Raw genomic sequence first — 72,089 nt, 5'->3', positions numbered from 1 at the left:
AAAAGTGGGTGGAGCCTACAAAAGGCAATCAAAAATTACCTATTGATTTTTCAGGGGAATATTTCATTGCTGCCATTCTTGCACTGTTAATGGCACAAGTCTCAAACCTGGTACAGTTGATCATTGGGTGACTGGGGTTTAAATTTATAAAAGGGGGTGGAGCCACAAACAGCCAATATGAGTTTCATTTTAATGCAGGTTATTGATGCCAAAGACAGCAAAGCTCACAAACTTGGTCATTGAGTAATTGATTAATTGTGTGTTAGGGTTAGGAAAAGTGGGCGCAGCCAACACCAGCCAAATACATAATCGGGCAATGTCGGGTCATCAGTAGGCGGAGACAAATGCAAATTTCACTAAGAAAATGTAAACTGCAGCAATTCTTACACTTTTAATGGTAGGGTTCTCAAACTTTGCACAATTGGTCACTGGGTGACTGGGATTAATATTCAGAGAAGTGGGTGGAGCCTACAAAAGCCAATCAAAATTCACCTATTGATTTTCAAGAGGGAATATGTAATTGCTACTATTCTTGCACTGATAATGGCACAAGCCTTAAAACTGGTACAGTTGGTCATTGGGTGACTGGGGTTAAATTCAGACAAAGGGGTGGAGCCGCAAACAGCCAATCAGATTTGTTTAATCTCAATGCAAATTATTGATGCCAAAAACCGCAAAGCTCACAAACTTGGTTATTGAGTAATTGTGTGTTAGGGTTAGAAATAGTAGGCAGAGCCAACACCAGCCAAATACATACCTGAACAAGGTTAGGAAATAAGTGGGTGGAGAAAAATACAAATTTCATTACGCAAATGTAAACTGCAGCCATTCTTACACTGTTAATGGCAGGGTTCTCAAACTTTGCACAGTTGGTCACTGGGTGACTGGGATTAATATTCAGAAAAGTGGGTGGAGCCTATAAAAGCCAATCAAAATCCACCTATTGATTTTTAAGGGGAATATTTAATTGCTGCCATTCTTGCACTGTTTGGCCATTGGGTGATTGGGGTTCAAATTCAGAAAAGGGGTGGAGCCACATCCAATCAGATTAATTTTATTTCATTGCAAATTATTGATGCCAAAGACCGCAAAGCTCACATACTTGGTCATTAAGTAATTGTGTGTTAGGGTTAGGAAAAGTGGGCAGAGCCAACTATAGCCAAATACATACCCGGGCAACGCCGGGCGTCCAGCTAGTATTCATATATAGTCAAATGTGAGGCAGCACAATAAAAAAGTTCCTTGAGTCACGTTTAACACCACGTGACATAGCCTAATGCATCAGGGGCGTAACTAGACTTAAAGAGAACCCGAGGTGGGTTTGAAGAATGTTATCTGCATACAGAGGCTGGATCTGCCTATACAGCCCAGCCTCTGTTGCTATCCCAAACCCCCCTAAGGTCCCCCTGCACTCTGCAATCCCTCATAAATCACAGCCACGCTGCTGACAAACAGCTTGTCAGAGCTGGCTGTGTTTATCTCTATAGTGTCAGTCTGCTGCTCTCCCTGCCTCCTGCAGAACTCCAGTCCCCGCCTGCATCCCTTCCCTCCCTGCTGATTGGAGGGAAGGGACGGGGGCAGGGACCGGAGCTATGCAGGAGGCGGGGAGCAGCCGAGACTGACACTACAGATGTAAACACAGCCTCACAGCATGGCTGTGATTTATGAGGGATTGCAGAGTGCAGGGGGACCTTAGGAGGGTTTGGGATAGCAACAGAGGCTGGACTGTATAGGCAGATCCAGCCTCTGTATGCAGATAACATTCTTTAAACACACCTCGGGTTCTCTTTAACAGGGCCCCCCTGCAAAAATAATAGCATGGGGTCCCCTTGGTTGCTGAACCCCATGCAGGTCACGTGATCGGGAGCCGGCGAATGGCAGCAGAGAGTGTTTTGCTGTTAAGCAGCACCTGGAAGCAAGAAAAAATTTCACACGCTCCTGCACATTGTTTTTGTGAGCGAACTGGGAGGTTTTTTTTGCTGCGCTTGGGGTTGGGGAGGGGGAGGAGGAGGGACCCCAAAGTCTCTGGGCCCCCCTGCAATGGCAGGGGTCACAGGGATGATTGCTACGCCCATGTAACGCACTGTTCACAGCCTTGAACATGGCAGCTTCCTCAGAGGCATAATTCTGCAAGTTCATAGATCGTGACAAGTAGAAGGAAAAACAGAGAATATGGAGTATTAATATACAGCAATATTAGAGATGTTCCCAGTGTTCCTATTGTCCAGTCAATATAAGAACCACTTCATGGCATATAGGGAACAGCAAGTATAACTGCAGCCAGGGTCAATTGGTATAGCGTATGAATAAATAGAAGCAATCCGGGCGATAGTGCAGCAATGGCGTGGCAGACAAGAACACTGAAAATACACCATCGCTTCCCGACTGGCGGCTTTTAGGAACCCAGCTTGATTGGTCTGCAAACGGGCATCCAGGCCATTCTGATTGGCTCCCTTGTGGAGCAACCACTATTTAAAGAGGAGCTGTTGCGAAAATCTTAATATTTAAAACACATACAAATAAGAAGTCCGTTTCTTCCTAAGTAAAATGAGCCATACATTACTTTTCTCCTATGTTGCTGTCACTAAGGCCCCATTCACACTTGAGCGGGAATCGCACGAATCTCGCTCAGTGCAAAACGCTAGCGCTTTTTAAAAACTGCTAGCCCATGTAAGCTTATTAGCGTTAACCACAAACGCATGACATGCAGCGTTTTGCCAGCGATTCACGATTAGCGATTAGCATGCATAACACCGCTAATCGGGATCACTCCTAAAACGCTGCAGTGTCCAGTGATTTTTCCGGGTTAATCGCAGAAAAATCACTCCCGCAAAACGCCGCCGGTAATTACCGGCTTTTGCGGTTTCAGGTCTGAATGGGGCCTAACAGTAGGTAGTAGAAATCTGACATTACCGACAGGTTTTGGGCTAGTCCATCCTTTCATGGGGGATTCTCAGCATGGCCTTTATTCTTTATAAAGACATTCCCTAAAAAAGATTTATACAAAGATGCTGGATGGAGCATTTGCTTTTCACTGAGGACTCGATCACACTAAGGGCATTTTTGCTGTTTTTTCCAGCGCAGGCGATTTTCAAAATCGCCCACAAAACGCTTGTGTAATGAATCTCTATGAGAAGGTTCATATCAGCGTTTGCTTTGCAGTTAGAAAGGCGGTGTCTGCACCATTTTTGGGGGCGTTTTTGTTATAATGGAAGGTATAGGAAGAGCACTAAACGCTCACAAAACCTCTTTATGCGGCGATTGCTTTCGTGTTTTTTAGAATAAATACACTGTATTTATTATTTTCCAGGTCAAAGAGATCACTTCCTGACTTGCGTCAGAGAGTGAATGACAAAACCGCTCTGGAAAAGAGCCTAGAAAAGCGATTTTACCAAAAACGCAGCGCGCAGTGAAGCACCGGCAGGGAAAAAAAACAGCGCACAAAAACACGAAACGTTTGCGTTTGCATTTTTAGGTGTGAATGGGGCCTAAGTGCGTTTAAAAATAAAGAAAACCCTGAGAACCCCCCATGAGAAGATGGGCTAGTCCAAAATCAGTTTATAATGTCAGATTTCTACTACTTCCTTAAAGAGACTCTGTAACAAAATGTTCAGCCTTATTTCTTCTATCCTATAAGTTCCTATACCTGTTCTAATGTGGTCTGTCTTACTGCAGCCTTTCCTAGTTGCACAGTGGTTGTATTATCTCTGTTATATAATCTAATCTTCTTTCCTCTGATGGCTTTGTCGGGCTCAGGCACTCTGGCAGGAATGTGCTGGTCTGCTTGTGATAGGATAAAAGCTATACACACCCTCTCCACGCCCCTTGCAGGCTCTGTGAATCACAAACTGAGCTCCTCTCAGCCTATCACAAGCTGGTTAGCAGCCATGTCTTTTGTTTGTAAACACTGCCTAAAACTGGCAATTACAAGCCAGGATCGCAGCAGGGAGTGCCAGAAACAGCAGAGAGGGGCCCAGGAGAACAGATTCTCTTTAAGTGACAGCAAAGTAGGAGAAAAGTTATTTATGGTTCATTTTACTCTGGGAGAAACGTACTTCTTATTTGTATATGTTTACATTTATTTTAAATTTAAAGATCTTCGCGACATAAGTCCTTTTTTAAGGCTGACTGAGATTGTACTGATTCTGAGGGCATGTTGGCATGATAAAGAGAAGAGGATCCTCTTCAAACATTGCATTAACTTGCCCTTTTTCTGTTGTATTGATGCCTTAAAGTGACTCCGAGCTCAGCGTAAAAATAAAATTTGAACTTACCCAGGGCTTTCTCCATCCCAGCCCTGGTCGGGACATCCCACGCCGGCCTCCTGGCTCTTCTCCCGGCGGCTGTCTGCATAGCGCGGACAGGCCGGTCCCCCGGGCGACACTGGCGAGTGTCGGGCCTTCTCCTTTCGTATACGTCACGAATGACGTCACACGCCGGCCACCGCGCGTCATGACGGCGGCCGGCGTGACAGCACGGCGCATGCGCGGTTTAATCGCACATGCGCCGTGCTGTCACGCCGGCCGCCGTCATGACGCGCGGCGGCCGGCGTGTGACGTCATTCGTGACGTATACGGAAGGAGAAGGCCCGACACTCGCCAGTGTCGCCCGGGGGACCGGCCTGTCCGCGCTATGCGGACAGCCGCCGGGAGAAGAGCCAGGAGGCCGGCGTGGGACGTCCCGACCAGGGCTGGGATGGAGAAAGCCCCGGGTAAGTTCAAATTTTTTTAGACAGTTCAAGATAACAGAGCGAGTGCACACCTATGCCTTAAACATCCCAATACATCATATTACAGCGGTGCAACATCCGGATGAAAAATAGCTATGGATCATAAATGGCAACTGAGAAAGAGGTGATCCAGGAGCAACTTCGCCATTTCAGTTTTCAATAAAACATCCAAAAACTTTAATGCAATTCTTCCAGTAAAAAAGTTACAATGGGTAAAGGACATCAAAAAGCAATACTTATCAACAAGAGGTATCAAAGGTGGTGCGGAGGCTGGTCGACGATCGTTTCGCCCCTCTATGAGGGCTTTCTCGAGACCGTATGACCCCTTAACCACATCCACGCTCATATATACCAGAAGCCCCACCCCTAAATTCTCCCACTCACCAATGGCAGCATATCCTCTAAATTGGCTCACCTATATCCAATGTACATTTGCCGCCACTCACCTTGCTCACGCTATATCCTGTGCGTCTATTGACAACAGGTATATTTCTCTTCCTTGTTCCGGAACACATACTGCTTCCGCTTCCGTATACGGTGCGACACCATGTGTGATGACGCGCTCCCCTCGGCATACGTACGGCCCTGGACGTAACTTACTATCGTAACATACGTTACCAAATTACGTATGCCTTGGACAGGATTGCTGCCATCTTGTGGAGAGATATGGTATCAGCATATATTTACTGCTGTATTAAACTTATATGCACACAACTGCCATCTAGTGACGTCATGACGGTGGCCGGCGTGACAGCACGGCGCATGCGCGGTTTAATTGCACATGCGCCGTGCTGTCACGCCGGCCGCCGTCATGACGCGCGGCGGCCGGCGTGTGACGTCATTCGTGACGTATACGGAAGGAGAAGGCCCGACACTCGCCAGTGTCGCCCGGGGGACCGGCCTGTCCGCGCTACGCGGACAGCCGCCGGGAGAAGAGCCAGGAGGCCGGCGTGGGACGTCCCGACCAGGGCTGGGATGGAGAAAGCCCCGGGTAAGTTCAAATTTTATTTTTACGCTGAGCTCGGAGTCCCTTTAAAGAGAACACGAGGTGGGTATTATAAATCTTAAGAGAACACAGAGGCATGTCCTGTGCATAATGACATGCCTCTGTATCTTGCTATTGCTGCCTCTAGTGACGTCATCAAGCCGGGACCCGGATATTTGGCAGTACTGGGCTGACTGAAGAGCTGTGCAGGGAGGCTCCAGCTGCATGATCATCGCTGGAAACAGGAGAGGTGAGAGATTCTTCTTCCTGGTGTCTTTTTGCAGCAATTTCTTTATGGAGGACAGAGATGAACGATCACCGCTGTTTGCTACATCCACAGGGGGGATCACTAATTGGGCAAGGGAATATTTCCTTACCCCAATTAGTGATGCAGCTGAAAGTGCCGGGGGCGTGCCCAGGAGTGCGCCCGATTGTGAACAGCTGTTCCACCAGTAAAAATCATATATCTACGTCCTTGTGGCTTGGATGAAGTCACAGAGGAGGTAGATATACTGTACTGGTGGAAAAAGTGGTTAAACATAAACACTGAGAAATCCTTTCTATGGACCATTCCCCCTATAGCATAAATACGTCCCAAATCTGCAGCGTTTCCCCACAGCGAGTCGGGCGGGGAAACGCTGCCTATTTCTGCTATGACTTGCCATACGAATTGCACTGCAGTGTAATTATAGATGGCATGCAGCACTTTCCCACGGCCCACACCCGAATACCTACAGCTGTACATGGCACGGCTAAGCGATACGTGCTGCAGCTTCGCAGCATGGTTGCTGCAGCCGAATTGGGAACACGGCACCTAATGGAAATAAGGCTTAGATAAGATAAGTCTGCTACTTATCTTGAACCAAACAACTGTAAACATAGCAGTCTTTTACAGCCAGGGCTGTTTCTGACCATTTTGGTGCCCCAGATGAGGCTTCTTTTTTTCACCCTCCTGCTCCCAATCAAAATGAGTTCGTTTTGCTGGTACCATAAACAAATTGATCAATTATACTCTTACATTGTTACATTACAGTAAGCTCCGCCCATGTGGTATCATGGCCACACCCATTTTTTGCCACGCCGCACTGACTTAACACTCCCCAGATGCTAGGGCTCCTACTATCGATTCTCGGATGTTGGTGGAGAATCGGCAGCTACAGAGGACCTCTCCAGACTTGGTGAGCGGATGAAAGGGAGGAGTAGTTCCTCCCGCTGTGCTACAGTGAGGACACACACAATGATGCATGCACCTTATGGAGGCTCCAGGCACCACAGCTTCCAGCATGTCACCACAAAGCACCCAGCATGCCCCATAGAGGCACCACAGCATCCAGCATGGCACCACACAGCACCCAGCATGCCCCATAGAGGCACCACAGCATCCAGCATGGCACCACACAGCACCCAGCATGCCCCATAGTGGCACCACAGTATCCAGCTTGGAACTACACAGCACACAGCAAGGTTCCACAGCACCCAGCAAGCCCCATAGAGGCACCACAGAACCCAGCATGGCACCAAAGCACCCACCATGGCACCACACAGCATCCAGCATGCACCATAGAGGCACCACAGTATCCAGCAGGGCACTACAAAGCAAACAGCATGGCACCACAGCACCCAGCATGCCCCATACATGCACCATAGCACCCAGCATGGCACCACAGCACCCAGCATACCCCCGTGTAGACAAGACAAGACAAGACAAATAACATTTATATTGCGCTTTTCTCCTTGCGGACTCAAAGCGCCAGAGCAGAGCAGCAGCCACTAGAGCGCGCTCTATTGGCAGTAGCAGTGTAAGGGAGACTTGCCAAAGGTCTCCTACTGAATTAGTGCTGGCTTACTGAACAGGCAGAGCCGAGATTCGAACCCTGGTCTCCTGTGTCAGAGGCAGAGGTGTAGGAACCAAAGCACCCAGCATGCCCCCATAGAGGCACCACAGCTTCCAGGATGTCGCCGTAGAGACACTACATCGCCCAGCATATCACCATAGAGCTGTGTAGCCTCTATGGGGGCATGCTGGGAGCTGTGGAGCTTCAATGTTGGGAATGCAGGGAGCTGTGGTCCTTCTATGGGCATGCTGGGAGTTACAGGCCAGCCCGCCAATCAAAAAGCCAGACTAGCCAGCAGAGAAGCCAGGTAAGGGCTGGTTCAGACGGACGTTTGGATGCGGTCGCGTTTTTTCTTCCCCTAGGGGGACATTAGCCGTCGCGGTTAACCTCCCCTGGAAGCTACATGTAGCTTCCAGGGGCTCCTTGAACGCCAGGGAAAATCGGGACCCAAACGCCGCGTTTGTGTAAACGCGCTTGAAAGCTTGGTACAAACGCTCCCATTCACTTGAATGGGAGCGTTTAACACCAAGCCCTGAACGCTGGCTGTAAACGCTCTGCAAGCGTCCGTCTGAACCAGCCCTAACTCTGCCTAGTTATGGTTAAGTGACACTGCCTATTTATGTGATATGCTTTTTTGTATTAACGGAAGGGGGGGGAGGGCTTCATCCAACATTTTTGCTGGGCAGGCCTACTTAGACTGCTGTTAAGTTCACGTAAATTTGGCTGCACCCATGATCACACCCACATTTTGGTGCATGGCCACACCCATTTTTCATCTGGAGTGCCTAAAATTGCCCCAGATCTCTTAGGATCCTATCAATGAATGAATAACATCATCTCAGTGCATATATATTGCTTAGGAGTACTTCACAATTGTGTATAAATGCTTGTCAAACATTCATTGATTCTTTTAATTAATTATAAAGACTTATTCATGTTCATTTATATGTAGTTTTTCACTTTTATATATCTCAAAACTTGGGACAAGTTCTAGTTACCCCCCTGGGACCTACTAAAGTACCCCCTGGTGAAGTGTTTCATGTTTTGAGAAACTGGACTAAGGGCAGGTTCACACTTGCAATAAAAACGCACCCGTTTGGTAAGCTTTTTGAATCGGACATAAATGGAGAAACGGATCGCAATGTTCAAAATATTGGCAGTCTTGACTTGCAAATAAAAACGGATCTCCTGGATACTAGAGATGGCACGAACCTCCGATTTTAGGTTCGCGAACATCGACCGCGAACTTCCGCAAAAGTTTGCGTTCGCGCGAACTGCAATAGACTTCAATGGGCAGGCCAGGCAAACTTTCAAAACTACAAACACTAATTCTGGTCACAAAAGTGATGGAAAAGATGTTTCAAGCCAGGGTCTAACACCTGGAGGGGGGCATGGCGGAGTGGGATAGAGGCCAAAAGTCCCGGAGAAAATTCCGGATTTGACGCACAGCAGGGTTTTAATGGGAAGGTTCAGGGACTGTGTAAAAAAATAAAAATCCAAATCCACTTACCTAGGGCTTCCTCCAGCCCGTGCCAGGCAGGTGGTGCCCTCGGCGCCGCTCCGCAGGCTCCCGGTGGTCTCCGGTGGCGAGCCCGACCTGGCCAGGCCGGCTGCTAGGTCGGGCTTCTTCTGCGCTCCAAAGTGCGTGTCACTCGTGCTCCCTGACGTCATCGGACGTCCTCTGGGCTGTACTGCGCAGGGCAGAAATCACATTGCATTGCTAATTTGGAGGCATAAAGTGCTTTAAAACATCTTGCATGTGTATACATCAATCAGGTAGTGTAATTTGTGTACTGCTTCACACTAACAGACCAAACTCACTGTGTAATGCACCGCAAATAGCTGTAGTGATGGTCGTGCTGGACTGGTGCGCACCGTGATGAGAGTGCAGGCGATAGCGGTTTTCAAGCCCATATGGTCGGGCTGAGGTAGCTCAATGACAGAACAACAATGACTGTCCAGCTGATCGAATTTGGTCTGTCCACAATGAAGCAACGAACTTATTATCGTGGGTGTGCCCCCCCCATCCCCCCGAGACACTCATATAGCCGTCATTGCTTCATTGTGATACACAAGCCCCTTCACCGCGGTTACCAAGGTAACGATCACGAAGGGGAATTGACACATGTACATGCCTTTTGTTTTGTTGTTGCAGCCGCAGTGCAGCCAGAAAAATTAGGCAGGCATGTAAACGCACCAGAAAAAAATTATTATTGTTTTTGTTAGCGCCCGCTGCTAGCAGCGGCCTTAAAATTCAGGAATCTACCTGGAGTCCTGGACCCTGTTGGTGGTGGCGGAGAAGGCAGTCAAGCGGCCTGCAGGCAGAAATGTTGTGTGGGGGGACCATCTTAGTCTCGGGGCTGGCAGCAGCAGCCGGCAGGCAGGCAGGCAGAGATGCTGTGTGGGGACTGACTTAGTCTTGGGGCAGGCAGTAGCCCTCCGGGACCCATGCCTCATTCATTTTGATAAAGGTGAGGTACTAATGAACACTTTTTTGACCTAGGCGACTTCTCTTCTCACTGACAATGCCTCCAGCTGCGCTGAAGGTCCTTTCTGACAGGACGCTTGAGGCAGGGCAAGCCAAAATGAAAATGGATGCACTGACTGTTGGTATATAAAACAGCATGCTGTCACACAGGTGCAGTAAAAGGTATGCAGTGACTGCTGGTATAACAATGTGCAGTCACACAGGTGCAGTGAAAGGTATGCAGTGACTGCTGGTATAACAATGTGCAGTCACACAGGTGCAGTGAAAGGTATGCAGTGACTGCTGGTATAACAATGTGCAGTCACACAGATGCAGTGGAAGGTATGCAGTGACTGTTGGTATAACAATGTGCAGTCACACAGATGCAGTGAAAGGTATGCAGTGACTGTTGGTATAACAATGTGCGGTCACACAGATGCAGTGGAAAGTATGCAGTGACTGTTGGTATAACAAATGTGCAGTCACACAGGTGCAGTGGAAGGTATGCAGTGACTGCTGGTATAACAAATGTGCGGTCACACAGATGCAGTGAAAATGGATGCACTGACTGCTGGTATATAAAACAGCGTGTAGTCACACAGATGCAGTGAAAGGTATGCAGTGACTGGTATTATAATACAATGTGCAGCAGTCACATTAGGCACTGAATGTGCTGGGCCTGGCACAGCATAGCAATTAGCAAGGGCCAGTTGCAACAGACAGGGCTGTATATGCAGTGTCAGTGGGCCACACACACAAAAAAAAAAAATAACAAGGACATTTGCTCTCAAAAGAGCTGTTTTGGTGGTGCTTTTCAGCAACAAATAGGCATGCACGGTGGCGTAGTGGTTAGTGCTCTCGCCTTGCAGCGCTGGGTCCCCGGTTCGAATCCCAGCCAGGTCAGACTCTGCAAGGAGTTGGTATGTTCTCCCCATGTCTGCATGGGTTTCCTCTGGGCACTCCGGTTTCCTCCCACATCCCAAATAACATAAGGATAGGTTAATTGGCCCTAAATTGGCCAATGCAAGACATACACTACACAATACATACATAGACATAGGACTATGGCAGGGAAATAGATTGCGAGCTCTGTATATACTCTGTACAGCGCTGAGGGAGATGTTGGCACTATATAAATAATAACAAATACCGTATATACTCGCAAGCAAGCCGACCCGCATATAAGCCGACCCCCCAACTTTTACCTGAAAAACCAGGAAAACATGATTGACCCCCATATAAGCCGGGGGGTAGGAAATGCTGGCCGTGTGATTCCCCCAGTGTGTCCCAGTATAGCTAGTACAGTGCCCAGTATGGGTAGTAAAGTGCCCAGTATGGGTAGGTAGTCCCCCAGTATAGCTAGTATAGTGTCCCAGTATAGCTAGTATAGTGCCCAGTATGGCTAGTATAGTGCCCAGTATGGCTAGCACAGTGCCCAGTATGGCTAGCATAGTGCCCAGTATGGCTAGCATAGTGCCCAGTATGGCTAGCATAGTGCCCCAGTATGGCTAGTATAGTGCACAGTATAGCTAGTATAGTGCCCCAGTATAGCTAGCATAGTGCCCAGTATTAGTATAGTCCCAGTATGGGTAGGTGGGTGGGTAGGTAGTTAGTGCCCCTCCCCGCTCCCCCCTCAGGCCGCCGCTGCTATTACCTTAGGCGGCGCCACTTCCTCTATCCCCGTCCTGCTCCGGTAACTAATTCACAGCAGCACGCCCCTCGGCGGCTGCTGCTGTGATGACGGAGGAAACCATAGACAACGGCTTCCTGTAGCGGCAATGCCGTTACTATAGGAACCGCTCTCTATGGTTTCCTCCGTCATCACAGCAGCAGCCGCCGAGGGGCGCGCTGCTGTGAATTAGTTACCGGAGCAGGACGGGGATAGAGGAAGCGGCGCCGCATAAGGTAATAGCAGCGGCGGCCGTGGGAGAAGCGGGGAGGGGCACTACCTACCCACCCACCTACTTATACAACCACATGACTCGCAAGCAAGCCGACCCCCCAACTTTTGGGGGGTGAAAAATTTGGCTTGCTTGCGAGTATATACGGTATATCAGCAAGGAACAGTCTAACAAGAGCCTAACTAAGCTTTCCCTTTCTGTCCAATGTCTTTCCCTTCTCTCACTAATACAGCAGCACACAGAGTGAGAAAATGGCTGACGCTGCTGCCTTATATAAGGGGGGGGGGGGGCTCCAGGAGGGAGTGCAGCCTGATTGGCTGCCATGTGTCTGCTGACTGTGATGTAGAGGGTCAAAGTTTAGCCCAATGATGTAGTATAGTGGGCGGGTCGAACTTGCATAAAGTTCACATTTCTACGTGAACTTGCGTTGTTCACGCGAACAAGTTTGCATTCGAACCGTTTGGGCCTACTGGATACCTTCGTGAAAACTAAGCAGACAGTCCGAACTTGATACTTTTTTTCCGGAGAGCGGATCCCCACAGAAGCAAAGAAAAAACAATGTAAACAGGCCCGGATTTACATCCAATGAGCCTATAGGAACACATGTCCTCCTGGCTCCCTACACTTTGTCCTCCATGAACCTACAAAACCTCCAAACTGTGCCACTGTCACTTCTACCTTACTTCCCTTGCTTTTCATAGGTAGCTACAGGTGCTCCTTAGTATTAGGCAGCCAGAAGTACCTTCAATATAAAAGGACAACTGAACTGAGAGGAATATGGAGGCTGCCACATTTATTTCCTTTTAAACAATACCAGTTGCCTGGCATCCTGATGATCTCTATTTGGCTGCAGGAGTGTCTAAAAAACACCAGAAATAAGCATGCAGCTAATCTTGTCAGATCTGACAATGTCAGGAACACCTGATGTGCTGCATGCTTGTTCAGGGTCTATGGCTAAAATTATAACGCTAGGTACACATGATGCGTTTTTTTCGGTCGATTTTCCGTTCGATTTGTTTTTACTCCTCGATTCTCTTATCTTTTCTTATCAATTTCCATTCACTTCTATGCGAAATTGAGCGGTAAAATGATCGAAAGTAATATCGGACGTGACGGAAATTATCTATCGAACACAAAATCGTATCGTGTGTACCTAGCATAAGAGACAGAGGACCAGCAGGACAGCCAGGCAACTGGTATTGCTTAAAGGGAAGCATGCGCAGTACAGTCCGGCGGACGTCCGATGACATCAGCGCGCCGGCGTGGGACGCAGAAGTCCCAGGAAATGGAGCGCAGAAGAGCCCGACCTGGCAGCCGGCCTGGCCAGGTCGGGTTGGGCACCGGAGACCACCGGGAGCCTGCGGAGCGGCGGCGAGGGCACCTCCTGCCTGCCACGGGCTGGAGGAAGCCCCAGGTAAGTGGAAATTTATTTTTATTTTTTTAATCCCCTCCCTGAACCTTCCCTTTAAGTGGAAATGAAAATGACAGCCTCCATATCCCTCTCGCTTCAGCTGTCCTTTTGTAGCTAGAGGAGCCTCAGTATTAAAGAGAAACTGTAACCAAGGATTGAACTTCATCCCAATCAGCAGCTGATACCCCCTTTCCCATGAGAATTCTATTCCTTTTCACAAACAGACCATCAGGGGGCTCTGTATGGCTGATATTGTGGTGAAACCCCTCCCACAGGAAACTGTGAGGACCATGGTCCTCGCAGTTTCCTGTCTGTGAACATCATTGCATTGTGGGAAACAGTTGTTTACAGCTGTTTCCAACCGCCAAAAAAGCAAGTAGCAGCTACTTCCACTGACATCACCTGCCAGCAGTAAAAATGTCACCATGTGATAAATGTCAGAATGTAAATCAGGGAGAGGAAATATTTTACAATGGGCAAACACTGAGGCGCTGGCATGCTATGCGCCAGCAGCGTGTATGCGGCTAATAGAAGAGAGTCAGAAGACGGACGGGCACTGTAACACAGGACAGGTAATGTATAAATGCACACTTAAATCACATTTATACATTACGGGAACAGTGCCGGGGGTTTTGTCGCATTCGTCGCTCGTCCCAATATCGCTTGCAGTTACAGCCGCGCAACCAATCGAGCAAGTCGGCCCTACATCTTGCAGCATGTCCGATCGAATAATGCGACCAATCTCGGCCCGAAATTGGTTGCATCGTCGATCGGGCATGCACTTGCCAGCACCGATTTTCATCCGATTCTGATTATAATAATCGAAGCGCATGTAAGTTTGTCGCCAAGTCGCCTGATGTCTGGCCACCTTAACTCCTGTGTCTCCTTCCATATTGTTTAAGCCCCACTACCCTCTATTTTGTAAGCTCGCAAGATCAGGAACCTCCTCCTATTGTTTCTTGTTTTACCACATGAATGTGCACCAATTTTAGTGTCAACTCAAACCACACATTAACTATGTATGTATTTGTACTTGTACTTTGTTTTGTACTATGTACAGCGCTACAGAAGATGTTGGCGCTACATAAATAAAAAATAATAATACTATAAAACAGCAAATCAGTGTAAAAATTGCTTGAAATTGCTCCAAAAAAAACAGCTAACCATAAAGCGCTTTTTGGTGTGAAACAACTGCAGACAGAAGTATCTTGCCTCATAAAGATACTGACAACATATACTAACTAACTAACTAACTAACCAGTAACTGATTCTGGGAGCACAGTAGACAGTGGCGAAAACCATGCGTTTTTTGCACTGTTCGTCAGGGCTGTGGAGCCGGAGTCAAGGAGTCAGACTCGGAGCAATTTTGGGTACCTGGAGTCAGAGTCGGAAGTTTTTAAACTGAGGAGTAGGATGATTTTTGTACCGACTCCACAGCCCTTTTAAACCTTCATGCATTACTGATGCGTTTCGTGTTTGCGTTTTTATTAATTTCCCTCAGGGCTGGTTCACACTTGAGCGAACGCAAAACAGGCACGGTAACCGCTTAGCGAATGCACTCCCTCCATTTTGCATCTCTTGTAGCAATCTGCACCATCCGCTCTGCATCCTCCTGTCATTTTACCTTCCACATCTAATGCTGCGTTTTGGTACCGTGCGATTCGATGCACCCGGGACCTTTTAATCGTCCGCGCTGGCGTTTTCCCGTCGGGTTAATTAGATCTACCACCGCTAATCAGCATTGCACTGCAACTTCCCACGTCACATAAGGCGTGCATGAAATCAGGTTCGTGCACGCGTTGCCTAATGTGAAAGAGCCCTATAAGCTAGCAAGGAACGCCTACAGATAGTCACTGAAGTTATCCTACCTAATAAAACCCCTGTGTCCCTGCTTTCTGTCCCTGTGTCAGTGCTTTTGCACTACTGCATATGTCCTGCACTGACACAGCCGTTGGGACAGGACGCAGGACGGGCTAGCCAGGGGGGGGGGGGGGGGGGGGGGGCAGGTGTGCGCGGCGTTGACAGACCTAGAACCTGTTTTAAAATGGGCTTAGGTCACTAGTTAACCTAAGAAAAGATAGACAAATTTGACAAAAATAGGTTCCTGGATCAATTTACTGTCTTTAACCCTGACCCACACCTTCCTCAAACAATGCAAAAGTTATCCTCTATCGTCGGTCAACCTCTATGACGTAATCGAATGGTAAAAAGCCAGTCCCATTGCTCAAGAAAAGCAGCAAAACAGGTTTCCCACCATTTTTCATTAGAAGAGAGTAATAAAGAAAGGGAAAAAAAAGCTAACATGCTCCAAGGAAGGGTGCAGAGAAATGTGGTGGGGAGGGGACATGCATGTAAAAGATACTATCCCGGTCTGAGACTATAGAGAAGGCTGCAGGGGAGGGCATTATTGAGGCAGTGGTGGGGGAGGGCTTCCACTTAAATAAGCTGTGTGTGTTACATGCCATTACTATTCTGCTACAGCATCCCTCTGTGACATGTCTGCTCCTCAGGTAAGCCATGCTGCTTTCCTCTCATGCACAAATGAATGCACTTTCCGGACTGGGATGCTTTATTGAACATTTGGAAGGATTTACAAATGATTTAGTACAGATTTCACTCAGTTGGTGGGGCTCTGAGGGTGTTTGTTTTTGTATTTTTTAGTCATCTTCCATGAGGTGGTGTTTTGGTTCTAAAAGTTTGATCCAGAAAAATGTCACACGAGGGGTGGAAATGCTGCTATTATAACAGAGATCCTATAACAGAATTACACCAATGGAGCATCTATTAGTTTCTGGATATCTGAGGAAAAGCATTTGCTGTAATGTATTTGTAGGAAAGCATGCTCAAAATATTGAAGATGGAGGGAACTTGGCACAGATTTAATGAAAAGCAGTCCAGCAGCCGACCAGCTTTGCACAAACAAGCGCACAGTATGTGGGGGATGCCTGTTTCCCCCTCAGGGATGGGTGTGGCCAGGCATAGCCATGATGCTTATTTGTACCACACTGTCCTCCTACTTGTATAGGTGCTTTTCTACAAATTGCTGCTCATCTATTCTGGCTTATTTATTATTCATTTTGCATATTTATATGGTGTTGCACTTTTTTTTTCCCTTCAACCCTATTTTTTGTTATGAACTCTTCTACCTCATCCATGTGTACAGAGTGGGCTGCTTCTGTATGACCTTTAGTTATAGCTCCCATGCATCTGTATGATCTGTATTCATAGCTCTTAAAGGGGTTCTGTGTGTTGAAAAAAACAAAAACTGACACTTACCTGGGGCTTCTATCAGCCCCCTCTAGCTGTCATGTCCCACGCTGTACTCCTACGATCACTCGTTCCCCGCTGGCAGCACTGGTCAATTATTCGTCTAACAAGGGGAATACTGCGCGCTCCCGCCTGCGTCGCTGGGAGCGGGCACGCGCAGTCTCATTAGAGGAATCATTGGACCGGTGGTGGGGAACGGGTGATCATAGGAGGATGGCGTGGAACATGACAGCTACAGGGGGCTAATAAAAGCCACAGGTTAGTGTCATTTTTTTTTTCCAACACTCCACAGAACCCCTTTGACTGTCTCTTTTTCAGTGGGACAGTCCCTCTTTGTTAACTAAATCCCTCTTTCTCCTTCTTGTGTCCCTCTTTCAGGACTGATGTACAGATCTGTGTAAATAGATGTATTTTTCTATTGAGAAATGTGCTAAATGTTATTTCTATCATTTAAATTGATATATTTCTTCATATTAAATGTTGAATCGACATATTAAATGTTGAATCGAAGGAGAACTAATGATAGGACCAGTGTGGTCTGAATTGTAAAACTGCATCTTTTGCATCTGACTTCTTTCTGGTATCAGTGACCAGGGGTGTGGCAGGGGGTGTGACTAGGGGTGTGTCTTATAGTGTGTTTGGTAAGTGTTTTTAGACATATGTTACTCATTTCCCATTGAGTGATTAAGCGATCGCCTTTAATGGGGCGATCAACTACAGTGTGGTTGATGGAAAGTCGATTGACTAGTGGCCCACACACTGCAAGCAGAATCCTATGCGATTCTCCTTCACTAATCAGTCTGAACTTTGTTTTGCCTCCATGCTGTTAAACCAAAAAATTATGTAGCCAATTTCTCTACGATCGACCCATGCTTTCCATCCTGCCCGATCAGTAAATTGGTTGATTTGACCAGATATTGGCTAATTTCCATCGATCGAGTAGAATGGAACATAATTGATTCTCCCTTGATCCAATAAAATTATTGAATTCATTGGTTGATTGTTCAGCAAAATTGAGTAATTTGTGGGCACTTTTACCCTCGTTTGTTTTCTTGCCTAGCCTCTCAGTGCTGTTCGCCTGCCCAGCCTCTCAGTGTTGTTTGCCTGCCCAGCCTCTCAGTGTTGTTTGCCTGCCCAGCCTCTCAGTGTTGTTTGCTTGCCTAGCCTCTCAGTGTTGTTTGCCTGCCCAGCCTCTCAGTGTTGTTTGCTTGCCTAGCCTCTCAGTGCTGTTTGCTTGCCTAGCCTCTCAGTGCTGTTTGCTTGCCTAGCCTCTCAGTGTTGTTTGCCTGCCCAGCCTCTAAGTGTTGTTTGCCTGCCCAGCCTCTCAGTGCTGTTTGCCTGCCCAGCCTCTCAGTGCTGTTTCCCTGCCCAGCCTCTCAGTGCTGTTTCCCTGCCCAGCCTCTCAGTGCTGTTTGCCTTCCCAGCCTCTCAGTGTTGTTTCCCTGCCCAGCCTCTCTGTGTTGTTTCCCTGCCCAGCCTCTCAGTGCTGTTTGCCTGCCCAGCCTCTCAGTGCTGTTTGCCTGCCCAGCCTCTCAGTGCTGTTTGCCTGCCCAGCCTCTCAGTGCTGTTTCCCTGCCCAGCCTCTCAGTGCTGTTTGCCTGCCCAGCCTCTCAGTGTTGTTTGCCTGCCCAGCCTCTCAGTGTTGTTTGCTTGCCCAGCCTCTCAGTGTTGTTTGCCTGCCCAGCCTCTCAGTGTTGTTTGCCTGCCTAGCCTCTCAGTGTTGTTTGCCTGCCTAGCCTCTCAGTGTTGTTTGCCTGCCCAGCCTCTCTGTGTTGTATGCCTGCCCAGCCTCTCTGTTGTTTGCCTGCCCAGCCTCTCAGTGTTGTTTCCATGCCCAGCCTCTCAGTGTTGTTTGCCTGCCCAGCCTCTCAGTGTCGTTTGCCTGCCCAGCCTCTCAGTGTCGTTTGCCTGCCCAGCCTCTCAGTGTCGTTTGCCTGCCCAGCCTCTCAGTGTCGTTTGCCTGCCCAGCCTCTCAGTGTCGTTTGCCTGCCCAGCCTCTCAGAGTCGTTTGCCTGCCCCGCCTCTCAGTGTTGTATGCCTGCCCAGCCTCTCTGTGTTGTTAAGGGGCCCGTACACTCAGCCGATTTTCTGGCCAATCGACCGATCGATGGCCGATTTCGATCGATTTCGATGGATTTCTATCGAACTGGCAGGGTGGAAAATTTAGGTCGATCTGATGAGATTGCTTATCAGTTTGCATTGGCCTTAATGGAAATCTGATGGCAAAAAAATGCCATCAGATCGAATTTCAATAGATTTCAAACTGAAATCTATTGGAATTCTATCCTGGTAAAAAATGTTATAAAAACGCATCAGATAGATCATCAGATGCATTTCTTATCTATCTGCTGCCAATCTGACGAGTGTATGGGCACCTTTTGCCTGCCTAGCCTTTCTCAGTGTTGTTCGCCTGCTTAGCCTCTCAGTGTTGTTCGCAGTTCAATATACCATATGTTATTTCTGTGCACAGTGCCATAGAAGAAAATCAATATTCATCATCAGTCATCTCTGTTAGCAGTCTAACGTCCAGGTTAGATCCAATTTAGAAGAAAGCCAATTAGTCTTGTGGTAGGAAAAAAGTCCATGCAGAAACAGGAACACAGCAGCTACAATACACACAAAAAGAGTCCCTGTGAGGCCAAAGGGGTTACCACTTAGATACCGTGCTGGAATTGATCCCAATGCACTTAGCGGTTATCATCCAGATGCATTTAGGATGCAGAGGAGTCTCCTAGATTAGGTTAGTATGCAGATTGTTATTGTACAGGGTGGGATACTTGTGAAATGCCTTCTCCAGAGAAAGCTGCTGTTTTGTGTGTCATGAATTTCAAAGGTTTTTCTTCACGGATTTAACACAGCAAGTGGTTATAACAGCATAGAGGTACCAAATTTCTGGGCAGCAGCGTTTAATATTCACGCTGCAAACATTTTATTTAGCATGATGTACATGTATTTTTTATTTTTATATATCCCATGTAAATGTGTCTATTTTGTGTAGAACGTCAAAAGTCAAACTCAAAATATAACTCCACGTATTGCACAATTCACATTACTCTTGATCTTGAGGGGGTAGGGAGGACTCCGACTCCCAGGGAGAAGACTTCCATTCAAGCTAATAATTCTGAAGAATTTCCTTTGAGTGCTGTTAATTTGAGAGCAGAACCTTATCTACTTCCCAGCATCCAGTGGGGCTAGTGAGAAGGGGCGTGGCATTGAGGGTTGCAGCTTGGGAGGGATGGTGCCCAGGAGAGTTGTGTTGGGATTAGAGAAGGGATGCCCTGCCATCAAACCACCTTCCAGCTCTTCTTCCCTTTGGGAGAGAGGCATGGCCCAGTAACAGCCAGAAGTGGAGTAACCTTTATACTGGGCTGGAAAAGGAGAAATACACCTCTACAGCCTTTTCTAGGTGTTGCCCTGCACCGGTTGTAGGCAAGTTCAGGATATTGCTTTGTTTTTGCGCTATAAGGCCTCGCTCACATTGGATGCGTTCAGAAACGTATGTAAACGCATGTGCATTTCATTGCATTGCGGTGTGCTTTTTTAAGTGGACCCATGTATTTTACACGAGCTTTAACGCGTTTTTGTTTAGCATGCGTTTTGCTGATTTGATGTAGCAGTTGTTTTCATCTGAAAATGTTTTTTTTTTTTTTTTTTTAATTGTGAGTAAAAAAAAATGCATCTCCAAAACACATTGCTATGGGCTTCTATGCGCTAAAAAGAGCACCCATTCACTTGCATTGCTGTGCGCTTCACCGCTGCAACACACAGAAATGCCTGCAACACCACGTTTCTCAAACGGACAGTAACAGAGCGCACAGATGTGAACATGGTACATTAGAACCAATGGAAAAAAGTTGTACCTAGCAATGCGCTGTGAAAAGCGTACAGCAACGTCCCTAGGGCTCGATTCACAAAGCTGTGATAAATGCTATAAGGTTTGCGCGCGTAATAGTAAAAAGTTTGCGCGCATTAACTTTCCCAGTTCACACGCTAACCCAGAATTTTAGCGCGTGAACGGGAAAGTTAATGCGCGCAAACCTTTACTATTACGCCCGCTAACCCGCGTGATAAGCTTATCACGGCTGTGATAGGATTTATCACAGCTTTGTGAATCGAGCCCCTAGTGTGAACAAGGCCTTAGGAGGAGAACTCATTCAATTGCCTGTCCAACCCACCCATCCAGCTCTCTATGCTCCCTCAACAGTGACAAACCTGTGTCCTTTTAGGCTCACATGACTTAAAGGAGGTCTGTGGAGCCTAGTAAAAAAAAAAACTTGACACTTACCTGGGGCTTCTATCGGTCCCCTGCAGCTGTCATGTTTCGCGCCGTCCTACGATTCTCCTTAGCCGGTCCCGGTCTAATTCTTCCTGAATTAGAACTGCGAGCTCACTCTCGTCATTGGTAGCTTACTGCGCGGTACAAGAAAACTTTGTACTGCACCTGCGCAGTAAGCCCTTGAGGACGCACACAGGAGCGAGCTCTATTCATCTATTTAGATGAATAATTAGACCGGGCCGGCGGCGGGGAATGGAGAATCGTAGGAGGAGGGCGCGGGACATTACAGCTGCAGGGGGCTGATAGAAGCCCCAAGTAAGTGTCAGCTTTTTGTTTTGAATAGTCTCCACAGAACCCCTTTAAATGCAGCCCTGAGCGTGTACCTATCTATGCTTTCCATACAAACTTCACACCTTTGCTGCCTTTGCTTCCTGTTGCCAGTCTGAGGTCTTAGGCTGGTTTCACAGTGGGACGTTACAGGCGCACGTTAGAGCAGCCTGTAACGCACCCCACCGCACAGCAATGAAAAATCAATGGGCTGTTCACAGTGCCCATGTTGCGTTACTCAATAACGCTGCGTCATAACCGAACGTACTGCATGCAGTACTTTATAGGCGGCAGAACCGCGTTAGACTGCTTGCAATGTTGTAATACTTGTAATGTTGGGGAGGAGCGGAGAGCGGCCAAGCACATCGCTAATTAATATTCACTGCACTCAGTGACGTGCAGTGTTTACTTCCTGGAGCGGCCGCTCTGTGCGGCGATTGGCCGGGCGGGACCACGTGATGCCGCATGCGTCCAAGAGTATGCATCACGGCATCACGGACGCCAGAGTGAGCTGCACAACGCGGCTCACTCTGACGTCCACATTAGAGAGCACCAGGCGTTGCGTTTGGGGCACGTTATGCGACCATGACGTCCCCTAAAACGCAATGTCGTGGTGTGAAACCAGCCTTACAGTTAGTCACCACCTTTTACTGTTTCTCCTGTAATGCTGGGAAATGTAGCCTGGCATCTGTTATTCCTACTTTGGTCATCACATGGTCACACTTGATTGACCTGCCCAACAGCTGAATTCAAAGAGAAGAGGAAGCAAGCTGTTTGGCAGCTTGGAACCACATCATTAATCAGGTGTCCTGTCCAGAACTTTCCCTTTATACTGTTTATCTTTATCATCCTGATCGCTGTTAGAAATTGTCTTGGCTAATTTTGCTGGGCTTAACATACACAGTCATTAGGTAAAGTGGATCCGAGATAAAATGTGAGGTCATCACTAATTGTCATCACTAATGGCCTCCTCACTTACAATAGTCTATTTTTCCGCCTAAATTGTTTTTCAAATTATTTAATTTCCCCCTCTCCTATCACCCTCTAAAGTAATTAGCCTCTCCCCCTCAACTATCTACCACCACGGCTCTCCTGGTTCCAAGATTGCAAGTGCTCCTGGGAGCACCTCTCTCAGAATCGGGGCAGCATGGTGGCGCAGTGGTTAGCGCTCTCGCCTTGCATCGCTGGGTCCCTGGTTCGAATTCCAGCCAGGGCACTATCTGCAAGGAGTTTGTATGTTCTCCCTGTGTCTGTGTGGGTTTCCTCCGGGCACTCTGGTTTTCTCCCACATCCCAAAAACATACAGATAAGTTAATTGGCTTCCCCCTAAATTGGCCCTAGACTACAATACATTCACTACATGATATAGACATATTACAATGGTAGGGATTAGATTGTGAGCTCCTAGAGGGACAGTTAGTGATAAGATAATATATATATATATATATATATATATATATATATATATATATATATATATATATATACTGTACAGCACTGCGGAAGATGTTGGCGCTATATAAATACTTAATAATAATAATCGCAAACACTCAAAAAGACACCAAAAAATGTTAGGTTGCGTTTGCATTTTTGAGGTTGTGCTTAAAAAATGGAGGTAGGCTGGATTTGATACAGGATCCCAGTTATCAGTGGTTGAGGTTTAGCTGGGTAATTCTGTTGTACTTTGACTATATTGCACCAACAGCGTTATATATACAGTACAAAGTTGTTTTTTTAAGATCGGATCGGATTAAGAAGGTAATGTACTTTGCACTGTGTTTATTGAAGGGCTTTTGTATTCTGCAATACCGTAACACGTTAAAAGACCTTTTACATCCAGACTGTGAGGCATCCCGGCATATTTTACTACTCTACAGTCTTGCTTGTTTACTCGCTCCTTCCGGCCCAATAAACAGAATACTTCCCATTCTTGAAAGACAAGACTTTGCTTTTATTGTGGCGCCCTTATGACCGTTTCTTACTGGAGGCTGATTTTTAGCATTCTAATGGTTTTTGTTATTTTGGACCTCTCCCTCTCATTTAGCTTCTGCACTTCCTTGCAAAGATTGTTGTGATAAAAGCTCAGATTGGAGCTGGGCTAGAATGAGCTGGTTTTCGTCAAGTTCTATGATTGGTGGAAGAACGGGACTCAGGATATTGTGAGGGTTTCTGGAATTCCTGTACCATGGATACCTAAGGAGCTAAATTGCTTCCAGCAGGCATACCATTGTTAATGAGGCACAGAGCTGGGGGTCCCAAACAGGGAGCAAAGGAGACCGTGAAATCCTTTACACAGTTGTCCCAGCAATCCAGATTCTGTCATAATCCTAGAAAAAGTTTCGATCCTTGATGGTTACCCACCAATTCTCTGTGAATGAGAGAGAGACCAGGAGCCAATGGTGCAATATCGTTAGACAAAGTGATGTAAGCTCACGTGTAGAAGTTTTATACTCTCAAGGGTGGGTTGCAAAACGTGCAACCACCGTCAGCCTGCGGGAATATAACCATCCCTACTCAATGTCTGAGGTCTGTTGGCGCAAATGCTGGTCAGTTGCTCTCCTGGATTAGTTGTGAGGACTAGAGAACTAAAGGTCCTCGTGACTAAAAATACCCTATGGGGTAATAATAATAATTGCAGTATTTGTATAGCGCCTTTCTCCTGTCGGACTCTAAAGCGCTTGCGAGGCAGCCACTAGAGCGCACTCAGTAGGCAGTAGCAGTGTTAAGGAGACTTGCCCGAAACTCCTTACTGAAATAGGTGCTGGCTTACGGAACAGGCAGAGCCAAGATTTGAACCCAGGTTGCCTGTGTCAGAGGCAGAGCCCTTAACCATTACACTATTCAGCCACCAGAGTATGGTATAGACTATGCTGAAAAACACTGGTGGAGGCTCCCTCGATGATATGATACTACTAGATGCTGTGTATGTGAGAAGCGTTATTTCTTACCTTCTCAGGACAAATCATTCTTTAAAGGGGTTCTGTTGACGTTTTAAAAAACAAAAACTGACACTTACCTGGGGCTTCTATCAGCCCCCTGCAGCTGGAATGTGCCGCGCCGTCCTCTTCCGATGCGCTGTTCCCCGCCGCCATCATCGGTGTTATTAGTTGTCTAACTATTAAAGTGAACCTCCGGACTAAAAATCTACTCAGCAGAACTGAAAAGGCTTGGTGTTTCTTTAACAGTGTCACAGCATCACAACTTTGTTTTTCTTACCAAAGCCTCATTCTTAGCTGCATTTTTAACTAAGCTCCACCCATCAAAGAAAAAAAGCCCGGGCTTTTTTCCCCTGATGCTGCGCAGAGCATGATGGGATTTCCTATGTTGTTGTTCACGTTGCCTAGCAACTGGGAGAGGTGCTCAGGACACAGGACAGTTGGAACTGTGTCTCATGCTCCCTGTCACCTCCTTTCAACCAAAAAAGATGGCTGCCCTCATGAAATCAAACATTTGCCTGTTCTTTTAAAACAGTGTGGGTAAGAGATTATATTACCTATCTATTTTAATTAATATAACTAATGTAATGCTGCATACACACTTGAGATGAAAGTCTTTGGAAAAGGCAAGATCACAGACCAATTTTACCCCATTCCATGTAGTATGAGAGCCATACCTACACAGTCTATTCTATGGAGCTGCACTCCCCATCAGATAAAATCTTTGCAAGATGCTGCACACAAAGATGCTGTACACATTCAAAAGATCAGCATCTGCAAAAGATCTGTTCCTGCAAAATGCATTCATAGTCTATGAGATCTGCAGATCATCATACACACCTTGTTTAACAGGCAATCATCTGCAGATAATCTGCAGATCAGACCCTAACTTAGGCCACATACAGACATCAGACCATAGTCTTTGGAAACTGAAAGATCACAGACCAATCTTACCACCCTTCATGTAGTATGAGAGCCATACTCTACACAGTCTTTTCTATGGAGCTGAACTCCACATCAGGAAAAAATCTTTGCAAGATGCTGCACACACAGATGCTGTACAGACACAAAAGATCAGTATCTGCAAAAGATCTGTTCCTGCCAAAAATCCATTCCTGCAAAATGCATTCATAGTCTATGAGATCTGCAGATCATCATACACACGATTTAACTGACATTCATCTGCAGATCTGCAGATCTGAAAATCCATCCTGGTGGATCTGATCTGCAGATGAATGTCAGTTAAATCATGTGTGTATGATGATCTGCAGATCTCATAGACTATCATTGCAATTTGCAGGAATGGATTTTTGGCAGGAACAGATCTTTTGCAGATACTGATCTTTTGTGTCTGTACAGCATCTGTGTGTGCAGCATCTTGCAAAGATTTTTTCCTGATGTGGAGTTCAGCTCCATAGAAAAGACTGTGTAGAGTATGGCTCTCATACTACATGAAGGGTGGTAAGATTGGTCTGTGATCTTTCATTTTCCAAAGACTATGGTCTGATGTCTGTATGTGGCCTTAACGACAGTATGTTTGTTTAGGCTGGCGTTCCTCTAACTAGACGAATAGAAGTGCGGCTGCGCGGCCGTGGCTGCGGACGTGCTCACCAGTTGCGCTGCAAACCCATTTTTGCACAATTGCAAAACATACACGGATTTTTGACGGGAAGTCATGTATGGCAACGAGCAATATGCTGCCGTGCACATCATTGCTTCAGCCGCAGGAAGTGAGTGTCACTACTGCTATAGTGTCTTTCATTGAGTTGATCTGTGTTATGTCTTTCACTGGCGATAATAAACCTGTCCAATGACATAATGCCGTGTATTCTGCAGCTTTCCTGCTTCTCCTAATAGAAACATGATCTCACAGAAATGGGTGACTGCTCTATGAGGGGAAACAACATTATCACCTGTTACAAAGCCCTGGAATGTTGGCCTGATAAGAATCTTTCAGCACTGTCATTTTTTTTAGTTCAGCTTTCAATTGTTTTAGTAGCTAAAAGCGGACCTGAACTTCCGAGCTTCCTCTCTGCTCTGAAAGTTAAGCAACAGCAAAATAACCTTTACAGAAAAGCATTTCTTTGTTACAGCTGATACAAATCCTACAATAAATCTGCAGTGTGTCTACTTCCTGCTTTCATGGAAGCAGACATAGGGTTAACATCCTGTGTTTACAAATTAGCTGCTCTGCTGTGGCAGCCAGCTGAGAGATCACATTACAGTGGCAATTAGTCACAGGGGAATTAGAAAGGGCTAAACTCTCTAAATACATCCAGGGTGCATTTCTCCCTGTTTTCCTTCTGTCCCGTGCAAGGGTTCAGGTCCACAAAAATATTAAAAACCACAAAAATATTAAAGTAAGAATGTACTGGGTTGGAAATGGTTGACAAAGCTGAAGAGCAAAGATGAGGAGCTTCTGGTTGCCATCATGTGATCGCGTCTGCTTCCTCTTTTAGCCTACACAAGTCACATGATTGCAAGCAGCCAGTCAGAGACAATAGGTTAGTCTTGCACACATGCCTTAGCCGATGAGGCCGTTTTATATTATCCAATGGAGTTGCTGCTACAAGCATCACGCAAACAACAACTAGAAGTTCTATATACTTAAATAAACTTATGAGATAGTGAATTGTATGTGTAGTACAGCCCTCCCATCGAGCCATGTCAATTCTTGCCATGCACTGAGGAGGCCCAAAAGTCCAAAACAGGCTGTCTGCAGGGGGGCTGCTGTGGCTGTGTAAAAATGAAAGCTATAGGTGTGCTATACACCAGCTGTTCTGTACGCTAGCCTGGCTACAGCGGCATAATGAGATAATTAGCATATTCAGTAGCGGTGCATTGTGGGTAACCACAGATGTTCACTTAGGGCTCTTTCACAGTGCGATGTTAAAGTTGCACGTTATAAAATACTTAAACGCAGACTATCGCACAGCAATACAAAGTCTGTGCGACATTCACAGTGCACATGCTGCGTTAGTGTGTAACGTGTAGCATTCTTAGATAGTGCTGCATGCTGTGCGTTTAGCAATACACTTGCTGCGTTATGTGTGTTGCACATGCTCAGTAATATTTTGTTTTTATGTGGGCAGCACGGTGGCGTAGTGGTTAGCTCTCTCGCCTTGCAGCGCTGGGTCCCTGGTTCGAATCCCAGCCAGGGCACTATCTGCAAAGAGTTTGTATGTTCTCTCCGTGTCTGCGTGGGTTTCCTCCGGGCACTCCGGTTTCCTCCCACATTCCAAAAACATACGGATAAGTTAATTGGCTCCCCCTAAAAAAAAAAATTGGCCCTAGACTACAGTACTTACACTACATAATATAGACATATGGCTATGGTAGGGATTAGATTGTGAGCTCCTTTGAGGGACAGTTACTGACAAGATATATATATATATATATATACACTGTACAGCGCTGCGTAATATGTCGGCGCGATATAAATACAAAATAATAATAATAATATATATATTACATGCGCCGTTTTCGTTCCATCAGTATGCGATGAAAACGGCGCACCAAGAGACACATGACGCAGTGCAAAATAACGTCCAATTTCATAACCTACATGCGCTGCGTTAGGGGCACATTGTGCGACTTTAATGTTGCATCAAACGCAACGTCCCAATGTGAAAGAGGCCTTAAAGTTGAATTATCGCAAGTACCTTCAGTTTTAAGAAGGCAAATCACACCAAGTAGTACAGCTAAGAAATAGAACATTAGTAGCAAATAAAGTCTCATATTGTTTTCCAAAACAAAAGTTTGCCTTAAAACAGGAGGTATTTCCAATCAATCAGGTGAAAGTGAGCATATGATGTCTCCCATAATGCATCACAGCTGAATATGCAAATCATCCTTTGTTGTCCTTGAAAGCAAACCACACCTTCAGAACCGCTGGAATGTAACAATGTGTCAGCTTGTCAATTATGCAGAGCCGCAGTAATCCAACATGCATACAGACTGTTTCGGATTGGTTGGTCCTCACCAGTGCATGTCATGGATTAATGTGGTTCTATGCAATATGACTTCAGTGTTGTCCCCAGGCTCTTTTAGCCGGGCGCTCCACTCGGCTAATTTTGGTGAGCACCCGGCTGTCATCAGCTCACCTCCTCCTCTGTTGTAATCAGAGTTGTGCAGAAAAGCTCAGGCCTTCCATTCTCTCATCTCGCCCCACCTGGCTATGTTTTCATGCCGCCCGGCTGGAAAAAATTTTTGGGGGAGAACACTGCACTTGAAACACTCAGATTTACAGGATACCCAGCAAGCTTATTGTTTTCCGGTACAGAAAGAGTTCAGAAACTTTTACCTATGCAAAAGATCTTCACTGAGCTATTCACTCCAGTCCAACACAGTCCTGTTTTCTGAAGCACTTAAACATCAAAGAACCAGTGATAGACAGCTTGAAATAAGGTTTTACTGCAGGAAAGTTCAAAAGGTCATTAGCTCTGCACTGTGGTTTGTAAACTGCAAATATGACAGAATGATGCAGTGTTGTAAAAGAAAACAGCTATATAACTGAAAAATATAAATATTAAATTATTTTCTTTGCTACCAATGTACTAATGTTCTATTCATTATCTATACTACACATACAATTCATTATCTTATATATTTTTTTTCCCTCTTTGGATTTGCTCTTACTGCTATAACCGGGAATATTATAGTACGAGCGTGCTTGGGGTGCCTTGGCACCCTATGGAAAGAAACACAGGAGACAAAAAAGGGAGCCCGATAGTGCAGTATGTCAATAATAGGTGTGTGGAGAAATCAATTGATTGAAATGGCTACTCACAAAGGAGGGTTGCTAGGGGCAACCGACCACAGGAAGCAGGTGGAGACCATAAATCCACTCGGGGTGGTCCTGGACGGACCTGGTTGCGGTCGCTCTCTTAGACGAAAAAACATCAACCGTGGTAAAACAACGGGTGTTCTGTCACCACCCCTCGGACAAACATGTACTATAACTATGCACAATAAGTGAAAGAGGCGGCCTGATTTGAATAAAAGCTTTTAACCACTTCACCACTGAGGGGTTTTACCCCCTGAGCACCAGAGCAATTTTCACCTTTCAGCGCTCCTTCCATTCATTCGTCTATAACTTTATTATTACTTATCGCAATGAAATGAACTATATCTTGTTTTTTTCGCCACCAATTAGGCTTTCTTTAGGTGGGACATTATGCCAAGAATTATTTTTTTCTAAATGTGTTTTAATGGGAAAATAGGAAAAATGTGGGGAAAAAAATAATTATTTTTCAGTTTTCAGCCATTATAGTTTTAAAATAATGCATGCTACTGTAATTAAAACCCATGAAACGTATTTGCCCTTTTGTCCCGGTTATAAAACCATTTAAATTATGTCCCTATCACAATGTTTGGCGCCAATATTTTATTTGGAAATAAAGGTGCATTTTTTTCAGTTTTGCGTCCATCCCTGATTACAAGCCCATAGTTTATAAAGTAACAGTGTTATACCCTCTTGACATAAATATTTAAAAAGTTCAGTCCCTAAGGTAACTATTTATGTATTTTTTTTAATTGTAAATTTTTTAATTTTTTTTTAATTACAAAAAAAAAAAATGGGGAGTGTGGGAGGTAATGAGTTAATTTTATGTGTAAAAGTCATTTATTTGTATGTGAAAAATGTGTAGGGTGTAGTTTACTATTTGGCCACAAGATGGCCACAGTAACTTTTTGTTTTAATGCGACCTCCAAGCTTCCTTCCGGAAGCTTGGAGGAAGAATAAGGAGGCTGGACACGTGAGTTTTTTCTCACAATGATCGCGCTGCCCATAGGAGAGCAGCTGATCATTGCGGGGCTTAGATCAACGAACGGGAATGGATTTTCCCGTTCATTGATCTCTGGGCGAGCGGGCGGCGGCGGTTTTACTAGCGGCGGGCGGCGTGTTTACGAGCGGGAGCGCGGGCAGCGTCGGGAACGCGGAAAGTACGTGTTTCTCCGTCCCTGGTTTTTAAAGGATGGAAAAAGGGGCGGAGAAATACGTACGCGCGGGGGTAAAGTGGTTAAAACGATTTGCTCAAATAAAAATCTTTTGTAAGTTTACAGAGATTTCGTCGTTGAGGTAAGATACCTCATTTTTCTTTTTCCTTTTTCAACTGGTTTTAAAAGCTTTTATTCAAATCAGGGCGCCTCTTTCCCTTATTGATTATAGTATGAGGCACCCAAAAAATGACATGGATCTGCCAACCCACTTGTAGTATAGCAGCAAGATTAGCAGCTATACAGGCAGATGATTGCTGCACACTCCACACCGCTTTCACAAATCAATATTCATGCTTTAAGTTGAAAATTCTTCTTGGAAAAAATGATGTAAGAAAGAATGTTCTGACCATCTATTCTCTGAATTATAAGTAGTTAATTGCATTTACAGTAACTTAACTAACTGCGCATCTAATTTCCTTAAAGTGAAATTCAACAAACATTGAGAAAAAAAATAATCCTCAATTCCATACATTTCACCACTTTTTATACTGTAATTAGAATTTGCTTCCAGCTTAGTGTTGGCATTTGTAGATGTTCTGTGCACCAAACTGTAGACAGAGTATTGCTTCAATTTAAAGGACACCCGAAGCGAAAATAAATAAATGATTGTATCTATCTTCCTTCTCCTAAAAATGACTTTTTAAGATATTCCACAGTTTTTCATTTTATGTTTAAATCTATTTTTAAGTTTTAACTGTTTTATTGTTTTTGCTCAATGATGCATTCATTGAAGTATGCCAGAGCTAAAAGCTATGAACTCTTGATCTTTTTTTATCTCTTTCCTGCTCTCAGAAGCCATTTTCTGCTAGGAAAGTGTTTTATAGTTGGAATTTCTTATCAGTGAGGTTCGCACTGTAGTCACTTCCTGTCTGAGTCAGGACTGAGTCAGCCACTTACATACCTGATATTTAACTTTCAGGCAGAGAAAGAAAAAAAGAAAACAGCATAGTTATTAGTGTGCTAGGCGCTGCACATACACATGTATATCTCATCATGTCACATGTCACTTCGGGTATCCTTTAAAGTGGAACTTTACAAGGATTGAACTTCATCCCAATCAGTAGCTGATACCCCCTTTCCCATGAGAAATCTTTACCTTCTCTCGAATAGATCATCAGTGTGATCTGTATGGCTGATATTATGGTGAAACCCCTCCCACAAAATGATGTCATAACCATGGTCCTGAAAGTTTGGTATCTCTGAACCTCTTTGTGGGAATTTCCAACTGCCAAGCAAGCAATATCTCACTCTGTGCATAAAACTCTCAGTAATGAACATTCCGTACAGATCACCTGGCAGAACTACAGATGTCACCACCAATGAGACATTTCAGAATGTAAACCAGGGAAAGGAAAGATTTTACAATTGGCAAACACTGACTAAATAATCTATAAATGAATAGTGTAAACAATAAGCAATTTTATATGTCATTTTCAATGTAGTTCCTCTTAAACCATCCGCAGACCGACGCAGTTGAAATCTCTGTCCTGCATGTGGCAGTGCGGATCTGACAAAACATAGATTTCAATCATCCCGCTGCACGGTCACGTCGCTCCTGCCGATCACACAGTTTTCTCCCTGCCGCAATACATTCGCCCTGCTGTCTCTATGACGGCAGAGCTGTGTGAGCCGGTCAGGAGCCATAGAGACGGCAGGGCAAGTGTATTGCAGCAGGGAGAAAACAGCGGAAGCGGCGCGACTGTGCAGCAGGATGATTGAAATCTACGTCCTGTCAGATCTGCACTGCCACATGCAGGACGGAGATTTCAACTGCGTCGGTCTGCGAATGGTATAAGAGGAACCAATGAAAGAGGCTCCTGACCGCTGCTGTCATAGGGACGGCAGAGAGAGGGCTGTGCTGTCATAGGGACAGCAGAGAGAGGGCTGTGCCGTCATAGGGACAGCAGAGAGAGGGCTGTGCCGACATAGGGACGGCAGAGAGAGGGCTGTGCCGTCATAGGGACGGCAGAGAGAGGGCTGTGCCGTCATAGGGAAAGCAGAGAGAGGGCTGTGCCGTCATAGGGACGGCAGAGAGAGGGCTGTGCCGTCATAGGGACGGCAGAGAGAGGGCTGTGCCGTCACAGGGACAGCAGAGAGAGGGCTGTGCCGTCATTGGGACGGCAGAGAGAGGGCTGTGCCGTCATAGGGAAAGCAGAGAGAGGGCTGTGCCGTCATAGGGAAAGCAGAGGGAGGGCTGTGCCGTCATAGGGAAAGCAGAGAGAGGGCTGTGCCGTCATAGGAACGGCAGAGAGAGGGCTGTGCCGTCATAGGGACGGCAAAGAGAGGGCTGTGCCGTCATAGGAACGGCAGAGAGAGTGACCTGTGGTGGAGACAGACCGGTGGGAATGGCGGATTATTGGGGCGATTTGTTGGGAGGTGGCATTTTACCGCACCAGCAGTCTCTGGTCCTTAAAGCGGACCTGATCTCATAATGTCCTCGCTGCTCTAAAAGATACCCAACAACATAATTACCTTTAAACAATAAATATCTCTTTGTTACACCTGATACAAACCCTAAAATAAATCTGCACTGTTTCTACTTCCTGATTCATGGAAGCAGACATATTGATAACAGCCAATGCTTTCAATGAGCTTATCTGCCATCTCTGCCATAGGCAGTCATGTGACACAGGAAGAGATCAAATTACAACTTGTGATTAGACACAAACGAGGGGGTATTAAACAGAATAAATTTTCTAAATACATACAGGGTGCATTTCTCTAGGCTTTTTTTCTGTCCTGTGCAGGTTCAGGTCCACTTTAAGGTGGCAGAGACTGCTGATACGGAAATAGTTAAAGCTAACGTGCAAGATAATGAAGTGAAACATTTATATACTTACCTTGGGAGAGGGAAGCCTCCATCCCTCCGTTCCAATGCTGGGACCCTTGAAGTTCCATGGAGCTCACTCACACTGCGTAGTAGCACAGAGCCTCCACTCGGCCCAGTGGAAACCGCTAGTGCGTAGGCCCACACTTCTATGCCTGCACAGTCCAGGCAAGCTTTGTCGACTTGCGGGAAGGAGGAGGGAGGATCTATAAGCTTCCCTCTCCCGGGGTAAGTACCCAAATTGAGGTGTTTTTTCCCTTCAGGTATACTTTAACCAGTTTACCACTGAGGTTTTTTTCCCCTACGGACCAGAGTGATGTTCACCTGTCAGCGTTCCTCTCTTCCATTATTTCCAATAACTTTATGTGATGATTTGCTCAGCTGCCTGTGCAGGCAGCCAGCCTTTTGACCATTGTGTAGGTTTGCATGCTGCAGGACTCTGGAAAGAAGAGCTTCTGTCAGTTTTGCAGCTTGTGCTTGCAGAGGAATTTGCATATGTTGTCATGCAAATTGCCTGGCCACATTCATTGGAGGCGTGTACTATAAGTACTATGTCTTTCCCACAATGCTTCGCTGTTCATAAGGATTTCGTCCTATGTAACACTCCTGGTGGGGTGTCAGCCTTGCTCTCTGTTTGAACATCAGCTTAGAGTAATTCCTAAATCTGCGCTAGGCAGATTTCCCTAGTGCTGTTAGGATTGTATTATCTGTATTGCCTGTTCTGTCTTGTCTTGCCTGTTTGCCATTGTCCTGTCCCTATGGTGGTCGACAGGAAATGGTTCTGATCTCTGTTCTTGGAGTATAGCTGGTGCAGCGGTTGCTACCAGCTATCTCTTCTGTTCTGTCTCCTGGGATCGCACTAGCTACTTTTTGCTAGCGCTGGGGATCCTTCTGTTCTGTCTCCTGGGATCGCGCTAGCTACTTTTCGCTAGCGCTGGGGATCCTTCTGTTCTGTCTTCTGGGATCGCGCTGGCCACTTTTCGCTGGCGCTGGGGATCCTTCTGTTCTGCTACTCTGTACTTGGATCGCGCTAGCCACTTTTCGCTAGTGCTGTGGATCCTATCTCTCGCTTGTCCCTGTTTTCGTGTGTCTGTCTGCTACGCTTGCTGGAGGCTCAGTGAGGTAACCGTTAAGCAAGCGCTCGCGTCCTCTGTTTCATGTTTGTCTGTTAATGGTTAGTTAGGCGTGCTTGTCTCTATTGTGCTTATCACGTGGAGACCGCGCATAACCGCGTGCACTGTTGCGAATGAGTGCGGTGTTCGCAGTTAGCTAGCATTTGTTATTTTCCGTATCTCCTCATTGTATTATTTGCTGTGCCTTTGCTAACCTCGTATTCTGTTCTGATCTGCCTTGTGTCTCGTCTGGCGATCGCACCTCTCGCGATCGCGTTCCTATTTCATATCTGCTGTTGTGTGTATGCGGTTGCGGGGTGGCGACTGGATTGGCGCACACACATACAACCTGTCCCTTTGCTCATTCTCATTCGCAATCGCCTCTCTTGCGATTGCGTTCTGCGTTTCGTACAATTCCTGTCTGGCATTTGTGGAGGTACAGAGGATTGGTTCCTCTGCACTCCCCAGCGCCATCTGCCGACAGGAATTTTCCCTCTACGGGTGCGTAGCACCTTTTGCTGGGTTCCTGCAAATTATACGCTTGTGGAGGATTTCCGCCGTGTCAGCGCACGCGTTGTGCGCTGATCACGGGGAAAGTTCCACAATCGTTACACTTTATCACTACTTATCACAACAAAATAATCTATATCTTATTTTTTCACCACGAATTAGGCTTTCTTTGGGTGGTACATTTTGCTAACCATTATTTTATTCTAACAGGAAAAATAATTCATTATTTCTGTTTTCGGCCATTATAGGTTTAAAATAATCCTCGCTACCTTAATTAAAACTCACGTACTTTATTTTCCAATTTGTCCCGGTTATTACACAGTTTAAATTGTGTCCCTATCACAATGTATGGCGCCAATATTTTATTTGGAAATAAAGGTGCATTTTTTTTTCCAGTTTTGCGTCAATCACTATTTACAAGCCCATATTTTGTAAAAAAAAAAAAAAAATAACAGTAATATACCCTCTTGACATATATATTAAAAAAGTTCCGTCCCTAATGTAACTATTAATATTTTTTTTTTAATTTAAAAAAAATGAAAAAAAAAATCACAGGTGGGTAACTATGGGAGGTAAGGGGTTAATTTTAAATATGTGTAGGTTTTTTATTAAAACAAATATATGTAGGTGTAATTTTACTATTTGGCCACAAGATGTCCTGGGGGATTGCTTTCTGTTGCGTACAATTAATATGCTAAACAAGAAGTAATGCATGGACTTGTTAATTCTGACATCACAATGACTCAGGCATCTCATTTATGGCGGCGTTCATTTACACAGGGACTTAGATCAATGATGGGCAACTGCCTTCCCGTTCATTGTTCCCCGGGCTAACGGGTAGTGGCGAGTACACGCGCAGGAGCGCACGCATGTGCGAGATGCGTATATCTACGCCATTGAAGCTAAGATGAAGTCTCCGGGGGCGTAGATATACTGTACTTAAAACTTTAACTGGTTAAACCTCCTTTTGAATTTCAGAAGCGTTTTCATAGCTTGCAGCAAACAAATAGAAAAGTCATTTTCAGAAACCTCAAAATACAAAATGGCTGATTTAGCTCTGACAAACATTGCGTCATTTTTAATGAGTGTCTGCCTTAAAGATATTTAGACTTTGCTAATAGCTGGTAGCCTTTCTTGAGTGGTTTAGGCTATTTAGACGATTTAGTATAATGACACAGAAGGCGATTGCTGCGTTCAGATTATAATGGGATGGTATTTTCTGAGAGTCGTCTTTATTCGTCACTGCGGATCAGTGATCAGAAGTATCTGTGTATATATGTATTTATATACAATAGATGAATTCCTGGAAAGCATGTGACAAGCAGCGACAAGATCCCCTAATTACCCTGACGGAATTCATCCCCCTTGGAATGCAGTGTAAAAGCGTTCAGTCAGTATCAGTCACTGAAACTGTTGTTATACCAGCGGAATCCCACTCCTTAATCCCTTATTATCTTTCACTTAAGGCTATCCACCCTCCTGCTTCCCATCAGCCTTCTGTTAAATAGATCTAGAGGCATGGAGGGAAGAAGGGGGTGGAGGAGGTCATGCAATTGCAATTCATCCCCCCTCAGTACATAACATCTAGAGTTACAGATTGCCAAGCAAGCTCATGGTGAACCAGAACTCCCAGGAGAGGGTCTGAGAGAGACCAGAAAGCCTCCTTACTTACATGAGATGAAAATCAGAAGTTTGTTTTCTTAAAACAGAAGATATTTGTGATTATTCAGGTTGGAGTGAGAACTGAGGTGTCCCACAGTGCAGCACAGACTTATCTTCCAGTGATAGGGCAGCAAACACCCCCCATAGCCTTGTCTTCCAGTGATAGACCATCAAACGCCTACCATTGATGTGGTCCAGTGATAGGCTAGCAACACCTACCATGCAATCAGGGTTGTAGAGTCTGAGTTGAGGAGTCAGAGTCTGAGTAATGTTCGGGTTCCTGGAGTCAGAGTCAAAATGCTCCTGATAAATTTAAACTGTAAAAAAAAAAACATTCTCTATTTCTCAGATAATAGTAATAACTAACTTATATATTCAGTAATAGCAGTGCTTAGTTACATCGGATCCGAGATGAAAAACTAACTATAACAAGTAACTTGTCTATATATCTAAAGTTTAGATAGTTTGCACAGCGAATCTAGCTGCAAACAGCTTCAATAGTTTATGATTATTTATTCCTGTGATACAATGAGGGCAGCCATGTTCTGTTTGTCACAGGCTGAGGGCTGGAGATGCCATCAGCTTGCCTGTGTGTAAATTCAGTCCCCTCTCCTCCTCCCTCCTCCCCTCTGCTTCTGAAATCTCTGGCTAGTAAGCTCCTCCTCCTCCTGCCCAGACTGAGCTCCCATAAGCCCTTGCTACAGGGCTCTAAGAGTGCCAAGGCACAAAAGGAGCTATGGGCGAGGATTGTTTAGTTTATAGGGAATTAGAGTATTAAAACAAAAAAAAAAGTATTTGGCTTGAGGAATGCCCTATAAACAATATGAAAGGAACACAATTATGCAATGAGTAAAAGTTTATCTCGGATCCACTTTAACAAAAATGAAATAAACTACCGTATTTGGCGCCGTATAAGACGCACTTTTTCTCCCCCAAAAATGGGGAGAAAAAGTCCCTGCGTCTTATACGGCAAAGGCAGGGAATCCCCAAATTGCAAACGCCCGCCGATCCGAACCGCCGACCCGCCGCCATGTTGGGGATTCCCTGCCTGTGTGTGCCCGCAGCGTTAGACTACCCCGTGCCTCAGCTTTTGTCCTCTAATTACCTCCTGCCCCCCGTGTGCGACTCCTCCGGTCCCCCCTCGTGTCTCCGATATCCCAGCGTGTCTCCGATATCCCTATTGTATGTATTTCCCCCCTCAGTGTCTGCAGCATCAGCGGCTTACCAGATCCATGCCGCCGCGAGAACTGCAGACACCCGGCATCTCCATACGCTTCCTCTATTGTGCGCTTGTACTCATGACGTCATCAGTACAAGCGCACAATAGAGGAAGCGTATGGAGATGCCGGTGTCTGCAGTTCTCGCGGCGGCATGGATCTGGTAAGCCGCTGATGCTGCAGACACTGAGGGGGGGAAATACATACAATAGGGATATCGGAGACATGCTGGGATATCGGAGGCACGCAGGGGGGACCGGGGGAGTCGCACACGGGGGGCAGGAGGTAATTAGAGGACAAAAGCTGAGGCACGTGTGGGTGGGGACAGGACACAGGAGGACACATGGGGAGAAGGGGCACACATTAGGACACATGGGGCACACAGCAGGACACATGGGGCACACAGCAGGACACATGGGGCACACAGCAGGACACATGGGGGCAGACAGCAGGACACATGGGGCACACAGCAGGACACATGGGGCACACAGCAGGACAGATGTAGGACAGATGGGGCACACAGGAGTACCATTTGGGGGATAACATGTACAAGACGCTCCTGGAACATGGACGCCCCAGGTTTAGTATATATATATTTTTTCCCCTGGTTTTTGCCCTCTAAACCTGGGTGCGTCTTATATTCCGGAGCGTCTTATACGGCGCGAAATACGGTAATAAAAAAAAACAAGTTCTTTGTGCTGCTGCAGTAAAGCAGTCACCATAAGTCAGATATACATATCTGATTGTAACTGTATATCTCATGTGTACACAGAAATCTTTATATATACAGTATACTGTATACTCGCATATAAGCCAACTCGTATATAAACCGAAGTACCCACTTTTCTCTCAGAAACCAGGGAAAAATGATTGACTCGTGGATAAGCCTCCGCCCCACCATAGCCACTTCCACAGATGTGCCCCTAGTCATCCCCTTTCCCCATAGCCTGATGTGCCCCAAGGATAATACAGCTGTGTCTCAAGACAGCACTAGATGGCATCATAGATATGAGACACAGCGATTGCCACACAGGAAGAATCGCTGATCATTGCACCGCTGACAAGTTGCTTGCACGCTCCACTCCACAAGTCAGGGGACACAGGTAGTCTGGAGCAGCACACTCTGCACACCATGTTGCAGGGGATGGGGGCAACTGACACAGCAAGGAGCCAGCTGGCAAGAGCTGCATCAATAGTGCATGATCCTTACACTCGTCTGCCATTAACAAAACCTGCTCCACCATCTTTTCTGTTCCACTGACTCGCATATAAGCCGAAGTGGTAACTCAGCACATTTTTCATGCTTAAAGAGTAACTGTTAGCCCCCAAACTGAAATTTAAATCTGTACAGCAATGTTTTATTTAGTATTAAAGTGATCAAAAAAGCCAATGCGTTCTGCAAAAATCAGTATAATTTTGCTACTATGTAGCCTTTTGCCCACGCTAACGACGCAAAGCCGCATATCAGATACTGATGACATGCCTATGTTTGCCCTCTCCCCCTCTCTCCCCCAGGACTAGGTGCCGATCTATTTGCACCACAAACAGCTGACCGCTCTGACACGGAGACAGAGCGGCAGCACTTCCAGCCGGAGCACCGCAGAGCAGCCGCCGCCGTGCATCTCTCACATGTGATTCTCTCACATGTGACTCGGCGGCGGCTGCTCTGCGGTGCTCCGGCTGGAAGTGCTGCCGCTCTGTCTCCGTGTCAGAGCGGTCAGCTGTTTGTGGTGCAAATAGATCGGCACCTAGTCCTGGGGGAGAGAGGGGGAGAGGGCAAACATAGGCATGTCATCAGTATCTGATATGCGGCTTTGCGTCGTTAGCGTGGGCAAAAGGCTACATAGTAGCAAAATTATACTGATTTTTGCAGAACGCATTGGCTTTTTTGATCACTTTAATACTAAATAAAACATTGCTGTACAGATTTAAATTTCACTTTGGGGGCTAACAGTTACTCTTTAAACGCGAGTATATAAGGTAACAAATAACTTCTCTGGTCAATGAAATGCAAAAAATTCTGTGTTGATGCAGGTAATCACTGCATTTGCTCATGAAATTTATCCACTTTGGGGTGACTACAAATTACTGTATTTTTCAGAACATAACATGCACTTCCACAAAACTGGGGGGGAATTGGTGCGCCTTATATTCTGAATTTACAGTAAAAGAGGTGCAGATTACGTAGGGAAGACAAAAAATATCATCACATGTATGGGCACCTCAAGCTGTTTATTGTGAAATAGGATTTCTAAATTCTTCCGTTTTTATCTAGCCGTACCTGCATGGAAATGTTTAGGGCCCATTTCCACTACTGCAGAAACCGTAGCATTTCCCTGGAAGAGATCAGCAAGGGGAAACTCCGCCTATTCTGAAAATAATATTATTATCCGAATCGCAGGCCATGGCGATTCGGTCTGCATGCTGCGTCTAACCACAGTACGCACCCAAATCCCTATAACTGTATATGGCTACAGGGATGCAGGTGCATAGTCGCATCAAATCAAGTGCCGACGTGTGTCTTGCGAGCCCCTTTAGGCCTGGAACCCACTAGAGCATGTTTGTCGGCGTTTAGGGATCACTTTAAAATCTCTATCAACTTCCCTAAACGCTCTGCCAATGGGACTGATTCCACAGTAGCGATTGCGATTAGGGCAGTCGCAGAACTGCAGCATTTTGGGAGTGTTTGCGCTCCAATGTAAAGTATTGAAGCACTGGCAAATCGCTCATGAATTGCTAGACATAGCGCTTTGCGTGGGACTTTGAATTACTGCAAACTGTAAAGATAATAATAATTTGAAACGACTGATCAGAATTTAAATCGCTAATTGCAAATCGCAATCGCTGGCAAAAAACTTACATTTTCTTTTTTTAGTCGCTACCAAAATCGCCAGCAAACGCTCACAATATTTCTTACAACTTTCTTTCTAATAGCTAATTCATTCTTTCTAAACGCTCATTTAAAACGACAGCGATTGCCATTTGCGACTTGTAGTGGGTTCCTAGCCCTATTGCATACACCTTGTGGTTATCTGTTCTGAACTAGTTGGACAGATAGCTGCTGCCTTCCTACTGCTGGTGAATTATGGGCTGCGGGGGTCACGGGCTGAGGAAGTTTCCGGGTCACACTTCCTGTTGAAAGCTCCCGGTATGAGGGGCCAGTGTGGGGAGGTTGTAGATTTAAACACCAGGGGTTTTCGCTTTCTCATTTTCATGATGCCTCCCATCTTTAGTCATGTAAAGATTAAATATCTTTTATCATTGGGTTTGTTATGGAAGAGAAGACTTGTAATTATTTTCTGTTCTAGAAAAGCTATGCAGAGCTTCACCTTGGTTTTAGTCATAGATCCTCACGTCATCCTCTGCAACCTCCAGTCGTCTTCTTACTCCCCTCTCCTCCCAAACAGTCTGAGGCCACACCTCTGTCCTAGAGACTTAAAGGATACCCGAAGTGACATGTGTCATGAGCTAGACATGTGTATGTATAGTGCCTAGCACACAAATAACTATGCTATGTTCCGTTTATTCTTTCTCTGCCTGAAAGAGTTAAATATCAGGTATGTAAGTGGCTGACTCAGTCCTGACTCAGACAGAAAGTGACTACAGTGTGACCCTCACTGATAAGAAATTCCCCTTTTTACCTCTATTGTTCTCAGAAGCCATTTTCTGCTAGGAAAGTGTTTTATAGTTGGAATTTCTTATCAGTCAGGGTCACACACTAGTCACTTCCTGTCTGAGTCAGGACTGAGTCAGCCACTTACATACCTGATATTTAACTCTTTCAGGCAGAGAAAGAAAAAAAGGAGCACAGCATAGTTATTAGTGTGCTAGGCACTGTACATACACATGTCTATCTCATCATGTCACATGTCACTTCGGGTATCCTTTAAGGAGTCCATACATCAGACAATGTATGGGCAGATCGACCAAGACACCGATCTCTCTGATCAAATCTGATTGGAGAGAGATCTTTTGCCTGCCCATACACCGCAGGGAGATTCAGGAATCGGCCTTGTGACGCTGCATCCGCCGGCCTGAAGCTGCCCCTAATATTAAATGTGCATGCCCAGTGCACTATACTTTACCTGTCTGCTTCTGCCGCAATCCGCATACACACGCCCCCATGTGGTTGCCCGCGTATACATGGGCACGTGTGTGACGTCACACATTACTCCGGCAACCACGTAATGCGAGCGCCAGAGCCAGTAGCAGACATGGGCAGGTCAAGTATAGTGCACCAGGGGAGGGGGGACCCGCAGGGAAAGGGTCACATTTAACATTAGAGGGGGCAGCACTCGTCGCCCTTCCCAATATCGCCCGCCACTACATGATAAGCCACATACATCCGTAATGTGAGTGGCTCCGATACCTACACGGGTGGGACTTAGCACTCTCCACTCTCCTTAGTTTTAGCAGCGAGTAGGCCCGCTCTGATCTGCACTACAAGTGAAAGTAGCCTGTACTGCACTTAAACAACTGTTATCAGACATCAACTCACCTGCAACCAGCCTGAAGAGAGCAGCCAATCATGGGTTTCACACTGACATATGGCACATGCTCCGCCCACAGTTTACTATATCCAGAGTCAGCATCACGTAGTAGCCAAAAACATGCTTGCTATAGCAGAAGTTTTATTATATCCGGGTTTACTTTACCCAGCAGTGCTCCCTTAGACTCATACTGGAGATTGGCTGGGGCGTACGTATTAGTATGCCGTCGGTGAGTTGGGCGCCGGGCGAGCCGAATGACACCGCAGTGGCGTTAAATACTATTCCTTCTCCAAGTCATTGTAATTCGGAGGGAGGTGTAATTAGGGGTCCGGCAATTACCGGAGCCCCGAATTATCCTTACACGCCCCATGCAGCATTACATTGCTTCTATGGGGCGCCTAGTTTTGTCTCTGAACGCCGTGCACCAAAACCACGTGCTTTGTGGCTGGGACCTGGAGAGGTAGTTTACTATACCTGAAAATTTACTATTTGTGGCGAGATTATACTATATTCAAATTTTTTGAGGTTTCACTGTATATCTATCAAGACTAGTGTGTTTAGTTCTGAGATTAAAGAAAATCTTGAGAATCCCCCATGAGCAGATGAACTAGTCCAGATCCTGCCAGGCCCTTGCCTACTTGAGCACATCGGGAAACAGAAGTGCCCTTACAATGCACGGCGCTTCCATTTCGATGCGATTTTCAGCAATGCGATTCCATTCATCATAAAAAATGGAAATCACAATGCATTCACCTATTTTCCTAACCTGACCACCCCCAGAGTCCAACTAAAAGCCTTTAGGGCCTTTTTCCACTACCCTGCGATTTGCGATTTAATTCCAATCGCAAAACGCAAGGTATGTTAAACTAATGGAAACTGCAGCAGCAATTTCCATTAGTGCGATCCGATTGCGAAGCGATTTTGGTCCAAACGCAATTGTCGTCCTGCTGCGTTTTGGATGCGATTGAGCTATATTATACTGATTATAGTAGCTCAATCGCATGGTGGAAATTGAAACGCAATCGCAATCACGATTGCATTTCATAGTGGAAAAGAGCCCTTAGAGCTTTCTGTCATGCTGCCCCTACCCTGTGGAATGGCTTGCCAAACTTAGGGCCATCTCACACGGGCAGCTGATAAGCGGTGAATTCACCCCGTCAGCTGCTTCCCTTCACCGGCTCTGTAGAGGTTGCCCCCCCCCCCAACGTAGTGAGATCGGTCGCACTCAGGCTCGACATGTCACATTGCGCAGTAACGCCACCGTGCGTCAGCGCTTGTCACGTGTGGTGTTAAAACCGCTGCAATTCAGCTGCATTTAAATTGCACCCGAATAGCACTGGCGGGAAGCAGACGGGCGGCTGAACTGCTCGGCAAACGTGCAGTTCATCCGCCCGTCTGAAAAGGGGTCTAACTCTAGACAGCTCCAACCCCAGACACGTTTACATCAAAGCTGAAAGCCACCTGTTTGGTCTGACATTTATGATCACATAACCTTTTCCCCGGTACACATCGCTATGTACTGATCTGAGACAAGCTTTTATTGCCAGTATAATTGCTGTGTGCTCCCTGTTTACCTAATATGCATTTCTAAGGATCCTGAAATATGAATTGCCTTGTGTGAAGCCGATATATGTCATATGAGTTTTTGTTAGGCTGGGTTCACAGTGGGACATTGTGATGCGACAGTAAAGTCGCAATGCAACATTGTAACGCAACAAAAAAGTGGTAATGCAGATTAATGCTACGTTACCGTTGCATACAGTAGGTACAGTAGAGCAGTGTTTCTCAACATTTTATTGGTATGTACCCCTTTTAAAACCCTGTACTCACCAAGTACCCACTAGCATATTAAACATTATCATAAGTACCCCTTGACAAATATATATTAAATCGTAGTACATGATAAGTGGTTCTATTGCTTTTAATTAGCTAAAACACTAATTTAGTGTTGTTTAAATAAGATTTATAATTTTCTAAAACTCTAAATTTGTTATTCTTGGTTAAGTATATCAAGCCCTAGTACCCCCTGCAACCATCAGAAGTACCCCCTGGGGTACGCGTACCACACGTTGAGAACCTAGGCAGTAGAGCATACAGGCAATAAAAAGCATGTTTTCCTGTATCCGGTAATGTGTGCGTTACCATAACGCTACCCGTTACAATGCAACTGTTAACGTCGCGCTCTGAACACCGCATACACTTCTCTTTGCAGTGCAGTAAGCTGCGGTATAAGACTTTATAACGCAGCTCCACAACGCCCCACTGTGAACCTAGCCTGAAAGAGGAACTCTTAAAATTTAAAAACACATAGAAATAAGAAGTACGGTACATTTCTCCCAGAGTAAAATGAGCCATAAATCACTTTTCTCCTATGTTGCTGTCACTTACAGTAAGTAGTAGAAATCTGACAGATTTGGACTAGCCCATCATTTCATGGGGGATTCTCAGGGTTTTCTTTCTTTTTAAAAACACTTAGTGAATGGCAGTTGCTCCGTCCAACTGCCAAAATAGAGTGCAGCGAGCAGGGAGGCTGGCCAGCATCTTTGTATAAATCCTTTTCAGGGAATGTCTTTATAAAGAATAAAGGCCATGCTGAGAATCCCCCATGAAGAGATGGACGAACCCAGTGGTTACCAAACTTTTTATGGTGAAGGCACCCTTGACGGCTTTGAAATTTTTTCAAGGCACCCCTCGGCAATAACAACTACCAAAATGCCGTTATGACCCTTATCAGGCGACGACCCACTCCAAGTAGCTAGTGATGCTTATTAGGCACCATGATTCCTCTCATGTTCAACTTCACGCATGGCTGCAGGGACTAAAGTTAACTAGCAGGTAATGCAGCCACATTGTATATCAATGTGCGGTTTGCTTTACCTGACGGTATTGCATAAAGGATGGGGAGGCATGCCGAGGCACCCAGTTTGAGGACCCCTGGACTAACCCAAAACCTGTCGGTAATGTCAGATTTCTACTACTTACTGTAAGTGACAGCAGCATGGGAGAAAAGTCATGTATGGCTCATTTTACTCTGCAATGTACTTTTTAATTGTATGTGTTTTAAATTTTAAGATTTTCGCATTGCTCTTAAAGGAAACCGTAATTACTACATATGGTCAATAACTTGCTAATAATTCCAAGTTGATATAAAATTGTGTGCAGATTTAATTCACATTTGGGCAACCTGGAGATTCCAAGTTGCGTGAATTTACATAAAATTTGCATCTGATGGCCCATCCCTTGTTGTTTCCCTTTAAATAATATAGGTTGTGGATTGATATTTAAGGCATTTGCAGTAGATTTATTTCGTTAATGTTCTAGAGTTGATTTTTAAAGTGGAACTTTAAATTGAATTTCATCCCAATCTGTAGCCAATATCCCCCTTTCCCAAGTCATTACCTTTTCTCAAATAGATCATCAGGGGTGTTTTTATGGCCTATATTGTAGTGAAACCCCTCCCACAGTATGATGTCATGACCATGGTCCTGACAGTGTCTGTGAACCTCGTTGCATTGTATAAAGGCTTTTCCAGCTGCCAAACCAGCATAGAACTCTCAGAGACAAACATTCCGTACAGATCACCTGACAGGACTTAAGATGTTGCCACCTGTGACGGATTTTGGAATGTAAATCAGGGAGAGGAAAGATTTTACAATGAGGAAATACTGACTAAATCTATAAATTAATATTGTAATAAAAATAAGTTATATTATTCATTATGTTATTTTCACCACAGCTCCTCTTTAAATTGTTCCTTTTTCTCCTTTTGTTGTTGTTGTAGCAAGTTGCAATGGCCTACCCAGTGAGCAACCAGCCTCAGATGGTGCAGCTCATGACCACATCAAGCCCAGGCAAATGGACTTCTGAGTGGACGGACTGTTTTGAGGACATTGGAATCTGTGAGTATTAATAGTACTTACTGCAGAAACTCTGAACACGTACTAACCTCTTCTGATTGTTCCCAGGCATAGCTAGTACTACAATAAAGTGACATTTAAGTGTACCTGAGGTGACATAATTAGATAGACATGAGTATGTACAGTCCTAACCATACAAATAACTAGGCTGTGTTCCTTTTTTCTGCCTGAAAGCGTTAGGGCCCGTTCCCACTATAGCGTTGCGGAATCGCCGGCGAATCACCGCAGGCAAATCGCATGCGGGTGCGATTCCGCATGCGTTTTTTGCCGCGATTTCGCATGCGATTTCGCATAGGTATGGCTGTATGCGAATTTAACCATGTCACTGCCTGTGTAAATTAACATTAATACCTATGCGAAATCGCGGCAAAAAACGCATGGGGAAAACGCATGCGATTTCCCTATTAAATACATTGCGTGCGATTCGCCTGCATTCCACACGCAGGCGAATTCTGAGGACCCTACCCTGCAGATTTTTTCTGCACAGAAAAAAGTGCGGGGAAACGCACAAGTGGAAACAGTCCCATCCACTTGTACTGACTGTGCGAATCCGCATGCGGGCAACGCATGCGGATTCGCGATAGTGGAAACGGGCCCTTAAACATTCAGGTATGCAAGTGACAGTTTCTCTCCAGCAAGGACCAAGTCCAACTGTAGCATGACCCCCACTGATAATGAATTACAGCCATAAACCGCTTTCCTGGAAAGGAACAGCTTCTGAGTGCAGAGGATAGATAAAAAAAAGGTCATTAGAATATATATGATCATATAACAGGTCATTAGATCATTTAGGCTGTTGGACTGTGTCAATGAGCAGAGACAATAAAACAATAAATCTACATACTCATCTCTGAAAGAGAGCCCGAGGTGGGGTCAAAAAAAAAAAGAAGGCTACCTGATCCATGGGGCTGAGCGGATCAAGTAGTTGCAAAATCTGCCGCTCCACGCCTCACTGGTCTACTTTCCCTTTCGTGACCTATAGGTCATGACCGCTGGGATGAGATATTCATTCTCTCATCCAACGTGCAGGGAGGCGGGGGAGCGGCAGCCGGCAGGGGGAGCGGCCAGGGAGAGAGCTGTAAAAACACAGCTGGTGGGCATTTTGAACAGGGAATCCCTCTCCCTGTGTTTACCTGTAAGATGGCGACATATACTTCGGGGTATGCAGAACGTGCACGGAAGCGCATTGTAAAAATGCTTCTGCACATGCGTGCCACGACATCGCATACAAAAATGTTTAAAAATTATTACGTCTCCATTGGCTAACATGACTTCAGGGCCAACCCAGATCGCCACAAATGTTTGCAGACTTCCAACGGACCGCACCACGACGCAGGTAATATGAATGACCCCATTGACTTGCATTAGACAAGAATCAAGGCGTGTAAAATTTACTCAACGCTTCTTTCCAGTGGGGCCCCCCAGCGCAGCCCCATACCCCCCCCCCCAACCTCTCCCCGCCATTACCCCTCTGCTCCCGGGGCCCTGAAAGTATATTAGTAGCAATAATTACCTCAGTCCTATCTGTCATTACACCGGGTGGGCAGCGACTGCACTTTGAGGCATGCTGTCTCTCTCACTCTATGACCCGGCGCGTCATGTGTAAACACGCGCCGGATCATAGAGTGAGAGAGAGACAGCGTGCCTCAAAGTGCAGTCGCTGCCCGCACGCACGCCGGGACTGAGGTAATTATTGCTACTAATATACTTTCAGAGCCCCGGAGAGCAGTGCGAGCGGGTTGAGCAGTACCCAGGGTCGGCACTGCAGGGCCTCAGCAGAAGTCGGGGCCCTGGGGCAGTTGCCCCCTTTGCCTCTATGGAAGCGCTGGCCCCTGAGCTTGTCAGCTCCCTTCGTGTCCTCACAGTCTGACCCATTGTGCTGCTGTTACCCTAGTTAAAGTCTGTCACTTAAAAGGCTACTGTGCATGCGCTGTCCCGGCCATGCGCCTCCTAGAAGGCCTTGTACAGTTCATACAGACTTGAAACTGCGCATGCACAGAACACTCCTTGCCATGGAAGCGAGATCGAGGAGCCAAAAACAGCGCATGTGCAGTAGCCCCTGGTTGGCAGACTTAGCAGAGTTTCATCTAGCATGTGTGCAAGGCTTTAACTGTGGGATCCTCTGTTTGAATCCATAAATGCTTCGTGTACTGGTTAACCGCTTGCGTGCCAGTAGTCTCTGGCCCCTTAAGGACCGGAGACTGCTGGTACCACAAAATGACCGTTCTCCCATCGCTGCACATACCTGCCTCTCTCGACAATGGGAGTGTTCCCTTCGCCGTAGCCCCCCCCCCCCCTCTCTCTGCCATCGCTATCACAGCAGAGCTCTGTGCGCCAGTCAGGAGACGATTTCATTGGCTCCTGACCCTGTCCATTAATGTAAGCCAATGGGATTGGCTCACAGTGATCACGCGGTCAGGAACCAATTAAATAGTCTCCATACGAGACTCGCAGAGCTCTGCGGCGGGGAGAGAACGATGCGAGCGGCGGTAGCACACTGCGGGGGAAGTTGAAATCTATGTCGTGTCACAGCTGCACCACCACCTGCAGGGCGTAGATTTCTACCAATGCGGTCCAGAAGCAGTTAAAAGAGTTATCAGGCAATGATAAGGAAAATAAGTGCTACTTACCCGGGACTTCGTCCAGCCCCAAGTTCCCAGCATGTCCCTCGCCGCAGCTCAGACGTCAGCCGTTCGCCGCCGCTGCCTCCCGGTCCCCGGCGATGACATCAGGCCGACCTGGAGGTCAGCCTGTACTGTGCCTGCGCGAGTGGCGCTGTCAGTCACTGCCACGTGGACCGGAGAGTACGGCGCAAAGCTACTACGCCTGCGCAGTACGCTCCGGACCGCTCACGCAGACGTCATCGCCGGGGACCGGGAGGCAGCGGCGGCTAACGGCTCACCGCGGAGCTGCAGCGAGGGACATGCTGGGAGCTTGGGGCTGGACGGAGCCCTGGGTAGATAGCACTTATTTTCCTTATCATTGCCTGATAACTCCTTTAACCTCCCTGGCGGTCAATTGAGCTGTGGCTGCGCGACCGCGGGAGGTTTTTTTAGTCTAATTTTTTTTGTTTGTTATCATGTAGCTAGCCTAGCGCTAGCTACATGATTCCCCCCTCCCGCCCTTTCAATCGCCGCCGGCGATCAAGCCCATCCGGAAATCCCGTTCTAAACGGGATTTCCTTCAGGGCTTCCCCCTTCGCCATGGCGACGAGCGGAGTGACGTCATTGGGAGTCCTGATCCACCCCATAGCACAGCCTGGCGGCGATTGGCCAGGCTGCGCAAGGGGTATGCGGGGGGGGGGGCCCTGTATCGCAACGGGTAGCGGCGCGGCGGCGATCGCAACAAACACGCAGCTAGCAAAGTGCAAGCTGCATGTTTGAAAAAGAAAATTATGCAAATCGGACCAGCAGGGCCTGAGCGATCCTCCGTGGCGGCTTTCCCCGAGCTCAGCTCGGGATTACCGCCAAGGAGGTTAAGGGCCCTGCCTTCAGAGATGAGATCAGAGTTTGAATCTATGCTCAGTGGCGTAACAATAGGCCCTGCAGCCCCTGCGCCTGCGTGAAGTCTGCGATGGAACGCACGGAAGAAGGTATGTATCTGCCCGCTGCCCACACACTGTAACTAGCTGGAGGGGAGTGCAGAGGGGAGAGCCCAGAGGTGAGGGAGAGGGGGGGAACTTCCCCTCTCCCCGCCGACTGTGGCCACAGCTTTCCCCTCATGCTGCCACCCCTCCAGCCCCCACAAAACGGCCACGAGCGGGCCCGAGGGGAGGGGGCCCGCTCTGAAATTCTGCAGGGGGGCCCGGTGGGGCCTAGTTACGCCCCTGTCTATGCTCTTTCTATTCCATAACCCTGTACCTATTCAGTAAGGAGACCTTGGGCAAGGCTCCATAACACTGCAGGGTGGCCAATTGAACGCGCCCTTAGTGGCTGCAGCTCTCAAGTGCTTTGAGTCCGGCAGGAGAAATGCGCTATACAAATGTTGGAATGACATATTTATTAGAGCTGAACTTATCCACGAAGCCACTGATAACACTGACTGCTGTTTCTATTCTCCATCAGGTCTGTGTGGCACATTCTTGCCGGTGTGTTTAGCCTGTAAAGTGGCCTCAGATTTTGGAGAGTGTTGCTGCTTGCCGGTGCTGGGCGGTACTATGCTTGCCATGCGGACAGGCATGAGAGAGAGACATCGCATACCAGTAAGTACTCCGCATACTGTCACAATCTGTCCATCTGAACTCCTAGCAGCAATGTGTTCAGCAGCCTGTCTGCAAGGCATATTCCTGGTGTAAAGCAGACCTGAGCTCAGAATTTCCTCTCTGCTCTAAAAGATGAGCAACAGCATAATAACCTTTAAACAAACATTTCTTTGCTACAGCTGATACAAATCCTGCAATAAATCTGTAGTTTGTCTACTTCCTGCTGTCATGGAAGCAGACATAGGGTTAACATCCTGTGTTTACAAATTAGCTGCTCTGCCATGGCAGGCAGCTGACACCGCTGTGGGATCAAATGACAACTTGTGATTAGTCACAGATGAGGGGGAATTAGACAGGCTAAACTCTGGAAATACAGAGTGCATTACTTTATGTTTTCCTTCTGTCCTGTGCAAAAGTTCAGATCCACTTTGAAGGATTTCTAGGTCTCTGCACAGAATTCACCGATCAGGACTGTGCTGCAGCTAAATATAGCAAGGAAATCTGAAACCTACATTAAAAAAAACACTTAAAGGAATACTGTAGGGGGGTCGGGGGAAAATGAGTTGAACTTACCCGGGGCTTCTAACAGTCCCTCGTAGACATCCTGTGCCCGCGCAGCCACTCACCGATGCTCTGGCCCCGCCTCCGGTTCACTTCTGGAATTTCCGACTTTAAAGTCTGAAAACCACTGCACCTGCGTTGCCGTGTCCTCGATCCCGCTGATGTCATCAAGAGCGCACAGCGCAGGCCCAGTATGGTCTGTGTCTGCGCAGTACACTCCTGGTGACATCAGCGGGAGCGAGGACACGGGCGTGCAGGCGCAGTGGTTTTCTGACTTTAAAGTCAGAAATTCCAGAAGTGAACCGGAGGCGGGGTCGGAGCATCGGTGAGTGGCTGCGCCAACACAGGATGTCTGCGGGAGACCATTAGAAGCCCCGGGTAAGTTCAGCTCATTTTCCCCCGACCCCCCTACAGTATCCCTTTAAAGGGAACCTTAACTGCCGTGGAAAAATAAATTCACTTACCTGGGGGCTTTCCCAAGCCTCCTGCAGCCGTCCTGTGCCCGCGCCGGTCCTTCGGTGCCCTCCGGTCTCCCTCCGCCGCTAAGTTTCGTTTTCGGACGACTGCCAGTCGTCCTCGGGCCACTTCCGCATTCCTCGTCGTAAACTGCAGTAAAGCGCGTCCGCATGACGCGTTTGCCGTCATGCACATGACGCGTTTGGCGTCATGCGGACGCGCTTTACTGCAGTTTACGACGAGGAATGCGGAAGAGGCCCGAGGACGACTGGCAGTCGTCCGAAAACGAAACTTAGCGGCGGAGGGAGACCGGAGGGCACCGAAGGACCGGCGCGGGCACAGGACGGCTGCAGGAGGCTTGGGAAAGCCCCCAGGTAAGTGAATTTATTTTTCCACGGCAGTTAAGGTTCCCTTTAAACAACATAACAAAAGTAATATTGTCTGTCAGGGGAATCCTGTAACTCTAAAGGACAAGCATAAAATGTTATAAGTAAGTTTCACTTTTTGGCATGAGAGTTCAGTGCTGTAGTTGCGGACGATGAGATCTCTGCTCCATTTAACTACTTTCGGACCCAGCTAATTGAAAGCTACGTTTTGGTGGGCTTCTGGCTGGCAGGGCGTAGATTTCAATTAGCCACCGCTGCACACATCCGCCATTTCCGTGGCTCCCCGCCGATCGAGCCGCTCAAACCCGATCTCGCTCCACCTCACTGGTTCTGCCTGTCTATAAGACGGCAGAGTTCCCGTGAGCCGGTCAGGAGCTGCTTTTATTGGCTCCTGGCCCTGTCTTTCAACGTAAGCTACTCCCATTGGCTTACATTGATAGGCAGGGTCAGGAGCCAATGAAAGCGGCTCCTGACCGGCTCACAGGAACTCTGCTGTCATAGAGACGGCAGAGTGGGTGGCCCAGGTTCCCGACGTGCGGCGTGTACGGCGATTGCAGCGGTAAATGCGGCTATTCATCGGGTTTCCGCCATTTCTTATACCAGCAGTCTGGTACAAAGTATATTGTTTTGTCACTTAAAGAGACTCTGTACTGTCCGATGTGTACAATAAAAACATACCAATCGAGTCACTGTGATCTCCTGGATCCCTCTCTGCTGTTTCCGCCACGATCCTGGCTTTTAATCGCCAGTCTTAGGCAGTGTTTATAAACAAAAAACATGTCCGCTAACCAGGAAGTGATGTTTGTGTGGATATATATATATACCGTCTTTCCCCGAAAATAAGACAGTGTCTTATATTCATTTTTGCACCAAAAGATGTGCTAGGGCTTATTTTCAGGGGATGTCTTATAATTCTATGAACACACATGTTCCTGTGCTGTGTGTCCTCCTGCCTTCCCCACTGTGACACCTTTTCCTCTGCTGGTTCCACCTCTTCTGTGCCACTTTTTTCCCCTTCAGGCAGGGAACACACTGACTGTTTTCATGCGCATTTTCTGCACAGAAAAACTGAGAACTGATGTTAATCAATGGGCTAGTACACACTTACTGTGTTGTTCGCGCGCAGAAAAAAAAACTGACATTCTGCATAATGACTCTGCACATTTTGGCAGTTTTCTCTATCAATTGTATCAGCTGCTGTGAAAAAACGTGCGCGTTTTCCAGCATGGAAACACACTTGGTGTGCAGAAAAAGTATGCAGGAAAACGTGCGCAGAAAACTGAAAGACAAGTGTGTACCCTGCCTTACTGTCCCCTCTGTACCTGTGTCCTCCTCTATCCCCTGTCTTCCTGTATCCGGTGTCTACTTGCCCGCAAGACTATGGGCTCCAGTAATAACAAAAGTTTCCATATTTACTGCCACTAGGGCTTTATTTCAGGGTAGGGCTTATATTTCGAGTATGATCAAAATTCCTACTAGGGCTTACTTTCAGGGGACGTCTTAATTTCAGGGAAAGAGGGTATATATATATATATATATCATGTTACAGTATGTTACAGTATACTACAAAGTTTTTTTTATTACATAGTGAATTATCTGCACTTCAGTCAGTAATTCTCACAGTTTCTCAGCATGGGCAGCTCCCTCCCCCTCAGACAAGCTGAAATTGAGAGCAGAGACCTGTCTGTGAGGGATAAACAAAGCACACACACAGAGCCTGCAGGGGGCGTGCATAACTTCTCCCTATCACAGCAGAGACAATGCATTCCTCCCTGGGTCGACAAAGCTTGACAAAGAAAAGAAGATAAGATATATTACAGAGACAGTGCAACTAGAAAAGGCTTCAGTAAGCCAGAGCACATTAGAACAGGTATAGGAACTTATAGGATAGGAGAAATAAGGCTGAAAATTGTTAGTCTCTTTAAAGAGGGGCTCACAATCTAATCCCTACCATAGTCACGTGTTTATGTCTATGTATGTATCATGTAGTGTATGTATCATAGTCTAGGGCCAATTTAGGGGGAAGCCAATTAACTTATCTGTATGTTTTTGGGATTTGAGAGGAAACCGGAGTGCCCGGAGAAAACCTACACAGACCCGGGGAGAACATACTGGCTGGGATTCAAATCAGGGACCCAGCCCTGCAAGGCGAGAGTGCTAACCACTACGCCACCGTACTGTATAAGGGACTGTCCCTCCGAAAGAGGGACAGTTGGGAGCTAGTAGTAGGGATTAGATTGTGAGCCCCTCTTAGGGGCAGTTAAGTGACAAGGCAATATACTCTGTACAGCACTGCGTAATATGTCGGTGCTATATAAATACATAACTAAAAAACAGCAGCTGCTGTGCTTTTATGCAATACTTATGTTTCAGCAAATTATTGAGCAAATAAAAACACCAGCAGATCCTCTTTTTTTTGGTTGCTCTATAGTGGATATTATCAGGGGTGTGGAGTCGAGGAGTCAGAGCAATTTTGGGTACCTGGAGTCGGAGTCGGTGGTTTCAGTAAACGTCGGAGACGGATGATTTTTGAACCATAGCCTTTGTAAAAATTAGACCGAGGAGTCGGAGTCAGAGCAATTTTGGGTACCTGGAGTCGGTGGTTTCATAAAATAAGGAGTAAGATGATTTTTGTACTGACTCCACAGCCCTGGATATTATCATGCACTTCAGTGGCTAACGTGGGAGGATACTGAGAAGAGTTAAGGGATGCTGTAAAAATATTGATTGCCTATGTAGCCACTAATAAAACTTTACAGACAGGCAGAGAGGCCGTTGTAACAGTTCAGGCATTTCCTTGTTTGCCTGCAGCTGCACATTGTAACTGACAGAAGCTGAGATGTTTTCAGGCCTGGGTTTAATTAGTTTCATGTTCTGCTTTTCCTCCTCCTTTATTGCATGCGACTCTCTGTGAAGTCTGTCTGTCATTAGAGGGAACTGAAAAATGCCGCCCTGGGGGCTGTATGTGTGTAATGACCTCAGTAGTGTTTCCTGGCAGGTAGTTTTCTCTCCCAGTGAGGTGAGATTGCTGAACTGTGACCTGCAGAATTGTTACTGAGCTCTTCATACCCTGGAGCAGTGAGCTTCTCTTCTTGTTTCCTGGGTAGTATAACTTGTCCTATGACGCGTGACCGAAAACCTGCCTGAAGTTAAAGGCACGTACGCACCACACATTTTACTCGATGACTGGCGATATTTTTTTCTTTTTTGAGCGACGAGCAGCGTGGGTACAGGCGCACGATCATGTGAGAGACACATGCCGATATCGACTGTTACGGCGGATCAGATCTTTAAAGGGACTCAGAGCTCAAAATAGTAAAAAGATTTATACATACCTGGAGCTTCCTCCAGCCCCGCCCACTTGAATCGCTCCCACGCCGCTGCCCGCAGCTTCAGGTACCGGGTAGCCCGCACTTCCGTCAGTCAGCTCCAGTCTATGCAGGAGAAGTGCGCCCTCTACGTATCTCCAGCAGCTGCCGGAGATATACGTAGAGGGCGCACTTCTTCTGCGTAGACTGGAGCCAACTGACGTAGGTGACGAGACCCAGTTCCCGAAGCTGTGGGCAGCGGAGGACGGGAGAGATCGGAGCGTAAGGGGCTGGAGGAAGTCCCAGGTATGTATAAATCTTTTTACTATTTTGAGCTCTGGTACACTTTAAGATCCCCAATGACTCTGCACAAAGTACAGCAATCACTTGACTTCCTGTTCCCGCCAGTCCTGTACGTTTCAAGCAGGAAGGGAAATCGACGAACACTCATTGTCAAGGGGGCGTCGCTGGACCCATCGGGTGTTGGGTATTCAGCTTAACCACTTAAGGACCGCCCCCAGCCGATGGGCGGCGGCAAAGTCCGGGCCCAAACGACCGCAATATGCCCATCGGCGGGGGCGGCTGCGGGAGTGGCTATGCGGCGATCGCGTCATTCGTGACACGATCAGCCGCCGGGGACTGGCTCCGCCCACCGTTTGCTGTAACCCGCTGGCCGTTCGGAAGCGCCGGCGGGTTACTAGCACCTGGATGTATAATAGGCTTTGTAATGTATACAAAGCCTATTATACTGGCTGCCTCCTGCCCTGGTCGTCCCAGTGTCCGAGGGACCACCAGGGCAGGCTGCAGCCACCCTAGTCTGCACCCAAGCACACTGATTTCCCCCTGCCCCCTGATCGCCCACAGCACCCCTCAGACCCCCCCCCTGCCCACCCCCCAGACCACTGTTTGCACACAATCATCCCCCTAATCACCCATCAATCACTCCCTGTCACTATCTGTCAACGCTATTTTTTTTTTTAGTCCCTAATCTGCCCCCTACTCCCTCCTGATCACCCCCCCCACCCCTCAGATTCTCCCCAGACCCCCCCCCCCCCCCCCCCCCGTGTACTGTATGCATCTATCCCCCCGATCACCTGTCAATCACCCCCTGTCACTGCTACCCATCAATCAGCCCCTAACCTGCCCCTTGCGGGCAATCTGATCACCCACCCACACCAATAGATTGCCCGCAGATCCGACATCCGATCACCTCCCAAGTGCAGTGTTTACATCTCTTCTCTCCTCTAAACACCCACTAATTACCCATCAATCACCCATCAATCACCCCCTATCACCACCTGTCACTGTTACCCATCAGATTAGACCCTAATCTGCCCCTTGCAGGCACCCAATCACCCGCCCACACGCTCAGATTGCCCTCAGACCCCCCCTTATCAATTCGCCAGTGCAATATTTACATCTGTTATTCCCTGTAATAACCCACTGATCACCTGTCAATCACCTATCAATCACCCCCTGTCACTGCCACCCATCAATCACTCCCTGTCACTGCCACCCATCAATCAGCCCCTAACCTGCCCCTTGCGGGCAATCTGATCACCCACCCACACCAATAGATCGCCCGCAGATCCGACATCAGATCACCTCCCAAGTGCAGTGTTTACATCTCTTCTCTCCTCTAAACACCCACTAATTACCCATCAATCACCCCCTATCACCACCTGTCACTGTTACCCATCAGATTAGACCCTAATCTGCCCCTTGCGGGCACCCAATCACCCGCCCACACGCTCAGATTGCCCTCAGACCCCCCCTTATCAATTCGCCAGTGCAATATTTACATCTGTTATTCCCTGTAATAACCCACTGATCACCTGTCAATCACCTATCAATCACCCCCTGTCACTGCCACCCATCAATCACCCCCTGTCACTGCCACCCATCAATCAGCCCCTAACCTGCCCCTTGCGGGCAATCTGATCACCCACCCACACCAATAGATCGCCCGCAGATCCGACATCAGATCACCTCCCAAGTGCAGTGTTTACATCTCTTCTCTCCTCTAAACACCCACTAATTACCCATCTATCACCACCTGTCACTGTTACCCATCAGATTAGACCCTAATCTGCCCCTTGCGGGCACCCAATCACCCGCCCACACGCTCAGATTGCCCTCAGACCCCCCCCCCTTATCAATTCGCCAGTGCAATATTTACATCTGTTATTCCCTGTAATAACCCACTGATCACCTGTCAATCACCTATCAATCACCCCCTGTCACTACCACCCATCAATCAGCCCCTAACCTGCCCCTTGCGGGCAATCTAACCACACACACCAATAGATCGCCCGCAGATCCGACATCAGATCACCTCCCAAGTGCTGTGTTTACATCTCTTCTCTCCTCTAAACACCCACTAATTACCCATCAATCACCCCCTATCACCACCTGTCACTGTTACCCATCAGATTAGACCCTAATCTGCCCCTTGCGGGCACCCAATCACCCGCCCACACCTCAGAACGCCCTCAGATCCCAGCCATGATCACCTCGCTAGTGCATTGCTTGCATCTATTTCCCCCCTCTAATCACACCTTGAGACACCCATCAATCACCTCCTGTCACCCCCTAGCACACCTACCCATCAGATCAGGCCCTAATTTGCCCCGTGTGGGCTCCTGATCACTCGGCCAAACCCTCAGATCCCCCTCAGACCCCCTTCCGATCACCTCCCCAGTGCATTGATTGCATCTATTTTCCCCTCTAACCGCCCCCTGAGACACCCATCAATAACCTCCTGTCACCCCCCTAGCACTCCTATCCATCAGATCAGGCCCCAAACATCCTGTCATCTAAGAGGCCACCCTGCTTATGACCGGTTCCACAAAATTTGCCCCCTCATAGACCACCTGTCATCAAAATTTGCAGATGCTTATACCGCTGAACAGTCATTTTGAGAAATTTGGTTTCCAGACTACTCACAGTTTTGGGCCCGTAAAATGCCAGGGCAGTATAGGAACCCCACAAGTGACCCCATTTTAGAAAGAAGACACCCCAAGGTATTCTGTTAGGTGTATGATGAGTTCATAGAAGATTTTATTTTTTGTCAAAAGTTAGCGGAAATTGGATTTTTATTGTTTTTTTCACAAAGTGTCATTTTTCACTAACTTGTGACAAAAAATAAAATCTTCTATGAACTCACCATACCCCTAACGGAATACCTTGGGGTGTCTTCTTTCTAAAATGGGGTCACTTGTGGGGTTCCTATACTGCCCTGGCATTTTAGGGGCCCTAAACCGTGAGGAGTAGTCTAGAAAACAAATGCCTCAAAATGACCTGTGAATAGGACGTTGGGCCCCTTAGCGCACCTAGGCTGCAAAAAAGTGTCACACATGTGGTATCGCCATACTCAGGAGAAGTAGTATAATGTGTTTTGTGGTGTATTTTTACACATACCCATGCTGGGTGGGAGAAATCTCTCTGTAAATGGACAATTGTGTGTAAAAAAAATCAAAAATGTGTCATTTACAGAGATATTTCTCCCACCCAGCATGGTTATATGTAAAAATACACCACAAAACACATTATACTACTTCTTCTGAGTACGGCGATACCACATGTGTGACACTTTTTTGCAGCCTAACTGTGCTAAGGGGCCCAAAGTCCAATGAGTACCTTTAGGATTTCACAGGTCATTTTGAGACATTTGGGTGCAAGACTACTCCTCACGGTTTAGGGCCCCTAAAATGCCAGGGCAGTATAGGAACCCCACAAGTGACCCCATTCTAGAAAGAAGACACCCCAAGGTATTCTGTTAGGTGTATGATGAGTTCATAGAAGATTTTATTTTTTGTCACAAGTTAGCGGAAATTGATATGTATTGTTTTTTTTTTCACAAAGTGTCATTTTCCGCTAACTTGTGACAAAAAAAAAAATCTTCTATGAACTCACCATACTCCTAACAGAATACCTTGGGGTGTCTTCTTTCTAAAATGGGGTCACTTGTGGGGTTCCTATACTGCCCTGGCATTTTAGGGGCCCTAAACCGTGAGCAGTAGTCTAGAATCCAAATGCCTCAAAATGACCTGTGAATAGGACGTTAGGCCCCTTAGCGCACCTAGGTTGCAAAAAAGTGTCACACATGTGGTATCGCCGTACTCAGAAGAAGTATATTGTGTTTTGGGGTGTATTTTTACACATACCCATGCTGGGTGGGAGAAATCTCTCTGTAAATGGACAATTGTGTGTAAAAAAAATCAAACCATTGTCATTTACAGAGATATTTCTCCCACCCAGCATGGGTATGTGTAAAAATACACCCCAAAACACATTATACTACTTCTCCTGAGTACGGCGGTACCACATGTGTGGCACTTTTTTGCACCCTAAGTGCGCTAAGGGGCCCAAAGTCCAATGAGTACCTTTAGGATTTCACAGGTCATTTTGCGACATTTGGTTTCAAGACTACTCCTCACGGTTTAGGGCCCCTAAAATGCCAGGGCAGTATAGGAACCCCACAAATGACCCCATTTTAGAAAGAAGACACCCCAAGGTATTCCGTTAGGAGTATGGTGAGTTCATAGAAGATTTTATTTTTTGTCACAAGTTAGCGGAAAATGACACTTTGTGAAAAAAAAACAATTAAAATCAATTTCCGCTAACTTGTGACAAAAAAAAAAAATCTTCTATGAACTCACCATCCTCCTAACGGAATACCTTGGGGTGTCTTCTTTCTAAAATGGGGTAATTTGTGGGGTTCCTATACTGTCCTGGCATTTTAGGGGCCCTAAACCGTGAGGAGTAGTCTTGAAACTAAATTTCTCAAAATGACCTGTGAAATCCTAAAGGTACTCACTGAACTTTGGGCCCCTTAGCGCAGTTAGGGTGCAAAAAAGTGCCACACATGTGGTATCGCCGTACTCAGGAGAAGTAGTATAATGTGTTTTGGGGTGTATTTTTCCACATACCCATGCTGAGTGGGAGAAATATCTCTATAAATAGACAATTGTGTGTAAAAAAAATAAAACAATTGTCATTTACGGAGATATTTCTCCCACCCAGCATGGGTATGTGTAAAAATACACCCCAAAACACATTATACTACTTCTCCTGAGTACGGCAATACCACATGTGTGGCACTTTTTTGCAGCCTAACTGCGCTAAGGGGCCCAAAGTCCAATGAGCATCTTTAGGCTTTACAGGGGTGCTTACAATTAGGCACCCCCCAAAATGCCAGGACAGTGAACACACCCCACAAATGACCCCATTTTGGAAAGTAGACACTTCAAGGTATGAGAGGAGCATAGTGAGTCCGTGGCAGATTTAATTTTTTTTTGTCGCAAGTTAGAAGAAATGGAAACTTTTTTTTTTTTTTTTCCACAAAGTGTCAATTTCCGCTAACTTGTGACAAAAAATAAAATCTTCTATGAACTCACCATGCCTCTCACTGAATACTTTGGGATGTCTTCTTTCCAAAATGGGGTCATTTGGGGGGTATTTGTACTATCCTGGAATTTTAGCCCCTCATGAAACCTGACAGGTGCGCAGAAAAGTCAGAGATGCTTGAAAATGGGAAAATTCACTTTTGGCACCATAGTTTGTAAACGCTATAACTTTTACCCAATCCAATAAATATACACTCAATGGTTTTTTTTTTTTATCAAAGACATGTAGCAGAATAACTTTCGCGCTCAAATGTATAGGAAATTTTACTTTATTTGAAAAATGTCATCACAGCAAGTTAAAAAAGTCATTTTTTTTGCCAAAATTCATGTCTTTTTTGATGAATATAATAAAAACTAAAACTCGCAGCAGCAATCAAATAGCAGCAAAAGAAAGCTGTATTAGTGACAAGAAAAGGAGGTAAAATTCCTTTAGGTGGTAGGTTGTATGACCGAGCAATAAACCGTGAAAGCTGCAGTGGTCTGAATGGAAAAAAAGGCTCTGGTCCTTAAGGGGCGAAAAGACTGTGGTCCTCAAGTGGTTAAATGACCCACGGGCAGATTACGGCCAAATGGATCAGGGATTTCCGCCGACATACAATCGTTCCCCGAACCATCTAGCCAAATCTGCAAGTGTCGTTTGCGTTTCGGCAAAACCCATGAAAGGCGATGGGGATCGGAATGATCGTCCGCGATTGAACCCAACATGGCGGTTGTTTAAAGACAACCATTTTCGCTGCCGTTGAAACATTGTTCATTGAATTTTTGTTAATCGATGTTGCAGGATATTGCAGAAAAAAAGTTTGTTGCAAAAAAAATTGCATCGTGGGTATGGGCCTTATAAGGAAACTTCCCCAAATCCCACTATTGTGGTTTTCCAGGGAACATTTTAGGAAACGCACAGCACAAATGTATGGTCCTTTCACACTGTGCTCGCTGCGTCATGATACTATAGCATCACTCACACCGGGCGTTAGGCATGTGGTGCAACTATACAGTGAAGCATACAACAAAAGTATGCTTTACTGCCACTGTAAATGTACGTTGTCTGGTAAACGCACAGTGTGCTCTGCGTTTCTCTAGTGAAACCAGACATACCCCACTTCAGATTTCACAATGCACTGCTATGGAAAAATGCATACCAACGCGTACTAACACATACCAACGCATTAAGTGTAAAAGGGCCCTAATGCATACTATCACATACCAAAACAGTAAGGGCCCTTTTACACTTAAAGCGGACCCAAACCAAACATTTTTTTAATTCAAAATACTTAGTTGCACCACCCTGACACATACAGAGATAAATAAACACTCATTCAATCCTATGATCATTTCAGTGCATGCTTTTCACCCTTCTCTTTTTATAACTAGGGTTATACAGGTGGCAGCCATTAGCAATTCCTCCTTTGCTGGACACCACCTACTCCACCGGTCTGCCGGATTCTGTCCCAGCAATATGAAAGGAAGGGAGGGGTTCCACCAATAAATGTAAAATATTTTATATTTGTCATCATGCAACTGAAAAAAGACTGCTATTTATTATTATAAGTTAGAAAATAGATTTTATTTCTGAAATCTTGTATTTTTAATTTGGGTCCACTTTAATGCGTTGGTTTACGTTAGTATGCATTGGTATGTGCTTTTTCCACAGCAGTGCATTGTGAAAAAGCTTTTAGTTAAAACGCATATAGTGGGAACTGAGCCATAGGGAACATGCAGATTACTTTAGAAATCAGTTGTCCTTTCAGTTATAACTGAGAGCAACTGATATAGTGTAAGGGCCCGTTTCCACTATTGCGTTGCGGAATCGCCGGCGAATCACCGCAGGCGAAATCGCATGCGGGTGCGATTCCGCATGCGTTTTTTGCCGCGATTTCGCATGCGATTTCGCATAGGTTAGGGTAATGCGATTTTAACCATGTCACTGCCTGTGTGAATTAACATGGGTACCTATGCGAAATCGCATGCGAAATCGCGGCAAAAAACGCATGGGGAAAACGCATGCGATTTCCCTATTAAATACATTGCGTGCGATTCGCCTGCATTCCACACGCAGGCGAATTCTGAGGGCCCTACCATGCAGATTTTTTCTGCACAGAAAAACGTGCAGGAAAACGCACAAGTGGAAACAGTCCCATCCACTTGCACTGGCTATGCGAATTCGCATGCGGGCAACGCATGCGGATTCGCGATAGTGGAAACGGGCCCTAAAAGGACCTGTAAAAAGGAACTGTATTGAGAAGAATGTGGAGGCTGCCTGGCTGTCCTGCTGATCTATTTGGCTGCAGTGGCGTCTGAAAAACACCAGAAACAATCATGCAGCTAATCTTGTCAGATCTGACAGTGTTAGAAATCCCTGATATGCTGCATGCTTGTTCAGGTGCTATGGCTAAAAGCATTAGAAGCAGAGGATCAGCATCACTGCCAGGCAACTGGTATTGTATAAAAGGAAATAAATATGGCAGCCTTCATATACCTCTCACTTTAGTTTTTTTTAAAAGCACACTTCAACTCAGAACTTCCTCTCTGCTCTAAAAAATAAGGAAAACAAAATTGTGGGAGACATAATATGTCAAATGAAAACATTTCCTTGATAGGCCTAGTGCACACCAGAGTGGTTCGGTTGTGTTTTTTAGGAACGCTTGCGGCTGAGGAAACGCTTGGGTAATGTTAAGAAAATAAAGCAAAAAGGCCCTACATGTGCATTATGAAAAACTTTATTGGTACAAAAATTGTATTACTGTGGGAAAGCGGACTGTAAAACCCATTAAAAACATTAAAACCCCACAAGATCAGGAGAGAGCGCTAATTCACATATAAGTGTATATCACTCCACAGACCACCAATGGGTTATTGCGTACGGCGATCGCCCGACCTCAGTCTATGCAAATCCCTTCCGCCACCCGTTTGGTTTGGCCCTAAGTGGACCCACCACCTGCGCACACCAAGAGGCCTCAAAAAAAGCAGCTGCACATTCCCATCAGGGTGCAAAAACCTGAGAGCTTGCAATTCGGGGACCGGTTTCCACTGAGATCTTCAAAACAGTCCAATTGACTTTTATGCTCACAATGGGGAAATAAATCTTCCTGGTGTTGGCAATACTTTAAAAGGCTTTTCATTGGTGACTCAGCTTCATTACATTTATACTCAGTGATTGCTTATACAAAAACAGCTCATGTACCTTGATTGCTGCGCTGTCACCATTTGCCTGTTTCCATGACCCCTCCTGGGTAATGTAGTTCAATGGGCTGGTGCACACCAGAGCGGGTCGGTTTTAGCTGAAACGCAAACTCCCGGGCTGCAGCATTTTTTGGATTTCGGAGGCGTTTCTGCCTCCAGTGTTAAGTTTAGGAAAAACGCAAAATGCTTGATAAAACGCCAGACCAGAGCAGTTTTCCAGGCGTTTTTGTTACAGTAAGGCTGTTACTGAACAGCTACTGTAACAATATCCGTAATCTGCTACACAAAACCGCAAAACGCTTCATAATAATAAGAAAAAACGTTTAAAAAACCGCTAGCATTTTGCGGATCTGCTAGCGGTTTTTGGTGTGCACTAGGCCTTACAGCCGATACAAATCCTGCAATGAATCTGCAGTGTGTCTACTTTCTGCTTTCATGGAAGCAGACATAGAGTCAACAGCCTGTGTTTTCAAATTAGCTGCTCTGCTGAGGCAGCCAGCTGACACTGCTGAGAGATCAAATTACAGATGTGATTATACAGTAAAATAAAAGGTTGAAACCAGCACCAGTGTCTGCCTGTTAGTGGAGGAGTGGTGGGTGCTAAATAGATGTGCCTCCAGATATTAGAAGTAAATTTGTAATCCATAGGAGGGCAAAGAAATCTGGGCACCAGCTTCCAATTCAACCAGTCACCCTTTACCGACTCCTCCAACCTCCCACGTACAGGGCAATTGAAAAAAGCCTTACAGCAGTTTCACAGGAAACTGAATTTCACAGGAAAGTTACACGCATACCGTATTTTAAGCAGTTTCCAAGAAACTGTGAAATTTCCTGCTTCCTCAGAGGCAATCAGTTACAGTTTACACTGTTAAAGGTGACCGTTTGAATTGGAAACTGGTGCCCGGATTTCTTTGCTCTCCTTTAGATTACAGTTGTGATTAGTGACAAATGAGGGGGAATTAGACAGGCTAAACTCTCTAAATACATACAGGGTGCACTTCTCTAGGTTTCCTTCTGTCCTGGCCTAACAGAATGTGTTACATGGTCAGACACTTCATATATGTACCCTAGATCAGATAGATTTTGCTAAGTACCTCCGGTTGTTGAAAACATCATCTTGACCCCCTGTATGAACACAGGAGGCTACTAAAATGCTTGTACATGCTCTAATCATATCTCATCTTGAATATTGTATCGCCCTACTCTGCAGTCTCTAATCAACACTCCAAAAATGTGGTAGGAAGGATTTAAAAAATTCCTCTGCTTTCAGTTTACCCCCCTAGTGAACAGGCTGTTTTTTGTGTGTTTTTTTTTACAAATTTGGGCTCTGCAGCTTTAAAAGCTAGCTGCAGAGCCATACTCTGCAGCACACTAATGAATCCCTCCCCTTTTCTGCCCACCAACAGAGATTTCTGTTGGTGGGCACTGATCGCTCCCCCAATGTTTGTTTATGTTTATTATTTTTAAATAAATGTAGCTATTTTTTTATTATTATTATTTTTGTTTTCCCCCCGCTAGCTAATCACCGCGATCAGCATTAGCCTATGAGAGCAGATCGCTCCTGAGCCTCCCAGGGACACAGCTGTGTCACACGGTTGTCCCTGGTACAGCGCGGTCATAGATTTCAGTGCTGTACAGTGTAAATGGACGGCGGTTTTGCCATCTAACAGGAGACTGATAATGGAGCGGAGCTCCGTCATTCAAGCTGCAAACCGCGCCCCTAGGATTTGACGCCAATTGGAGTTACGTGGTCCTGGGGAGCCGCCGCGTTCACGCCAATTGGCGTGATGCTGTCATTTAGTGATTAAAGGAAACCTGAGATGTTGGAAGTAAAAAATGTGTTACTTACCGAAGGCTTCCTCCAGCTGCATGAGCACGGATGCGCCTCACGCCGTCCTCCACACATGCGCAGAAGAGCCAACTGGCGCAGCTGAGCCATGCCGGGACTGATTGCGGCTGAATAGAGGCACTTGGGAGGACAGGGTGAGGCGCATCCGTGCTCATGGGGCTGGAGGAAGCTTTGGGTAAGTAACAAATGTTTTACTTCAGGCATCTCAGGTACACTTTAAAGTGAACCTCCAGACTAAAAATCTACTCAGCAGCACTGAAAAGGCTTGGTGTTTCTTTAACAGTTTCACAGCATCAGAACTTTGTTTTTCTTACTCAAGCCTCATTTTTAGCTGCACAGAAGAAAACTGCCCAGGCATTTTTCCCCTGATGCTGTGCAAAGCATGATGGGATTTTTTATGTTGTTTTTCTCATTCTGCTGTTTTGGTGCAATTTTTTTTTTCTTTAAATTTGAGATTTAAAGCTGGGAGGGGTGATCAGGACACAGGACAGTTGGAACTGTGTCTGAGGCTCCCTGTCACCTCCTTTCAACCAAAAAGATGGCAGCCCCCATGAAATCACAAACATTTGCCGGTGTAATGTCTGATTGCGCTGCCCGGAAGCTCCCTTCCACACTGAGTAGCACACATGCTCAGTGTAAAGTTAATTATGCTGCTGATGGCAAAATAATAAATATATCCGCTTCCACACATCATACACTCGTCACATTTTCAGGGTAGGGAGAGGATCCCCCGAACGACCTCTATGCCAAATTGCAGCCCTCGAGCCCCGCTGGTTCAGGAGATAGATTAGAGAAACCTATCTCGGGAACTAGTGGGTCTCGGGGGCTGCAATTTGGCATAGAGGTAACTGGGGGGTTCCCCTCCCTACCCTGAAAATTTGGGGAGTGTAGGATGTTTAGAAGCAGAGATATTTAGTATTTTACCATCAGCCGCATAATTCAATAGGAACTGTGGCCGCACAGTCTCCTGCGCATGCGGGGCAGCGCAAACCCAAAGGCAGCATAATCAGACACAACACCAGTTCTTTTAAAACAGGGTGGGTAAGAGATTATATTACCTATCTATTTTAATTAACAAAACTAATGTAACTTAATGACAGTATGTTTGTTTAAGCTGAAGTTCCCCTTTAATGACGTGGACCCTAGATTGTGACCAACACTCTTTTAACCTCCTTGCCGGTTATCCCGAGCTCAGCTCGGGGTAACCTGCGCAGGAGGATTTCTCAGGCCCCGCTGGGCCGATTTGCATAATTTTTTTTTCTCTACACGCAGCTAGCACTTTGCTAGCTGCGTGTAGTACGCGATCGCCGCTACCCGCCGCGCCGAGCCGCCCCACCGCCCCAGACCCCTGCGCAGCCTGGCCAATCAGTGCCAGGCAGCGCTAAGGGGCGGATCGGGGTTCCCTCTGACGTCATGACGTCGGTGACGTCATCCCGCCCGGTCGCCATGGCGACCGGGGAAGCCCTGCAGGAAATCCCGTTCTCAACGGGATTCCCTGCATACTCTGATCGCCGAAGGTGATCGGAGTGGGTGGGGGGATGCCGCCGCTTAGCGGCTGTCATGTAGCGAGCCCTGGGCTCGCTACATGATTTAAAAAATAAAAAAATTTAAAAAAAAGTGCGGCGCTGCCTCCTTGCCGGATTTTTTAGACCGGCAAGGAGGTTAAAGACGAACTCCAGTGAAAATAATGAAATAAGAAATTTACAATTATTATGTATAAATGATTTAGTCAGTGTTTGCCCATTGTAAAAGCTTTCCTCTCCCTGATTTACATTCTGACATTTATCACATGGTGACATTTTTACTGCTGGCAGGTGATGTCAGTGGAAGTAGCTGCTGCTTGCTTTTTTGGAAGTTGGAAACAGCTATTTCCCACAATACAACGAGGTTCACAGACAGGAAACTGCCAGGATCATGGTCCTCACAGTTTCCTGTGGGAGGGGTTTCACCACAATATCAGCCATACAGAGCCCCCTGATGATCCGTTTGTGAAAAGGAAAAGATTTCTCATGGGAAAGGGGGTATCAGCTACTGATTGGGATGAAGTTCAATTCTTTGTTACGGTTTCTTTTTAAAGGCCGGTTCTGACATTTACCGAGAAGCCATCTCTCAGACCTTTCTCTTTGTCTTACAGGGAACCATCTGCAATGACTGCGTGTGTATGACGTTCTGCACCCAATGCACACTATGCCAGCTGGCACGTGAGGTGAAGGCCAGGAAATGAGAGGACCTCCAAGACCAGGCGGAGACACGATGGATGTATTTCCACAGTGGTGGTCGTTATATGATGTACACGAAGTTACGCAACCCCCCTGCCACCGCTGTCCCCTAACATTGCAAAACAGAACCTATTTTATGCATACCCGTTGTATGACTTGTGTTACAAAAACCTTGATAGCAAATCCAAACACTGGCAGAGCCCAGAGAACCTCCAGAGGCAAAACAGGTCACTGATGTATACCACATGTATATTAACACTCCAATCTATTTGTAGAGCTTTGTATTAAAGTACTAGAGAAATGCCTTGTAGAAATGTATACTCACCTTTTTCTCGTTTGTTTGGTTCAAATGTCCTGACGTTCCTCCACTCATTTCATCTTCCTTCTGCCAGAGAGCAGAAAATGGGAATCTGTGAATAACAAAGCCAGCTGATTAGTTTGGCTGCGATAACTACTAATTCAAGGTGTTCTAAAGCTAGCCATACACTTGTGATTAGGGATGGCCCTGCTTAGGATAACTCATGGAGGAGCATGTGATCAGTTGATCGATTTGTAAGGCTCTGATTTGCTGGTCATGATCATGTGTTAAACCAGAAAGTCATCACAGCAAATCAGAACCTTACAAATCTATCAGCTGATCAAACAGATCACATGCTTCTCCATGAGTTCTCCTAAGCAGGGCTATCCCAATTTGTGATTTATCGACCTGTTGCCACACCCCCTCTACCGATATGCCAAATTGAAGTTTTATTGCAAGTCGATCAGACATGGAAAAACCTGTAGTAGAGCCGGTGGAGGAGTGTTGGAGTTCACAGCAGCATAGCATTGCACTGCATTGAGCTGTACAATTGTACAGATAAGTTGCCAAAGATTTCTAATACTTACCTGTGTCATGTTAGATCACAGAAAGACTGGCGATGTAGCAGCTGTGTGATTGCAGTCATAACTACAGGATTTTGCCATACATTTATAATACCTGTGTCATATTAGACCCCGGAAAGACTGGCGATGTAGCAGCTGTGTGACTGCAGTCATAACTACAGGACTTTGCCATACATTTATAATACCTGTGTCATATTAGACCACAGAAAGACTGGCGATGTAGCAGCTGTGTGACTGCTGTCATAACTACAGGATTTTGCCATACATTTATAATACCTGTGTCATATTAGACCACAGAAAGACTGGCGATGTAGCAGCTGTGTGACTGCAGTCATAACTACAGGATTTTGCCATACATTTATAATACCTGTGTCATATTAGACCACAGAAAGACTGGCGATGTAGCAGCTGTGTGACTGCAGTCATAACTACAGGATTTTGCCATACATTTATAATACCTGTGTCATATTAGACCACAGAAAGACTGGTGATGTAGCAGCTGTGTAACTGCAGTCATAACTACGGGATTTTGTTTTTAAACATTTGAGGACATTACGTTACAGAGTCCTCACCACCCGAGTATGATGGCAATCACAAAAGCATCAATCGTCCTCCCTATGATCCTACATGACCCAAGCCTACATTGCAGTCTTTCTGCAATTTATAGCTCAATTTGTAATAAACCAGACTCATACTTTAGGAACACTTGCGTACGATTTATGGGCCAGAAATGTCTTAAGGTCATACCCACGGCAAGATTGTGTCATTCGTTTTCGCCAACAATCATTCATTCTGCTCGTTATTGTGTAACTGTTGAAGACGATAGTTAGAGATGGCCGACAAACCAGGAAGATTGTTCAGTTTGAAAGACCATCGTGGCGGATCACATTGGGAAGGATTACTCAATCTCTTCTGCCAAAGTCAGTGGACTTTAGCGGGAAAAAAAAATCACTTGATCGTTCACATCCTGCCAATCGGGATGTTGGAAGATAGATCGGGGATCGATTGTTCATCGGCGGAGTTCCCCGATCTAATCTTCCCGTGGGTACTTCACAAAAGTTTTTCTGGCCCTTTTGGCTGGAAATGCAACCGATACAGGACATGCCTTTGTGTGGACTCTTTCAAACCAATCCAGGGGTGTAACACAAATCATGGGGCCCCTCAGGAAAAGTTTGATGGGGCCCTTCCCTTGGCGACCCTTCCCTTACCTCCCCTTGGCAACCCTTCCCTTACCTCCCCTTGGCAACCCTTCCCTTACCTCCCCTTTGCAACCCTTCCCTTGGCGACCCTTCCCTTGGCAACCCTTCTCTTACCTCCCCTTGGCAACCCTTCCCTTACCTCCCCTTGGTGACCCTTCCCTTACCTCCCCTTGGTGACCCTCACAACAGTGGGGTCCATCATACAAGGGTCATAAAACAAGGGTGGCCATCAGGATCTCCACACCCATAACATGTGTAGCCACAAAGACTGGCATTTCAGGGAAAGGGAAGGTTAGTTGTTGGGACCCTTCTACAACTCTGGGGCCTGCTGCAGTCGTAGGGTCTGCTCCGCCCTAGTTACACCCTGGACCAATCCATTGTGGTTTCGTGTGTTACAGTACAACCGTCACATTTTCCCAGACAGCGGACGCACTGCCATTCTTATCCTCACCACAGAACACATTTCAAGTCACACAATATATTGCACTGACGCATATACATCTGTGAAGCGAGCCTTTGTGTCTCTCTCTGCCTAATCGCTTCTCGATTCTTTCCTTTAGTTTCCTCTGCCATTGAATTGTTATGTTGCAGCTTTGAATCCTTTAGGTTTCTTCTCTAAAGCAAGTTTTATATATAAATATATATTTCTGTGGTTACAAAGAACAAAAATAACTACATGCAAAAACCAAATGAAGAGAATTGTGAATAGAATGTATCCCTCCTTCTACCTCCTTTTTTATCGGTTTGCCTTACAGCAGCTTTTACAAGCAGTTCAGGTTTTTATATTCTGTTTTTTTTTTTAAACTGCATGTTGTGAATTGTTGTATGTTACTGTTTATGATAAATAAGGAGATTAAATAAGGCGTTTGTAACCTGTGTGCTCTGTTGTAACGTTATTATTTCTATACATTTGTTACCTGTGTCTAGTCTTGTTATTTATACTTCTGTAAGGCTACGTTTCCACTAAACTTCCGGGTCTGTGGGTACGCTGATAAAGCCCAGAAGTCGTGCCATGCACGGCTATGGGATTCGCTGCCTCCCGCACGGAAACAGATGGCAATGTCGGCCGAATCGTTAGGGCAAGCAGTTTGGCAAGCATGATTTCCGCTGGCAGAGTTTCCCCCGTGCGATTTGCCTGCGGGGAAACTGCAAATTCAGCCCGGTTTCCACACTAGTGGAAACGGGCCGTCAATGTAAAATGTACCCAAAGCAGCTTTAGTGTTGGATGTGTTGTGGAAGGGGATTTCAGAGGAGGGGTGAGGCTCTGGAGAAATCTTGTATACGTGAACACGAGGAGGTGATACTAGAGGAGGGTAGAAGACCGTAGTGTACAGGTCTGGGATTGCTGTTGGATCAGTATCTGGAAACTAGTGAGGAGATGTACAGGGGAGTGAGACTCTGGACAGGGCCAGCGCTTCTATAGAGGTAAAGGGGGCAATTGCCCCAGAGCCTGTTTGGAGGAGCTGGGAAAAAAGGGCGCATGCCGCTAGTGGACAAAAAGGGCGCCGCCATTCACTCCCATAATAAATAGCGTTTAATGGGCGCCGGGTAGGAAAAAAGGGCGCCGGAGCTAAATAAAGTTTATAAACGGCGCCAGGAGCTAAATAAAGTTTACAAACGGCGCCCGGAGCTGTTTAATGATTTATAACTGAACTTGTGGTGATTTACGTTTATAAAATGCACCCGTGCCGAATAACGTTTATGAAAATACTAAACATATTTATCTTATTTAAATAATTAAAACATTATTTAAAGTTTTATCCCTTACTGTTTGTAAAACATTATTATTCACAAAATAAAGCGATCAGTACGTAACGTAAATTGCAAAATATTTTTTTAATCCACAATTAGTAAAACATAATTATCCACATAATAAAGGGGGGTCTTAGGTTTAGGCACCAACAGGGGGGTCTTAGGTTTAGGCACCAACAGGGGGGTCTTAGGTTTAGGCATTAACAGGGGGGTCTTAGGTTTAGGCATTAACAGGGGGGTCTTAGGTTTAGGCACTAACAGGGGGGTCTTAGGTTTAGGCACTAACAGGGGGGTCTTAGGTTTAGGCACCAACAGGGGGGTCTTAGGTTTAGGCACCAACAGGGGGGTCTTAGGTTTAGGCACCAACAGGGGGGTCTTAGGTTTAGGCACCAACAGGGGGGTCTTAGGTTTAGGCACCAACAGGGGGGTCTTAGGTTTAGGCACCAACAGGGGGGTCTTAGGTTTAGGCACCAACAGGGGGGTCTTAGGTTTAGGCACCAACAGGGGGGTCTTAGGTTTAGGCACCAACAGGGGGGGTCTTAGGTTTAGGCACCAACAGGGGGGTCTAGGGGTTAGGGGTAGGTACAGGGAGGGTTACTTAGGCACCAACAGGGGGGGTCTTAGGTTTAGGCACCAACAGGGGGGTCTTAGGTTTAGGCACCAACAGGGGAGTCTAGGGGTTAGGGATAGGTACAGGTAGGGTTCTGTGTAAGAGTAGGCTTAGGTATAGTTTTAGTAAAATTTTAGTAATAATTACTAATGTATTACAACACTTATTACGAACGTAGTTATATTTATATCATCTTTATAAACAATATT

The 72,089-nt window shown here is 46.2% G+C and overlaps 1 protein-coding gene across 2 annotated transcripts; it reads left to right on the top strand.

Moving 5' to 3' along the window:
• The first annotated feature begins 15,729 nt into the window (after positions 1-15,729).
• Positions 15,730-70,396, top strand: LOC137521782 (cornifelin homolog). Of its 2 annotated transcripts, none has more exons than XM_068241509.1 (4): positions 15,730-15,838; positions 45,734-45,851; positions 49,934-50,070; positions 67,353-70,396. In XM_068241509.1, the coding sequence occupies exons 1-4, from the start codon at positions 15,824-15,826 to the stop codon at positions 67,440-67,442; spliced, it is 360 nt and encodes a 119-aa protein (XP_068097610.1). In that variant the 5' UTR covers positions 15,730-15,823; the 3' UTR covers positions 67,443-70,396. The 2 variants fall into 2 exon arrangements, with proteins under 2 accessions (XP_068097610.1, XP_068097611.1); XM_068241510.1 differs by lacking the exon at positions 15,730-15,838 and adding an exon at positions 16,794-16,853.
• Positions 70,397-72,089: the final 1,693 nt, after the last annotated feature.

The sequence above is a fragment of the Hyperolius riggenbachi genome, chromosome 6 (assembly GCF_040937935.1).
Source record: "Hyperolius riggenbachi isolate aHypRig1 chromosome 6, aHypRig1.pri, whole genome shotgun sequence".
Classification (NCBI taxonomy): Eukaryota; Metazoa; Chordata; class Amphibia; order Anura; family Hyperoliidae; genus Hyperolius; species Hyperolius riggenbachi.
The sequence above is the reverse complement of the archived record's forward strand: the minus strand, read 5'-3'. Positions and strand labels throughout refer to the sequence as shown.

Coding starts and splice junctions, on each gene's coding strand:
- LOC137521782 (XM_068241509.1), top strand. Junction 45,852..49,933: donor TTTTGAGGACATTGGAATCT/GTGAGTATTAAT, acceptor ATTCTCCATCAG/GTCTGTGTGGCACATTCTTG. Junction 50,071..67,352: donor GAGAGAGACATCGCATACCA/GTAAGTACTCCG, acceptor TTTGTCTTACAG/GGAACCATCTGCAATGACTG.